Source organism: Apodemus sylvaticus, chromosome 10 (assembly GCF_947179515.1).
Source record: "Apodemus sylvaticus chromosome 10, mApoSyl1.1, whole genome shotgun sequence".
NCBI lineage: Eukaryota > Metazoa > Chordata > Mammalia > Rodentia > Muridae > Apodemus > Apodemus sylvaticus.
Genome location: NC_067481.1, coordinates 33,577,090 through 33,649,178, shown reverse-complemented (window position 1 = coordinate 33,649,178; position 72,089 = coordinate 33,577,090). Strand labels below are relative to the sequence as shown.

The following is a 72,089-nucleotide window of genomic DNA, read 5'->3' as shown; positions in this document are numbered from 1 at the left end:
CTCTTGCATTTAGAACACTGATTCAATCTGAGTCACTTTTGTATATGACAAAAGATGGGTCCAACTTAGCAAGTGTAGATCCAGGTATCCTGGCCATTGGCCAAACACAGTACTTTTCCCTATTGAGGTTTCTTGACCCCATTTCTGGAAAAATCAACTGATTATAACAGATAATTTACTTTCAGATACTCAATTCTATTTTATTTATTTACATATCTATCCTTGTGCCATTAAAATGTTATTTTGATTACTGTCTGTAGCAAGGTTTAGGATCAAGAACTTAGTACTTCGAACTTTTGCTCTTTTTTTTTTTTGAATGTGTGTGGGTGTGGGGGGGGCGTGTGTTACATTTTCTGACAACAGACCATTTTGCTTATTCCTTTGCAGTCTGGGTGCTGTTTGTTCCTTGTATAATTGTGTCCAGTATATCTGGTACCATTCTGAGGTTTTGATTGTGAGCCTAGCCTTCATGAGCCAAGCCATTTCTCCAATCTCACTGGCATCATTTTTGAGTAGAGTAAACAAAAACATCTTTATATCATTCTTCACTTTAAGGTGCATACACTTATCAGTTCATCATTTCATTCCATGTTAGCTGTAGGGTTGTTCATGCTTCTGATTAGGTTAACCGAGTTCCTTCTTCCATGTTTGTTAAATGCTTCTGTTGAAATTGGCTGTCACTTATATCACACACACACACACACACACACACACACACACACACACACACACCCCAAAAAATAATTCCTTTCGATGCCTGGTAGGACACCAGGATAACAGGATGAAGAGAGAAGCCATCAGCTGTTAAGCATTCCTGAAGCTCTTTGTGATCAAAACCCCTGTCATCCCCTCCCTTCTGGCCACCTTCTGCCCTAGCAGTGCCCTTGTTCTGGCACAAGGCACACACCTACACTTTGATCTGCCTTGCTAGCATACATTTTCCTGGTTCTAGGGTGCATGACTTCCTGTCACTCTTCTTCAGGGCTCACATTCCTTCTCTCCTCTTTCCAGGTGTCCTAGACTGCTTTGGCAGCTACTGGTGTTTGGAAAGCCGAAGGGTGTTTTTCAGACAGTAGAATTTCCTTTTCACTCTTGTACCCAGTTGGATTCCACAAATATTTTATGAGCACATTTTTATGCAAGGCATCATTCTTGACTGAGCCCGAGAATACTTAAAATAACCCCATAAACACCTGGCCCCTCTTCGAAAGAAGAAAAAAATCAGAAAGGGGCTCTCTATGGCCAAGGGTTACGACCAAGGCTACATATGTGTTAGTTGGCAAAAACAGGAATTGATTTCAGATTGGCCAATTTGGAGCAGAAAAATAAAGACCCTTATATGGTTACAAGTGCTGAAAGAGAACTCAGCAAGAGGAGCTGGTGAAGTCCATCTTAGTTCATTTCCAATACAAGACCCCTATGAACCTGACCTTTGCCATTTTGGCTGGCTTATTCAGAAACGTACACACCCAACCCGTCAAGATACACTGAACCATCATACTGTCTTCAATTCTCTGCATTTCACAAACTGGTCTCCACCAAGCCACCTCTTTCAAACATTGCCCATCTTCTAACTGCCCAGCGCCCACTGCATGCTCTTACTTTAAGACCCTGCTTAGTGTTCATTTCTCATAAAAAGACTTTTGCACCCCTCCCCCAGGCTCTTCTTGTCCATACTCTATGATACAAGCACCACAATACTCTCTAATCTATTTCCTCCACCTCCATCTTCTACCCAGTAGCCAATTGCTGATAAGTGATGAGCACTATCAAGGTGTCACCTCTTTAACACTGTCCCGGAGTTTTGTTTTCAGCATGCCCATGGTTCATTACCTAGTGGATTACCATAGTAATCCATTGAACTCTTTAGAATACATTCCCTCCTTTCTGGGAAAACCATACCCCAAAATCAGAGGACTCGGATGTGACATGAGCTTAAGACAATACGACCACTCTTTGACACTACAAAGCATAACCCAGTGTTGCTAGAGGACTGACATTGATCTTGGACAAGATAGTAATGTAGAGAAGAGACTAAGGGCTTTCCAGGAGCCACTCACCAAAAGCATTTCCTGGGCTGTTAGTCGTACATGTTATTTTTATTTAAACTTGAAAGCTAACCCAGTGGCTTTTGACCTTCTTAGGTACTTCTTCCAATCCAGAGACCCACTGTCAAGATTTGAGACTACCTTTGGGCTTAGAGCACAACTCATTCATTTCTTCAACTACTAGACAAAGGAGTAGTTTGACTGCTAGGCCAAATGCCTGCTCAGTGTCAGTGAGCCAACAATGTTGGTTTAAAATTGTGAGATTTCTTTGGGAAGTAAGGAAAATGTTCTAGAGCTGGCTGTGGCAAACTGCTCCCCAACTTCCACGACAGTGCAAACAAGTATCAGCTTTGGGGAACTGCCACATTTGTGGTGTAGTTCTTGAACCTCTGGCCTCTCTGGCAAAGGCAAGGATGCCACCAGCTAAGAGACACGGACCTATTTCTTACGTTGGTGACAGCTCAGATGCAAGGGGAATTTGGTGGGCCATTGGTTGTGACACTGGGACAGAGCCTTTAGAAGGCCAGCTTTTGCCTCTTCTTCCAAGCAAAGATTCGTAGGGCAGAAGCAGTTTGATAATGCTTAATGGCCTCCATTAAAACTCTTGGTATTCACCCTTGCCAATTTCTCTCCAAGCCTTGGCACACCTTGGGCTGTTAGGCACACATGTTATTTTCATTTAAACTTGAAAGCTAAACCAGTGGTTTATCCCCTACCCCCCTGGGCTTTCTGTTAACTCTGTCTACAAGCATGATTTTGAGAACTATTCCTCTTGGTCATTTATCTAACAGGACATACTGGGATTTGTACCTCCATCCTCCTTGCAGCTTTCACATTTTATTAAACCAGGATCTTTTTACCAGGAAATCAACCCAGACGGCGGAGTTCATTTGAGGTTGGAACTGTAAAGTGGCCAATTATCTCTCAGTCATTGGTTGCATATGGTCTTTACCCCAAGCATTGGAAATAAAGACAACATTTAGCAAACATTCTGCTCCAAAGCTAATGCTTTGGAAAGAATAACAGCATGTTGGGAATAAATTACATGGTCTTTAGTGCGTTTTAGTGTTATTGCCTGTTAACACGCAGTGCGATGTGCCAGCTCATGAGAGAACTCCATTCTCTTAAAGAGTCGATTTCTGATGTGTTAAGTGTATAGTGCCCAGATTATATCATGAAATAGACTAAATCTCCAAGAGGCCATGAAATTCAAGTCATCCTTCCATTCTGATACTATCAAGATCATTACCATACACTAGGTACTGGGATGGGGGTGCTTTCTTTTAGGATTGTCCAGTTTCTCACTCATGGGTTATCTTGATCCTAAAATAATCACCAATTGTTCCTAATACAACGACCTTGCTAAAATACCCACTAGATACAGGGGCTTTTGCAAGGCTCTGTGAGTGAATAGTAGGCTGTCTACAAAGACGCATTATTTGATCTTTAGGGAACATCTTGAATTAACAAATCCATAGAAGCAAAAACTGGATCAGTGGCTTCCTAGAGCAGGAAGGACAGAGGGACTGGCTGGGGCTGTGTGTGTTCATGATTGTGGGATTTCTTTGGGGAATAATGGAAATGCTCTAGAGCCGGTTGTGGCTATGGAAGAGAGTCAGTCCCCTTTGCACTTCACAGTGTGCCCCACCTTCCATGACAATGCAAACAAGCCTCAGTATTGGGAAGCTGCCACATTTCTTGTGTGGCTCTTGATCCTTTGGCCTTCCCAGCAAAGGCAATGATGCCACCGGCTGAGTGACATGGAACCATTTCCTGCATCAGTGATGGCTCAGATGCCAAGGTATGTAAGGTATTTCTTTTCTCCCTACTTTCACCAGCCTCGGTAGGATTATGGCACGGCCAGAGAGCTGCCTGCCCTGGGAGCAGCTGCTGGGTGCCAGCCAAGGCTCCCTTAGCACAGCTGTTTGTCGGCTTATATGTGTATTTCTTCACCCTCGACTTTCATAACTTAAAAAAAAAAAAGAAATAAAACTCATTTTAACTGTTCATTTCTATCTTTTACCTTCTTTTGCTTTTTCTTCTTATGCAGTGAATACTTCTCTTTAATGGGAAGACACAATAGAATAGACAAATTTACATGTGCCCAATTCCAGGCTTGATTCACCCTCTATCTAGCACAGATGTCAATAGGGGTGACAACATATGCAAGGAGACCAATGAGAAGCTTAGGGAGCCACACACTGAATTTCGGTTTTTGAAGATATTTTAATGAGAAACTAGACCACATAAAAACATTATTCTGTGGTTATTACTACATAAATATGGATCATGCATGAGCAAAGTTTAGGAAGAACCATGCTCATTGAAAGGAGATGGTGAATACTCCTTTGGTTTTTGGATTTGTTTTTGTTTGTTTGTTTGCTTGTTTGTTTTTGAAACAGGGTTTCTCTGTATAGCCCTGGCTGTCCTGGAACTCACTCTGTAGACCAGGCTGGCCTCAAACTCAGAGATCTGCCTGCCTGCCTCTGCCTCCCAGAGTGCTGGGATTACAGGCGTGTGCCACCACCACCTGGCACGTGAATACTCCTTTGTTAAGCTCCTTTTAAGGTGTTTATCACTTCAACAACATTTTAATAATAGAGGAAAGGAACACAGTGGAATATATCATAAACATAAAATGCCCCTGCTCATTTCTTTCATTTTATGCTAAACATCTTACTATGAAATTGATCTTCATCCTACCATCTCCTTTCTTGAAAAATACAATTCAAGTTCATTGTCTCCAAGAAGGGATGGACTAGACTCAGTTCTGCTGTCAATTTCTCTATGAGACATTTCTACTTCCTAGAATGATTGTGGCTACCCACAGTTCTCCTATGGAAAAATTATATTCTCATGGCTTGGGTGGGGAGCAGAGTATCTGATCTTCTTCCAGAATGGATAGCTAAGAATTCTTACAATCCCATGAGGCCTTCTTATACCTCAGTATGTGAATTCTTGAAGACTTAAGAAAGAACCTGAATGTCCTATACAATTTATCTCAATAAAGTGGTACTAGAAGGTCCAAATGACACAAGTAAATAACCTGGGTTCCTTTGCTACCAGGCGGGGAAAGGTATATATTCACAATGCCATCACCTACCTCAGAGTTGACCTGCAACTTTCCTGGGTCATCCTTCTACTATGGAGGTCAAAATTGGGAATGGTGATTGCCTGTCTGTTTTCCTCTGGTGATGTTGGCCTTCTGACAGCTTCTTCAAAATGGTTGAACATTAGACTTTCTCTGGGGGGTCTCCTTGAAGATCAAAGACCCAACTTTTCCTCTGCTATAAAATGGGGATGCACTCATGTCTACTTTTAATGATTGCTGTGAGGGAAAAGTGAAGAGATGTTGGCAGACTGAGCCCACCAAATAGTGGGAGCTCAATAATGTTATTCAGTTATTACAATTGACATTTTAAACTGTTAACATCATTATTGGTATTAATTACTTCCCCATTCTTTATCCACATCTATCCTTTAAATATTCCAATGTAGATGCAAAGGCAGGCAACTTGGAATCAGACTCTTCCATCCTATAGGTTGGATACCCTTACCAAGTTATTCTGCACATTAGAATCTACTTCACAGATAGCAATACCCACCTTACAGGGCTACTGGGAAGACGGGATGTCATAAGACACTTGAAAATGACTAATGCATGATAAGGGCTCAGTCAGTAATAGTTGAATCAAGACTTCAGTTTGAATAATTTAGCCAAGTTGTCCCTTTTTTGCTTAGGTTTGCAACTAAAGAAGGCATCACGCCCTCCCTCTATGCCACTTTGAGCAAAGAGCAGCAGGACAGGCAGCCAAAGCATGAGCAAGCTTTTGGCAGTTGCCTCACTAGAGTTGATCACAAGACCTCCGTGAAGAACTTTGATGACTGGCTGTGCAAATTACGCTTATTCAAGCTGGAATATCACCCAAATGGGTTTTTGAACCACAGTGACCACATCCCAGCTGGACTTGGGAAGTGAAGCCGCGGAGCCAAGGTTTTTATTGTTTTGATTTGAAAGTGTGAATCATCAGACAAGCAATGTTCTCTAGCCAGGTGCTGTGTTCTGATTTGGAGTCAACATCTACCTCTCTGGCAACTGAGCAAGGCAGGCACGCTGTTGAGAAATTGCCCTGTGCTCAGAGATATCTCAAAGATCAATGTTAGAGTGCTTTAGGTAGAAGAAACTGGATGGTCTTAAAAACTAAAAGTTTTTAAGTCTTGGTGATCTCACATGTAAAATAAGGCAATAAAAGATACTGTGTGAGTTGTCAGGATTAAATGAAAAAATATGTGAAGGGTGCTTGGGAGATAACTTGGTGCAGAGTATATGTTGAATATATTTTCTAGAACATTCTAGTTATAATTCTAGAATCAAGAATAATGCTCGTGTTAACTTTTCTGTTTCTGTGATAAAGCACTCTGGACAAAAGGCAACTTGAGGAGGAAAGCATTTGTTAGAATTACACTTCCAGATTACAACCCAATATTGACAGGAGTCCTAGAACTCAAGGCAGACTCAGAAGGCAAGAAATATGGAGGAGCAATACTCATTGGACTGTTCGGTGGCTCACATTCAGGTAACTTTCTTATATAATGCAATTACTCTCCCTAGGGATGTCAATGCACCTAGTTGTCTAGACTTTTTAAATCAGTCATGAAATGAAAAGATCATTAGATATGACCACAAACTTGGTCATATGACCAAGAATATGACTCAGAACTTCTATCTGAGAAACTTCTTAATGAAGAAAGCTTCTTCCTAGATAACTCTAGATTGTGTCAAGCTGACAATAGAAACTACCTGGCATGCTTAGAATACTGAGTCCTTTGAAAATTTCCCAGTTTCAGAGTCCTTATTTCTTCTCTGATTAGTTTATATTCTTTAAGTATACATATATTTGCACATTATGATAGAAATGATGGCAAGTAGTTATTTCTCATGCATTAGAACTGAAGATGATGACTATATCTGGATGATCCAATATGACTGTGTACAAAATAAAAAAATATAGAATGAAGCTTTGCAAGATAGTTATGAATTAAAGTAATGGATAGAAGGATAAGAAGGGACTGACTATCGGCATTTGCACCAGGGAGCCGGGAGACTCCACAGCCTTCTGTGATCAGTGGAGTAGTTGGGACAGAAGTCTTCCTGCCGCCATTTGCACCAGGAAGCCAGAAGACTCGACAGCCTTCCATGCATAGCCCGCCAGGAGGGAGTGATCTCCCAGCAGGCTTTCACTTTTGAGTGCAGAGATGAGATCTCTACCTTCTCTCTGGAGGGGACCCGATAGGAACACACAGGGCCTAAGATCAGTGGAGCAGCTGGGACAGAAGTCTTTCCCCCAGCACCATTTGTACCTGGGAGCCAGGAAACTCCACAGTCTTCTGTGCATAGCCCGCTAGGAGAGAGAGATTTCCCAGCAGTGCTTTCACTTTTGAGCTCAGAGGAGTAAGGACACAGGCTTACAGGCTCACAGGAAGAACAAACTCCATCGAGAGACAAGAATACCAACTAGCACCGCATGGTGAAAGGCAAGCACAAGAACCCTACAAACAGAAACCAAAGCCACATGGCAACATCAGAATCCAGTTCTCCCACCACAGCAAGTCCCAGATACCCCAACACACTGGAAAAGCAAGAGTTGGATTTAAAATCGTATTTCATGATGCTGATAGAGGGCCTCAAGAAAGACTTAAATAACTCCCTTAAATAAATACAGTAGAACATCGGTCAACAGGTAAAAGCCCTTAAAGAGGAAACACAAAAATCCCTTAAAGAAATACAGGAGATCATGGGTCAACAGGCAGAAGTCCTTAGAGAAGAAACACACAAATCCCTTAAAGAATTACAGGGAAACACAAACAATCAAGTGAAGGAACTGAACAAAACCATCCAGGATCTAAAAGTGGAAGTAGAAACAATAAAGAAATCACAAAGTGAGATTTCTCTCTCTGGAGATAGAAAACCTTGGAAAGAATTCAGGAGTCATAGATGCAAGCATCATCAACAGAATACAAGAGATAGAAGAATCTCAGGTGCTGAAGATACCATAGAAAACATTGACTCAACAGTCAAAGAAAATGCAAACTGCGTAAAGCTGGTAACTCAAAACATCCAGGAAGTCCAGGATACAATGAAAAGACCAAACCTAAGGATTATAGGTATAGACAAGAATGAGGATTTATATCTAAAGGCCCAGTATCCCTAACCTAGAGAAACAGATGCCCATGAACATACAAGAAGCCTTCAGAAATCCAAACAGACTAGACCAGAACAGAAAATCCTCCGGGCACATAATAATGAAAACACCAAATTCACTAAACAAAGAAAGAATATTAAAAGCAGTAAGGGGAAAGGGGCAAGTAACTTATAAAGGCAGACCTAACTGAATCACACCAGACTTCTTACCAGAGAGGATGAAAGCTAGAAGATGCTGGACAGACCTCATACAGACCCTAAGAGAACACAAATGCCAGCCCAGGCTACTATACCCAGCAAAACTCTCAATCATTATAGATGGAGACCAAGATATTCCATGATAAAACCAAATTTACACAATATCTGTCCAGAAATCCATCCCTACAAAGGATAATTGATGGAAAATGTCAACACAAGAAGGGAAACTACACCCTAGAAAAAGCAAGAAAATAATCTTCCAACAAACCCAAAAGAAGATACCCACACAAACATAAAAATAACAGGAAGCAACAATCACTATTCCCTAATATCTCTTAACAATAATAATGGACTCAATTCTCAAATAAAAAGACATAGACTAATGAAATATTTCTCATGTAAATCTTCAATTTTATCAGAAAATGTTTGTAATTCCCCTTTTAATTAATTTAGTAATTTCTTTTATGTCTACCATTTTATCTGCACTATTTTTCATAATAATCTTCAATTTTAATATCCCTTTCTATATAGTTTCTCTATTTTGTCAGAAATGTTTTCAATGTAAATCTTTGATTTTATCACAAATGTTCCTAATTCCACCTTCAATTAATTTAGAGTTTTTATATCTACCAATTTTTATGTAAAATTCTCCATGAAATAGTCAATTTTTACAAGTTTGTCTATTTATTTCTTAAATTTTACCAGAAATAATTTCCATGTAAATCTTTGTTATCTGAAAATGTTTATAATTCCACCTTCAATCAACTTAATAATAATCAAAACACAAAATTATCTTTATGCCTATTATTTTATCTATATAATTTCCATGATAATCTTTAATTTTAACATGTTTTTCTATATATTTCTACAATTTTATCAGAAATATTTTCCATGTAAATCTTCAAGTTTATCAGAAAATATTTATAATTCCACTTTTAATCAACTTAGGAATACTTTCATGCCTACCATTATTATATCTATATAAAATTTTCCATGATAATCTTCAATTCTAAGATGTTTTTCTACATTTTTCAGAAATATTTTCCACATAAATCTTTAGTTCTGTCATAAAATGTTTCTATCCCATATTTCAATTAATTTAGCAATGTTTTACATGTCTACCACTTTATTCCCTAATTTTCCATGAAAATTGCCAATCTTAATGTGTTTATCTGAAATATTTTCCATGTAAATGTTTAATTTTATCATAAAGTGTTTTTTCTTCCCTTTAAAAAAATAAAATTACATTTTAAAAAAGAAACTATCGTGCCCTGATAAACTCTTGAAGCTTGAGCATGAGTATATAGAAACAAATACATACACACTTACACATACTTATACACAAACACACACACACACACACACAAACACACACACACACACACACACACACGCAGGCATGCATATTGTCTTAGCTATGGTTACTATTGTTGTGATGAAACAGCATAAACAAAAGCAAGTTGGGGAAGAAAGGTTTTATTTTCCTAACATCTCCATATTACAGTTCATCATCAAAAGCATCAAAAGGACAGGAACTCAATCAGGGAAGGAACTTGGGGGCAGTCGTAGATGCAGAGGCATGCTGCTTACTGGCTTGCTCCTCATGGCCTGCTTTCTTAGAGAGCACAAGACCATCAGTTCAAACATGGTCCCATCTACAGTGGGCTGAACCCTCCCCTGTCAATCATTGAGCAAGGAAAAGTCTTATAGATGGATCTTAAGGAGACATTTCATCGACGGAGATTTCCTCCTATCAGATAACTTAACTTATGTCAAATTGGCATAAAACTCTCCAGCACACACATACACACACACACACACATATACAGAGAGAGGGGGAAGAGAGAGAGAGAGGAGGAGAGGGAGAAAAAGAGAGAGAGGGGAGGAGGAGGAGGAGGAGGAGGAGGAGGAGGAGGAGGAGGAGGAGGAGAGAGAGAGAGAGAGAGAGAGAGAGAGAGAGAGAGAGAGAGAGAGAGAGAGAGAGAGAGAAATTTCAAGTTTTCCATATTTTTCTTTCTGTTGACCTCTTGGACGCTAATTCTCAAATCTTGTCAGTTCAATAAACAGCTCATCTTTAAAGTTTTGATCATACTTTTCCCAACGAGTTTCCTCCAGAAGATACTATGGAAGAATTCTAACGATTGTGTTATGTTTTCAAATTGTGTGGAAGGAGTTTGCTGTTTTTATGAAAGGGTGTGGCAAAACAATAGGTTCTACAGAGACAGGGAGTAAAGCAGGTTCATTTCTTAATGAAAGCAGAAAGAGGTAATAAAATCCACTAAAGAGTTAAGTATGGTGGAAAACTGAGGAAACTGAGGCAAGAGGAGAGCAAGTTTGAGAACAACCTGGACTTTATAAAGAGGTGTATCTAAAATGGGGAGGGTGTGCACTAGAGTCATATGGAAGGATTTTGCTAGAAGTACTGACCATTTGATGATACAGTCCTCCCACCCCTGTTCTTCTGGGCCAATGAGAAAACTGGAGATCCATACTTTATGTGGTTGTATATACCCATTTTTGGTGGTTTTTATCATTGGTTTGCTCAACCTTCTTCTTACCAAGCAGTTGGCTGGTGTCATTTTGAAACTTTACCTGAGTAGATATTGGAGACAGGTGAGGAGAAGGGCTTTGAGTGTGGTCTTTGGCTCTGTTTACATCTCTTGGCACAGCCCCAGCAGAGGCAGCAGCAGGTGGTACTTACATAGCGATTGTACAGGACTAAGTAGCAGGACTCTTAGCTGTACAAGTGTCACATCTCTTATGTTGTCAGGGTGCCTTGGCTGTTAATAGTAACTACCCTGTGGCTTCAAGGAGGTTCTAGGGAATTAGTGAGGTCTTTGACAGCAGCTGGTGTTAAGGCTCTTTGGTCTGAGGCTTTGACACTTATCTGGAACTCTGTTAGTTACCTAACTTTTCTTTCCTGGTGCTTTACATTTATCTTTTGTCCTTCGCTCCCTGCCTCTTTCTAGTTCCACCATCCCTTCTTGCTCCTTCCCTGGCTGTTCTCCCCTACTGCTTATTGCTTCTTGTTGCTATGGCTGAAGTCACAGATGCTGCTTTTAAGGGGCTAGCTACTGGTGCTCTCCCACTGCTGCTGTTGCTTGGGTGATTATCTGGTGCCAATCTTGGGGCTCTGCCTCTTTTGCACGTGTTTTGCAGCCAGCCTCTCTGCTGCTTCTGTAGCCTACCCTGCCAATGACTTGGCTTTGCCTCTTCTTCTTCATCTAACAAATGCTGCATCCCCATTCCACACCCCAGGCTGCTGTAGCTCAGGGTACCATCTGCTTGGCTGCTGCTATCTCCATTCTGCTGCCTCTCTTGTCTCTGCTGTTTCTTTCTTCATATTACTGTTTCAGCCCACTCCACTAAAATTAGATCAGAAAAGACCACTCTAGAGGAGTCTTTAACTGGACCTAATACTACAACACCAGCGGAAATAAGAAGTTGTCTCCCAGGTAGCTCATTAAATTGAAGAGTCTGCTCTGAGAGCCAAGAGCAGGCACCCATACCACCAGAGGAAAAGTACAATGCAAATGGAGGAGTATATTTGCCCCAATTATGTGTTGTCCCTTTTCTACCAGTCACAAGCTGGGGAAGTGCTCTCCTTCTGGTGGTTCACTGAGGTTCATAATAACTAAATATCCAATTCAGATTGCTTGAAGTAGATGTGTCTGTGTTTGCCACCATAGAAGCTAGAGCAAGCAGCTGGCATTAGTGTGCAGTTTTCTCAAGACAGCCATGAAGTGTTCAGATGGCTGGTGCATTTGAACCAGGTGGTCTGACTAACTAGATGACTGACGGTCATTGTTTCTCAAGGTAGCCAGGGTAACAAGAAAGGGCCAAAGAGTTACCAGAGAATTACACCATCTTTCAACATCTTTGTTTATGAATAGGAAAAATAAACAGAAGGACTGCTATAATAAAAAGTAGTGGATTTATTTAAAAGTAGTGGATTTATCATTTACACTAATAGTGATTTTAGCAGTGCTTTGCAATACCTCATACCTGCCCAACACACCAGGGAGAGGCGAAACTAGGCTCCGCCTCATTCCCAGCTCTTAATTACAAAGTCCTGGTTTTTGATTGGGTTAATGTTGGTATCTACCTACTGACTAGGAGATAAATTTCAAAGCAACTATAGTTATATGATTTTTGTTTTGTTTTTAATGTATCTATAAAACAGGTTGTTTATTTGAGAGTATATCCAGGAAAACATAACAACAAAAAATAAAACTAAAAGCAGGGGGCTGGGAATATGGCTCAGTGAGTAAAGCATATGTTATGTAAGGAAGGGGTTGTAAGGTTCTGAGTTCAAATCCAAAGAACCCAAATAAAGTTTGGAGCAGTAGCACAGGCCTGCAGCCCCAATGCTCCCACAGCAAGATGATAGGCAGAGATAGGAGAACCCACAGGAGCTTATAGGCTATCTAGCCAGGTGTATGTGACTGTGTCCTGCCTCCAACAAGGCAGAAGACCCACACCTGAGACTCTCTTTCTGAGTACATGCTGTGGCACGTACCTGGACTCACATGAATTTACATGAGAACATGTACATATGTGTGAACTCACATTACATATATACACATGCCATATAAACAAACAAACAAACAAACATACATACATACATACATACATACAAGATACAGGTACAAAACACATACATATACTCTCTCACACACACATGCACTCACATACATGTACATAAATGCATTCTATCTATACACACAAATAAACGTAAAGTTTAAGAAACCATGAAAAGCAAGACAAAAATCTTCTGAGATGCTCCGATTTTCAGAAACAACATGAAACTAGAGTCATGGGTTCTATTTCCAGGTTCACAACTAATCAGGGGAAACCTGCATATGTGTTACAAGATTTTCTTTGTTCTCTTCCCTATCTGCAGAGTACAGCCTGGGACACTGACTGTGATCATTCTATATCATATCACTATTGTGTAGAGGGATCCTGTAAAATCATACAGAGCATCTTTTTCAAGGAAACTTGGGAGGACAGTCTTATAAGGAAATGAAACATAAGGTCAAATTCAATTAAGTACAATTAATTTTTTGTTTGGGGGGAAAGAAAATAATGACTACTATTTTAGAAGATTTCAGGGAACATTTATTTTCTCAAGACGGGGTTTCTCTGTGTAGCCCTGGCTGTCCTGGAACTCACTCTCTAGACCAGGCTAGCCTTGAACACAGAAATCCACCTGCCTCTGACTCCCAAGTGCTGGGATTAAAGGCATGCGCCACCACCGCCCAGCACTCAGGGAACATTTCTAATCTTTTTCACATCATAATACTCTTTTTTACTTGGAACCAAAGAGGAAGAAAGATAGTATAGTCTCAAAACCCCTTTACTAAAATCCTCTTCATTTGCCAAGGTTGGAAATGAGTGTGGAGGGATTCTGTTTTAACTGGAGTTTCCTCTCCCTTTATACTGCTTAGCAGATTTTAAGAATACCAAGGTCTCACCACATATTGGAAGGAATGTATTGAAGCAGTTGCCCCAAATTGGATTGGCTCAAATCTCTTATTCTTAGCTAATCACTTGGAAAGTCTTCATAATTGTCCCAGGGAAGACAAATTAAACCCCTTTTTTCTTTTTGAAGGCATGCAAGCCTCAGCTCATTCTAGGACTGAGCTCCCAGGGGTCCTCACTTTTCCTTTGTCTTAGACATCTTCTGTAGGATGCTCTATTCCCCCTCACACAACTCTGTGTGCACTTGTGCACGTTTATTTGTGCATGGTGTGCATGCAAAGATCAGAGGATAACTCTGGCTATAGGCCCTCAGGATGCCTTCCACCTTTTTCTTGTGATAGGGTGTTCATTAGTCTAACACTTTGCCAAGGTTAAGCTGCTCAGGAATCTACCTGTCTCTACCCCCCCCCCCCAATCTCACCGTTTCTAGAATTACAGAACCAGGTCACTAGGCCCAGTTTTTAGTGTTGACATCAGGGATCTAAACTTCAGATCTAATGCTCACAAGGCTCACATTACCAACTGGACTACCTTCTTTGCCCGGATTAAATTATTTGATCTTTAGGTAAGACTATTGTCTTATTTTCATGAGTGAATAAACTCATGTTAAAGAATTTTTTCAAAACCACAAAAGCAGTATATAGCCACAATCTTGGAATTTTGGTTTCTTAAAAAAAAGAAAACAACAGAAATATGATAATATGTTTTTGTTTTAATCCCAGGTATGGGATATGGGGATACTTCTGATTGTCTACAGCAGCTGATTGTGATTTGCCTCTTGCTCTAGCAGAAGCATGATTTTGCCAGAGGCCAATGGTTTCTGTGATTGTGTGATATTGGGAAATCTGGGGACTTTTCAGAGGGTGCACAAATACTACGTCCCCGAAAGATGTGATGGGTTGTTGGTTGGTTGCTGTTGGTTGTTGTTGGTCATGGTTTGTTAAGTAGTCATGTGCAAAGAAGAAACAAGAAATTAAATATCCTGCTGACGAAGATTAAACTTGCTCCAAGTAACTTTGCATCGCTAACCAGCAGGAAGTAGCTTAACAAAGACACCCCTTTTCTTTTTTATCCTAAAGGGCATAAAAGAGTGGATAGAAGAAGAACTCTCAAAGTAGCAAAGACAAGGTAAAGTGGAGGTAGCAGAGAATTGTTCACAAAGGAAGGGAGGTTCTGAAGGAGGTGAGGAGTATCAATCATTCTAGCAGGAAAGGCATTCTATCAATCAGATCTGGAAGTGGATGGATTGGAAAACCTAAGACAGAAAACTTGGCTCCCAAACCATTTGCTAATGTCTATGAGCCATGTGACCCTGGATGGATCATCTTACATATCTGGGTTTTAGTTCTGTACTTCATGTATGTTTTGGGAAGGAGGAGGCTTAAGTGGCATGTGTGTGAAGAAATTGCCTAGGGGATAGAAAGATGCTCAGGAGTTAAGAGCAATAGCTGTTCTTCCAGAAGACCTGGCTTTGATTCCCAGCCCCGACATGGTAGTCCACAACTCTTTGTAACCCCAGTTTTTCATGATACCAGACATGAGCACAGAGATACATGCATGGAAAACACCCCTACATAAAGTAATAATAAAATACCTTTTCCCCAAAGAAAGTACTGCATAATCTAGGCTATAGGAGAGAGTCCTATATTAAATTGCATTTCAGAGCAACATCACAGTTAAACTAGCTTTCTCATCTGGAACAGCACCATCAGCACCAGTATCTAATTTATTTACTCAGGATTTTTAGAAATCATAAAACAATGAATGTAAAAATGATTTGTACCGAACATAAAACAAGCAAGCAATACTTTTGTCAGTACTTAAGACTGTTGGATTTCCTTTAAGCCTGGGATAAACTCAATGTTGAGTTCACCATGTCCCAGAGGATGGTCCTAAGCCCTTGGTCAAACATAAGGTCCTGGTTAAAAACAACAACAACAACAAAAAAAAACAATTGATAACAAAACAGAACAATAAGCCATGATTGTGGCAGGAATTCTGTCTGGGCAGAGGGCAGATGACAGAAATGGGAGGAAGAAGAGGGTAGAGGTGAGAGTAGACAATGAATTGTAACATCCAGAACTGTCAAAGAGCAAATTTAATCAATACAAAAGGGATGACCATACACAAACATCACTTTAAACTATAAAATTCAATGACAATCATTAATAACATAACCATGTCGAATATACAATTGTCAGCTTTGTCATTTCTCAAACATTTCATTGCCCCAATTAGACACGTTAAGCACTAGCACTCCTCCTCGCATTTTCCTGTCCCTGGTAAGTTCTAATTTATATTCTTCTAAGAAATTGCTCATTGTAGATATTTTAGATAAATGGACCCATATACAAACATCAACAAGGACAAAATCTGGAGTAGTTTAAAAAACAATTTACAGGGGTAATAAGATGGATTTACAGTTCTTATGATGCTTTTCTTGTTTTTTGAATCTAGCTACTACAGAGTCTTGCCACCCACACTACAGAAAGCTTAAAATGAGAAACAAACAGACACACCAATCTCTCTCTGAGTTGTTATGTTTGTGTTTTTAAAGGCCTTCAATATACTGATCATTCAGTTGATCAATGACTTCATGCCAATGAAATTCCCTCATGGCATTTTCCATCAAGACCCAAGATGAATGTAGTGACTTGGTGCATGCATGCCTTTAATCCCAGCACTCAGGGAGCAGAAGCTGGTGGACTGCTATAAGTTTAGGGCCAGCCTGGTCTACAAAGTGAAACCCTGTCTTGAAAAAATCCGGTATTCATCAGAGATTTACTCTTCTATATAAGGCAAGATTCTGTTGTATCTGTGAATAAAGAGAAAAATAGTAGAAAAGATCTATAAATTCCCTTTGGTCCAAAGAAAATGGGAAGGTGGTTAAGAGTTTCTAGTCTGCCATATGCCACTCTTGTCAATCACTGAGTGAGAAAGGAACAGTATCTATGATAGCCCAGAGCATTGAAACTGGCTTTTGCTGGTAGAAATCAAGAGCTGCCCTTGTCCTGGAAACATGCAGAAAGCTTAGCTCTTAATTAACATGGTTCCTGCAAGTAAGATTTCCAAGTAGCCATCATGTTGATAATATAATCACCAGAACCCTTTGACCTGATGCTCATGCCATGGCCCTAGCTGACTGCAATGGTAGTAACAGCTTGTTTGCATCTATATCAAAGAAGAAAGCTGGACAAGGGGACGAGATGGCCACTATCACGAACACCGTTTCCCTCCTCATCACTCTTCATGTATTCTGATGCACTTTCAGTGTCCTTACTTGGTCCTAAAATGAAATTTCATGGAAGTGGGAGAGTATAATAAATGCATCCTGAGTTACTCATGGGGTGACATTCACCATGACTGTCAGTATTCAAGAGTATGAAACATCAGAACATCAGGGCTCCATTGGGGCAAAAATCTCTTCCACAAATCTCCTTTTAAAAATGATCCTGAAATACTTTTCTGTTCCCAAAATATATGAAATGGCAACACAAAGAATGTAATCTATACATTTGTATAGATTAAGGATGTAATCGATACAAAGTTTAGGTAGAGATTTCTCAATATTCCCTTTCATGGTTAGATTTCCCGGATTGCCTTGGGACATAAAAGACTTCTCGCGCATTGAAGGTAGTCAACTTTACCAAGCAGGGCGTTGGGCGTTGTGTCTCACCTCGTGCTGAGAAAGGCTATTGATGGAGATTTGTTAGACAATGCATGATGACCGAGGTCCAGTGGTGTAGCCACATTCCCTGATGGGTTACATCTCCAATAAGCAAGCTAGTGTAGTAAATGGTCACACCACTCTGCAGCTGGCTGGAAGCATTTTTATCATTCTAGTATATTAAGAAGACCAATCAATTTTCTTTTGTCTCTAATAATTTCTGATGAGAATAAGAGTAATAGGGTTTTTCAAAGATGAAAAGTTTTTACTTTCTCTGGAATACTTTGAATATTTTTCATTTCATGCATGATAATACAATGGATTTAAATGGGTTTTCATGTTTATGTTTTGTGTTATGATTGGTACAGATATAAGACCTACCCACCTTCTTCCCTCCTGCTTACCCTTCCCTTCTCACCATCCCTTCCTTCCTCACTTCCCTCCTTCCTGCCTGCCTTCCATTTTTCCTTTCTGTTTTCGGTGCTGGGAATTCTTCATGTTTTGAAATATGGGGATGAAGCCCTGGGCTTTACACATGCCAACAAGGCAAGTCTCTACCTCTGAGCAACAAAGCCAAACCTTTGTTTTGTTGTTGTTGTAGTGGTGATGGTAGTGGTGATGATGATGGTTTTTTTTTTTTTTTTGGTTTTTTGTTTTGTTTTGTTCTGTTCTATTCTGTTCCGTTTTGTTTTGAGACATGGTTTCACCATGTAGCTCAGCCCAGCCTTAAATTAATACTTCTCTGGCTTTTTTACCCTGAGTGTTTGGACTGCAGGCATGTGCCATTATGTCTAGCTTGTAACATTTCTTGAATCAGTAGTTTGATATCCTCAGCAGCTTACATTTTTTAGCCAGTTTCTCTTCAAATGTTGATGGAGACTTGTTATCTCTCCTATTCTTATCAGAATGCAGTAAATCACACACTTCAGAACTCTTGGTTCATAGGCCTCTCAGACACTTGTCTTTATTTTCTATTTGTCTCTTTTTTCCATTATACTGTCTATATATTTCTCTCTCATACATAGTCACATTTATTTATTCCCCATCATCTGTGTTTATTTCATTCCAGTTGTAGTGTTTTCATTTCTTGTACTTTCTTTGCTTACTTAGTTGAGTGCAGTTCTCACCTAAAAATTACATCTCATCGAATGTCACAGGAACTAATATCATCTGTTACCAAATTAGATCCTGTTATATGTCTTTTTTCAAATTATCTCATCTTATATAATTAGAATATCTGATTTTCATGAAAGACATTGTGTGTAAGAAAATATGACAAAAATTTGAGTCTTTAAGCTATATTCTCTTTCTTAAGATAGGATTTGAGCCGGGCAGTGGTGGTGCACACCTGTAATCCCAGCACTGTGGGAGGCAGAGGCAGGTGGATTTCTGAGTTCGAGGCCAGCCTGGTCTACAGAGTGAGTTCCAGGACAGCCAGGGCTACACAGAGAAACCCTGTCTTGAAAAAAACAAATTCAAAAAACAAAACAAACAAACAAACAAAAAAAAAACAAAAAAGAAAAAAGAAAGAAAAAAGAAAAAAAGAAAAAATAGGATTTGGCCTTTCTTATGTCAGGAAGTTACAATGGAGACGGATCCCAATAAAAATTTGCATCTGCTTATTTTAGAAGTGGACTTTGCTAATGAAATAATTTCACACCATCGTTTATAGATAATATGTCAAGTACATTCATCATGCAATAAGAAGCAAGCCTACAATGAAGCAACAGAGAAAATGGGAGGTGATGTCTAAAATTTTGTACCATACATGTCATGTTTGTCTTTCCTTAGTATTGGTTTTGGTGACAACAGACAGCCTGGGGTATTCACCAGATGTTTACCTTTAATAGCTCCTAAATTTTATATTTCCTTGAGAGTCCTGAACCTCTGTTTAGCCTTTCTGCCTTCTTGCCTTGGCTCATGAGTCAGCAACAAATCCAGGAGGAGCCACAAAGCGCTGATGGACTGACCTGTCTGCCTATTGGACTTTTTGGTATCTTTAAGAATCACTTTTTGCACAGCTCTCCGTGCTTCCAAACAGATTAGATAAACCTAACCTAACCTTGAGAGTTATTCTCCACACGGTTGTTTGTCTGATACATACTTGCCTGCCATAGCCCTTTTATTTTTTCTAGGTTGGAACAAAAAGATAGAGACCCAGTTTCACATGTCCCTCAGATTGAAAGACCTCTGTTGTCCATGGAGCCTCAGACATGGATGGACTGTCTCATTTATTTGTCATTTGAATGATGCTGCTCCTTAGAATTTCTCCTTGAGCAGCATTGTCATGGCATACTGCCTACATCCTGGTGAAACCCCATTTACATCTCCATCCCAGAACAGTTATCTGGGCTTCAAATACATGTCCAAACCCTCTGTGGAAACCCATTCAGCTGTCCACTGTGCTCATGGGGTCTAGAATGCTTACTACTAAAATCCTTGCATTACCCTGCTCCTTTTCAGTGTCATAACTTTCTTTATTCCTCCTTCCCTGCCTTAATCAATTATGATTGCTTGAGCAAAGATCCTACTCTAAATGACAGAGTTTATAAAGCAATCCTTTAGTATTTCTTGAACCAACATAAATCACAATTTATATGCGTGTGTTATATAGTATAATACACATTGTCTATCACTTATAACTTGACATATATTATTTATATGTAAAGTTACTGCCATACTCGCCCACTAATACATTGAGACTGTCCTAGTTTAAGAGCAGTGATTTCTCTCCCATACTTCCTGGTATTTGGCTAACACAGGGATAACAAATACCTGTCACCTTATACCTATTGTCACCTCCCCCCAATTTCTCTTCCCTCTGACATTCACATTTTGTATCATTTTTTTTCCGATGAAGACAAACAGAGCTTTGAACTCTTTCTCAAAACTGGATATAAAGTTAAACCCACTTGCCATCTCCCCGTGAGTGTTCTCTATTAAATAGCATGAGTTGTGTCACCAGAGAAATTTCCCCAAGGGAAATCTGACCACTTCTGGCACATGTTTAAAAACCCATGAATATGGTTCACCTCTGATTTATAAAATAAAGGAAGAGTTTCTAGTCAAGCCTTGTTTCTTTTACAGTAAATCCACTTCCGGTGGAATTCTTTACCCTTCTTTATCATTGGTGAAAACATACTGTATGGTCCCAAACAAACTGTTCTACCTCACACCTACAACTCAAAGGGCTTTCCAATTCCCTGTGATTGTTTTATTACTTCCAGAGCCCTGATCCCTGTTGACTCTCTATCCATTTAACTCCTATTTCCCTCTGTTTTTTCAGACATCTTGCATTAGAATTCTATCTAGATCTATGCTAGAGCTGTACTTCCCAACAGCATAGTACTTTCCATTCATGGTTTCCCAAATATTTACATAGATATCTGTTCAGGAGATGATCCCAGGTAATAACTGTTTGCTAAGTTGGTGCTAATTGCCTAGCAGGTGCTCTCTCACCTACATACTAAGAGAATAAGAAAACGGACCAGTTTCCCCTTCACATGAGAGTACTGTCACCTATTTCTTTTCCACCATTAATTCATGAAATGCTTTTTTTATTGCTTATACTGGGAGAGTCAAAGGATACCACCCAGGGCACAAATTCATGATTTCTTCTGAAGCATCAAACTGTATCCAAAGCACCAAGAAGCGTGTAAGAAGCTTCCTTTAAGTCGGTTCACACAAACATTTCAATCTGTCATGCTCCTTTCCATGGGTGAAAGACCTGAAAATGAAGTATTTGGTTCTTGGAGAGTTATGGTACAATTCTTGGCTCACCTTGATAAATATTGATCTTGTATAAATTACTCAGGAGAGGCAGACGATGGTTCTCTGGGCAGCACACACGCCTCCCCCCTCCCCCTTTATGCAAAGACATAAATCATCCATGAATAGAGCCCCACATGCACTATGAATAAGTCCCTTGGATTCCAGGATGACTGATACTCAAGTATTTTTCTCATTTGAGGGCAGACCTAAATTTAAGCAAGCAATCAGACTACAGACTCTGTGAAGTTACAATGCCCTTTTGTTCACAGTAAGGTGAGAGACGCATAATAGGTTTTCAAGGGTAAACATCGCATGTTTCAAAATAAACACCATTAAATGTGCCTGCACATTGGTGCCCTTAATAAAGCTGATGGCAGGCAGAAAACTCTTTAGAAACATCTCATGTCATGCTCATTCAATTTTAAGTCTTAGCTGCTGGTGGAAAGACGTGTGTATGTGTGTGTGTGTGTGTGTGTGTGTGTGTGTGTGTGTGTGTAATTGTGGCGAATTGGACTTCTTTGACTCCAGTTGAATTGAGCCTTTGGTTTCACCTAGAAAGTTGTGAATAGCACAATGAAGGGTCTGTGTGTGGTGAGGAGTCATTAAAACGAAGGACCAGAGGGCAGCAAACATTGGTTTTCTGAGATTCTTGTGGTAAGATTAATAATGAGTGTTTAACCTCTGGGGACTTCATCACTGGAGAGACATGAAGGAAGATAAATAGACAAACTGACAAATAGCTCGTGGTCTCTTGGCAGGGCCTGGAATTTGTCATTAGGGCTCACACAAAGGGTTGAAATGCTGAAACTTCTTGGGAAAAATAAAGGAATGTGATTTATGCTTTTAGGCATCTTTACTGATGTGACTTTCCCACCTTCAATGCTTTTGTCCTCTGATTCCAACTTTTTTTTTAACATTCTGTGAATTTCTGTCAGCACAATTTAAATGGCATCTAACTCATCTCTGATACATCCTAGTCTTAGGAAATGATGGACAGGAAATCTTTAGTAAGGACTCACAGGAGTATACTCAAGGGGAACTGCTTTAGAATTACTTAGAGAGGAGATGCTGAAGAAGCAGCCAACTATCCGTAACAGGAGACTGGGTAAACAAATCAGAAAACATTTCTCCAAGAGAATAAAGTGCAGGAGGTAATTTGTCAGGCTGACACGGATGTGTCAGATGAAAAGTTATCCAAATCTCATTGAGTTCAAGCAAGAGATGTAAAATAATTTTAAACTGCCATATTGCATGTCTATATGCCGTTCTGTGCATGTGGTCGTGTCTTGAGAAACATAACCAAAAAAAGTCTTCTGTATCTCACATTAGGTATGGCAATGTTAGATTAAATTACAACAATGTAGAAGGACTTTGTTTTCATGATTGAATTTTTTAATATAAACATCTTACCTTGTCTACAAGTGAACTATGAATTTTTGAATCACGTTGCATATCACTGTGATATAAGAATTTGCACTGAGCTGGCTGAAATCTGAATTCAACACTACTACTTTCTGGGGAATGGTTTCACTTCTAAAGCTGCACTTTTTCCTACACAGTGGGAAAGGCAGTGTTAGAAGATTTTCGGGAGCTGTAAATTGAGATGCATTAACACCCTCACTCTTGGTGTGCTCTCGTGTCCATCTGTAACTGTTGATTCCCTGTGAGGGCTGGCACTGCTGTCTTCACTCTTCCTTCACTAGTTTAGGCAACTGTTGTGTTGGACATGTGCTATGCTTTAAGGTTTCAACATCGAGCAAGCAAATTTACCAATTAAGACCAGAGATCCAACAAATGATCAGACAGTTGCCAGACAGTTTAGTAAGAACCCCAAGAGAGAATTGGGAAATTAGCTCCAGGAAGTGATACTCAACTCACTTTCTGAGACAATGAATGAGCTGTAGCTGCTGAAAGAAGGAAGAGAAGATTTGCAATGAGGTGGGGGTGGGGAGGGGGCGTTGGGAGAACAGAGGGTACTCTGTCAGGATTACACATTGTTCAGCAGGATTGGAAATCTGAAGGGCCTAGAGATGGGACAAGATAATGTGATAGAGAATCTTATTCCTCCTAGACGTGCCTCCTTCCCAGAGTCAAAAGATAGAGCAGGAGGACAAATCCGAGCCAGTAAACCTAGAATATAGGGGAGTACTGTACTGGATTGTATTGAATACAATAGCATCCATATCCTTGGAACAACACTGAGAAAATAAGAGCAAAGATCCAGAGAGAAGACATAGATATGCACTAAGGTGTCCTTTGTTTAAAATGAAGATGCGGATGACCCACACAGAAGCCCACCTTGAAAAAAGAGAATGGAAGTGTAAATAACCTAGGTGACTGACTAATCTCAGACAGGGCTAAGAGTCTTTACCATTTGGGTGCTAGACTGCTGAAATAGGCCCTTGGGGTCATCTGACACTCTCAATTCATAAAGGAAAAGACTAGGTCCCAGGAGGATGACCCTTAGTTATTCATCTAGTCAAACACCAGTGGATCGAGGGCTTCTAGTAAGTGCTTGATGATTGCTGGCAGGAAGTGGAGGGTGAAAGGGTCCTAGCACTTGGGAGGAGGCAGGAGGCTTTTGTGTTGAAAATCATCCTCTGCTACATAGCAAGTTTAGGGTTAGCCTGAACTGTGTGAGATCTTATCTCAGATTTCCCACTCAACAAAGGAAAAGAAACCGATACCCAACATCTTGGCTCTAACAGAAGCAGCAAGACAGCACTGTTGGAAGTGAAATCAGGATGCTCAGATAATACAAACACACTGAAGACGAGAACCAGAAATGGAGCATTCACAATCTATAGCAGTGACTTCCCACCTGGATAGATATGAATACTTCTCTAATACCAAAATATAATAATACAAAATATCAAAATACAAAAAGAAATCTCAAAGACCGCGGGACATTCACATCTGTGACCATATGCTTACCAACAAGGGCATCCGAAAATATATAACAGGTTTGAGTTTCTAAGAAGGCTAACTTTCAGCGAGTAGAGGTAAAGTGTGCTACTGTGGTATACACTTGCAACTCCAGCACACGCGGCTGAGCAGACCCTGGACTGCACAGCAATACCTTGTTTCAATAAGATGAAAACAAAGAGAGTAGATGAGGAGAAAAACATGAATGGGCCTTAACTCCTTGCTTCAGAGATTTAGGGAAAGAAATCAAGATTACACGGAAGGCAGATGGATAGAGAAAGGGCGGGAATTAAGGGGTATTCATCCAAGATATGCAAAATGACTAAATGCTTAATTTATTTAATGTAAACAATAAATGGGGGTGTAAGTGAGATTATCCCCCATTTGGGGGATGAGAAAAATAAGGTTTGTGACACTTGGTGATGTCTCTGCAAACACAAAACTCAGAGGCTCAGGGTCAGAGCCCTAGTTCCACTTTCCTTTCAAGGATGTGACAGTTTCTCATAGATACCCTGGAAGGAGACAGGAAGATCATTAAGTTCCTATAAAGCAAGGGAAGCAATACCAAGAGTTTCAAAGAAGAGACTGTGGTGTGTAGTTCCATGCATGGAGACTAAACTTAATAGAGTTTATGAAGGAAAGACAAATCTCATCCAATATTTTCTTATGATAAGTTTAAAATATGTGGAACACTACAAAACAAAAACCTGTATTGTGAATACTCATATGCCCCATGACCCAGTAAACTCTTGCTCTGGCTGCTTAGTCAACCTGATGCATTTTACAAGTAATTTCCATATGATCACTAATAATGACCACCACAAGTCTACAAATAATTACTAAAATTCAAATAGTGTACCATTAGCTCTAAGAGATCAAGGAGAATGTTTTGTGTGTCTCTGCGGCCCATGACCAGCTTAGGTGCTGAGACTGTTGCCTCTTTAGGCATCTTTGGTGAATAAATGGCTGGTGATCCCAGTGAGGACAGCTTGATTCACTCTTTGACATTTTAGTAAGAGAGGAGAACCTGTACAGCAGGTAGAAGAAGCCACTGTGAAGAATCAAAGTTATCAAAAGGTTGTTGGATGGATAAGGACCAGAAGAGCTGAAGCTGGTCTTCCTGGAAATCCTGACACCCAGTGCAAACTGATGAGGGCACAGCACGTACCTGGTAAAATCCACTGTGGTTTTGGGTAATGTTTCAGCCAACACTCAATTACTCAGTAGAGGATAAAGGAGCTGTGGCTTACCAGCATTTATAGATTTAAATCTGAAGAAATTAGTAGAGAGAAGTATTTTTATTACAAGAGAGTAGCATACACAACTGATTTCAAAATGCAAAAAATCCAAATGTGAGTTAACTGGAAAAAATAGGTTACAAAGATTACAATTGTGGCTGGGCAGTGGTGATGCATGCCTTTAATCCTAGAACTTGGAAGGCAGAGGCAGGAGGATTTCCGAGTTCAAGGCCAGCCTGGTCTACAGAGTGAGTTCCAGGACAGCCAGAGCTACACAGAGAAACCCTGTCTTGAAAAACCAAAAAAAAACCAATTGTGTTGTACTGTGAGTTCTCTCAATGCTCAAGGAAAATATTTTTAATATATTATATATATTATATAAATTATAAATCTGTATATTGTATAAACTATATAGCATTTTATAATATATAAATATAATAATTTATTATATAAGTTATATAACTCTGTATATTATATAAAGTATAAATATATTAATATATAATTATGAGGCTGAATAAACAGATGTTCTGGAATAGAGGATGAATTTTTATTTTTTTATTTTCTTTTATTTATTTATTTGGTTTTTCAAAACAGGGTTTTTCTCTGTGTAGCCCTGGCTGCCCTTGAACTCACAGAGAACTGCCTGTTTTTGCCTCCCAAATGCTGAGATTAAAGGCATGTACCACCATTACCCAGCTGAGGCTGGAGTTTTAAGTAATAAGGGCCTAGAAGATTCTTGTCAGGGGCTGGGGCATTTGATCCATGGAGCCTGTGTAAAGATGGAGGGAGGGAACCAACTCCATAAAGCTGCAGTCTCTCTTGCACAGACACAGCCTGCCCCACACATACCTCCCACACAGACATCCTGTGCACACAAACATACAGTGACTAATGAAAAAAAGTATTCTAAGCTCATTAAAGGAATTGGAAGTGTTTATATTAAGAAGGCTGTTGAAATGTTCTCCAGATTGAAGAATGGACAGAAAAGACAATGGAAATTCTGGTCTAAGGCAGTAGTTAGGCCAACTTATAGCTACAGATGCATATAATATATGAATATGCACTCACAATTTACATATTTAAATATTAAGTGTTAATAGATATAAATACGTGTATAGATAAATGTGAACTAAGGCACAACAGTTAGAGTGTCGCCATGGCTGAGAACTGTATAGAAAATGGGTAAGGTAAGATTGCAGAGGGAGCTTTGTGCTAGGACATTGGTGATAAACATAGATGAAAATCACGGAGAAATCAAGGATTGTCCTCACTCAGAACTGGTCATAAATGCCTCTTACCAGTCCTGTGAGAGTAACTGGTACACAGCCCAACTAACAGCCTCCCTTTACACACATGCCCATGCATACCAATACAAGCACATACACCTGTCACAAAGTGACAACAGGCAACGTTGACACAAAAGAGCACACTATAGGTACCGTTGACGATGCCATGGGCCATGCTGCTCCAACCAGAAATGAGGTGTGCATGCCCTTCCAATGTGGCCTGCACGTGGTTCACGGGGGCCCTCTGGCATGGCATCTCTCAAGGGCACTGCAAAGGTTCACTCAGAAGGACCCACTTCTAGGTCCCTCAGAACCTCAGTGGTAGAATCGGTTCCTGACAGGCTACACGGTTAGCATCTCCGCTCCTAGGTGGCTATTGGCCAGAGGCTGAACTCCATTCCTTACTGGCCTCATCTCCAGGGCAGCTTGCAAATGGCATCGTAGTATCAGAGCAAGTAGGGAATGGCAGAGAGAACAGGACTGGGAGGCCCAGTGTTTATAGGCTGAGCTTCTGTGTCTTACTCATCTCTCCTGTCCTAGTCTCTTCTTGAGAAGCAAGTCTGCAGATCTAGCCCACACAGAGAGAAGGGCATTACACCAGGGAGTGAACGCCAGAAGAACAGTCTGCCAGAGCCAAGAGAAAATGGGCCTGCTCTGGGCACTGCACTAGAGCTGGCAGAAGAGCAACCAGAAGCTTGTGTGTGAGAGTGCGTGTGTATGAGTGTGTGTGTGTATTTGAGTGGGTGTGTGAGTGTGTGTATGTATGTGCATGAGCATCTGTGTGAGTGTGTGTATGTATGTGTGTGTATGTGTGTAGATGAGTATGTGTGTGTGTGTGTGTGAGTGAGCAAATGTGAGTTTGTGTGTGAGGGTGTGTATTATGTGAGTGAGTGTGTGTGTGGGTATGTGTGAATATGTATGTGTGTGAGTGTATGTATGTATGTGTGTGTATGTGTGAGTATGCGTGTGCATGTGTGTGTGTGTGTGTGTGTATGTGTAAAGGTGTTTGCAGAAGCCAAAAGAGGATGTTGAGTATCCTGGCGCTGGAGTTACAGGTAGATGTGAGCCATCCAATGTGGGTGCTCGGGACTGAACTCATGTTCTCTACAAGAGTAGCAAACAGTTTTAATCACTGTAGCTCCAGCTCTGAACATATTTCCTTTGTGAAGTTATGGAGGTGGCGACTGCTCTATGTCTGCTTGGTTTTTTTTTTATCTTAATGACATTCTATGAGGAAATTGGAAAATCAACATAGATTGTTGATCCTTCACAGCACCCCTCTCCCGCCAAACACAGACCAGAATCTTAAAACCCTTAAGTTAATGATCTGTAAGAAGATGATTGAAGTCACTCATTTCCGAGAGAAGTTGGAGTTGGGCGCCCGTATGCTGTTTAGGGAAAGGAGAGTTAGTTAATCTTTTGTTTGGCTTTTGTTTTTGAGACAGGGTCTCACGTGGCCTCTTGATCTTGAGCCTCTTGTCTCAACTTCCTGAGGGCTGGGATGACAGCCATGCTAAGTTGATGTGCTTCTGAGGCTCAAATGCAGAACTTCTTGCACACTCAGCAAGCTCTCTGCCTACCTATGTAGCTACATTCCCAGAGCTACTTCCTCTTATCACCACTACTCACGGTAGTCGGTTGAGTCCCACTTCAACCTCAAACAAAGGTCAAGGAAATCAAGGTGTAAGGACAGGCAGTCAAATGATTGAAATGATTCTAGCTGTACACAGTGCCCTGGGGAAGGGACAGTGGAGGTCTCCCATAGACTGTGTGCCTTCAGGAAGTTGTGGGGAGGCTTGTTGATTTCCTGGGGGAGAAGGAACAGGAAAAGTTGCTGATTCCTTCTCCCTGTTATCTGGGTCAGTTAATCCCTGCATCCAGCTGCCAGCTGGGCTCTTCTCTGGTCAAGCAGCTCTGCTTTGAAATTCTCCCCCAGTCCACCTCACCCAATGACGTCAGAGCCAGAGAGAGCAGTGCCAGCCTCCACCCCATCCCCTGCCCCCACCCAAGATGATGTACAAGGGGAAATGCATACTGTTTTTGCTCAGGAAACATCTGCTTGATCCAGCAGTCCTCGGACAGGTCACTGCTTTATAAATTAGTGGAACAGAATGGGAAGGGAAGACAGGGAGCTTCAGAGATTATTCAACCTCACCATCTAGAGTCAGAAAGGCAAATGAGATGCAAGGAAATGGCCTCCCGGGCAGATGCTCTCCGGGGACCCGGCACTGTTGCACACAGTCACATTTCCTAGCTTGTAATGGAAAACGAACGCTGTTTATAAGAGCTTAAAGTAGCTGAAATGGGAGGGTGAGCCAAGCTGTGTAGTGGAGGGTAAACTCTTCTTGGAAGCTTTCAGCGGCCCTGTAATTATTCAATACCAGGCCTGAAATATAGACTCCTAATGAAGAATGTTATTCAGTCTCCCTTGGAAAATGAAACGCCACATTCATCGGGAAGCAGAATCCATGACCACTTAAACACAGGTCCCAGGCTCTAGAAGCTGCTTGACATAACACAAAAGTCACTGTGTGGCTTGCGAGGAGCTAAGTACCATTTCAAACTGCTTGGTTTCCAGCGACTGTGTCTCAGCTTACGAGCTAATCGAGAGGAACCGGGTACAGCAGATAAGAGAAGATGGATGTGGTTTTCTGTCTTCACCTTCTCCTGCTCCAGCCCAGGGGGAACACAACTTCCCTTCACATTCACTTCACCGGGCTGCAAGTGACAGGGCTTTCTCTTTCATCCCTGCTTGCCTGACATCCCTCTCCTCTCTCAGGTCAATCAGTGAGGCCATTCTTGCTGGTGTACGTCTTCTAAAGGTGTTGAATCAGAATGAAAAGGCAAATACCGTTGAGGGAAGGGAGAGAGAGAAAGCCACGGAGCATTAAATGACTCAGATGGAAAGTTTAAAGATCCTGAAAATCATGCGTGACCTGGTGGCACCAGGCTTTGAACCCTCACAATGAGGAGTCAGAGTGGACGGAGGAGAAGTGGCGATCACAGGGATGCTTGGCCATAATCCATCATCTGCTTTCATCTTGGACTCAACATTTTTCAGCTGCAGCAAAGGGAAGGAGGGGGACACATGAGGTCTCACTGTTGAGGACCCTGAGCTGGGAGAAGCACAAATTGCATTCTTAACACCGGCCAGCACTTGGTCCCCTGTCCACGTCTTCATTGTCTTCTGTTAAAACTCATTCGTTTTGGAATCCCGTGGGATAATCAGCGGTGTGTGACAAGCATGTGTTTCACTTTCCCTTCACGGCTTGTTGAGTCCAGGCCTTCCCATCACTGTGCCCATGTTCTATGTCTCTGTGGACAATGAATGTTCTATTCAAAGAAGCCATTGCACCTTCAATGAATGTTACCTAGCATATCAGGGAGGACAGGAGACCTGACCATGCTCTGTCATGGTACCAATGCCCACCATAAGAAATGAGGACCAATCACATGTACTAGAATAGATATACAGAATGCATGTATTCATACAAAGATGTGAGTGGCACCCCCATAGGCATGTCCCTGTATTTGAACATTAAGTTCCCAGTTGGTGGAGCTGTTTGGGAAGACTGTTAAGCTTTTAGGAGGTGGAGCCTTGCTGGAGGAAGGATTTTACTCAAGATGGGCTTTGATGCTGTATAGGCAGCCTTTCCCCCATCCCCCCTGATTCCTATATGCAGAGGAAATATGATCACTCCACTTGTTGACTGCCATGCCGTCCTTGGGCATGATGGACTGTGCTCCCTCTGAAATGGCAAGCTAAAAGAAACCGCTTTCCTATCTTAGTTGGTTTTTATTGGGGTATCCTACTGCAGAAAAGTAACTGATAAACAATCAACCAAATTAGTAATTATCTAAAGCCCTCCATATGTGACCTGATCAAGCAATAAATTCCTACTTCCTTAAGGAAAAAAAAAAGACTTACAGTGAAGGAAAGAACTGCTTATTGTTTGAGTACCTCACACCTTTTCTTTTTCACTTCTGGACTGTGCGACGGTTGTTCCCTGACTGCATGGCATGGTATAACACACAACATGATGAGGAGAAGCAAGATATACACAGATGACTGTCCTTGACCTTTCTTTCTTCCTTCCTTTCTTCCTTCCTTTCTTCCTTCCTTTCTTTCTTTTTTTCTTTCTTTCTTCCTTCCTTCCTTTCTTTCTTTCCTTTTCTTTCTTTCTCTTTCTTTCTTTCTTTCCTTCCTTCCTTCCTTCCTTCCTTCCTTCCTTCCTTCTTTCTTTTCTTTCTTTCTTTTCTTTTCTTTTCTTTCTTTCCTTCCTTCCTTCCTTCCTTCTTTCTTTCTTTCTTTCTTTCTTTCTTTCTTTCTTTCTTCCTTCCTTCCTTCCTTCCTTCCTTCCTTCTTTCTTTCTTTCTTTCTTTCTTTCTTTCTTTCTTTCTTTCTTTCTTTCTTTCTTTCTTTCTTTCTTTCTTTCTTTCTTTCTTTCTTTCTTTCTTTCTTTCCAGTGAAACACCAGAGTTATGCTCTGCTTTAGAAATGCCATCGAAGCATGGACAACTCCGCACCATTCAGAACAGAGTAAAAAGGCTTTAAGAACCTTGGAGGATGCCCCCGAGAATCATACAAAAGGAACCTAGGATTATAGATGTCAAGGGACCACACAGATGTCAAAGGACCACAGGAGAAAATGGAAGGTATTAGGAATGAATAAACCTTCTCAGGTCATTGCTCCAGCTACAATCCTTCAGAACTCACTGGTGGCTTTGACATCAAATCCGGAGTCCTTCAAGTGGCTCTTGGGATCTCCCCTGGCCCGTAAGCTACTTGAGTCATGCAGAGTACCAGGCCATTGCTCCAGCCATGCCAGCCCTGTGATCTGCTTTTCATCTAGAATGCTTCTGCTTTCTCTACCTCCTCTCAGTCAACTCCAACATTCTTGCCTAGGGTCCTGTGTGAGGGCAGACGCCATGTCTCAACACATCCAGCTCTTCAGCATCGTGTTCATTGTGTCATCCTCAGAACACCACAGGCTCCTTGAGGGCAGAGGACAGGTCCCCAGCCTGGCTCTCTCATCCCAGGGACCATCCTGCCTGCCCTCAGTCCTGATGGCACCAATGTTTGGAAAAAGGCCTACGTGACTTAATGCCTCCATGTTTTAACAGATAGCTCTCTGAACTGATTCCAGATTTATCTCTTCCAAATCCTACTGGGAAGCAGGAGGGCTAAAGGGCAAGCATTGTGGATCTGGATCCTGAGGGAGAAATCTCAAGCAGAAATCCTGGCCAGGGCTCTTGCTGGGAAACATTTGCAAGGCAAGTGACCCTCTCTGGGAATATCAGTTCCAAGGTGATGTTTAACAGTGAGGATGGCTTACCTGTGGAAAGAATTTTGCACCACAGTGGCATAGCATATTTTACCTGAAACCCTGGGTAAGCTGGGGTGGACAGCATCTGAACTGAACCATTTCTAAACATCACAACAAAATTGCATATGGCCATGCAGCAAAAGCACCCCCTCCCCAGAGCAGGACTGAGGTATTTTCAGGGAAGGTCCAGTGGGAGCATAAGGAATCTAGATTTCCCCCAAACACTGATTTGGGAATGTCAATTAGACTGAATCAGTGGAGATTAACCTTTCTGTCAGGAAGGTCTTAGTCCTCTGAGCTTGCATTATTTGTTCAATCTTCTCTAAATCATAATTCACTTGTTAGCATATGAATGCCTCTGACATACTCCCCCAGGCCATTGACCAGTAAGCAACAACTGCTTCTATCCAAACATCTTACTATCTGTGGGTCTATCTGATGTGTGTGGTCTATACAGAGACTCTGTCTCAAAAATCAAGAGGAACAAACAATAAAACCATTTGATGTTCTTAGCATCCAAAGTCCTTAGCTGTGTAGATGAAATGGTTTCCGAGGGCTGGAGAGGTAACGCGGTAGTTAAGAGCACTGGCTACTCTTTCCAGAGGATCTGAATTTGATTCCTAGCACCCACTTGGCAACTCACCATCTGTTCCCTTGCCTTTCTGGCTTCCATGGGCACCAGACGCACAAATGATACATGTCTATACATGCAAGCAAAATATTAATATGAGAAATACTCTTTAAAAAAGGAAATGGCTTAAGTGGCATCATTCTGTGCCAATCCTGTTCAAAAGCTGTGATCTTCCTTTACATTTCAAAGGGTCTGTTCAGGGACCAACTTACACTCACAATATAAAACAGTTCCTATGTTTGTAAAATCAAATACCAGCCACTTATTAATAATGACATTTTAATGACAATTTTATGAAGCATTCATTTACTTGTATAATCTTATTCCCAGGATCAATAGGCATATGCCATCGGGAAAGTTTAAAATAGAGAAAAGCTGTGTTTGCTGACAAGAAATCTTCCTTCTTCCCTCCTTCCCTCCCTTGCTCCCTCCCTCCCTCCCTTCCTTCCTTCCGCGTCCTTCCCTACTTGGTATGAGCTTACTGACTACTGTTAGTAGCAATCCTACCATCAAATTTAGTTAAATTGAAGAACAGTGCTGGATTTTAAACGTAATTTAAGCACTTTTATTGGTTCTTCCCAAAAGTCAAATACATGTGACCTTGAATGTAAGTGAGCTGTACATTCTCTCTTCTTAAAAAAAATATTTATTTAAATGTACTGGGTATGATTTACATGCAATATCTGTGGAAGCCAGAAGAGGGTGTCAAATGGCCTGGAACTGAAGTTGTACAGAAGGTAGTGAGTTACCACTGGTGTGTTGGCAAACTAAACTTGAACCAGAGTCCCCTGAAGGAGCAGCCAGCATTGTCAACAGCTGAGCCATCTTTTTAGCCACAAAATTTCTCTCTGTCTATCCATCTCTCCCTCCTTCCTCCTTTCTTTTGTTTTCTTTTCTTTTCTTTCTTTTTTCTTTTCTTTTCCTTCCTTCCTTTCTCTTTCTTTCATTTGTCCTTCCTTCCTTCCTTCCTTCCTTCCTTCCTTCCTTCCTTCCTTCCTTCCTTCCTTCCTTCCTTTCTTGAGCTGGGCCAAGTGTCAGTGCAAACAGAAGAGACCTAACTAATTCTTTCTTCCACAAAGAATAGTAAGAGAGAGACAGCACACAGAAAAGCATAAGTCACTGTGTTTATTCACAGAACACAACTTTCTTCCCAGAAAGAACATACACACTAAGGAATCGCACTTAAATAATCCCTTTCTTCTGCTTTTGCATCCTGAGTTTCCATATCTGTTAATCATGGTTTGCACAGAGTGGTCACAACTTTTCCCTGAGATCATTAAGGCTGTGTCTTGGCCACAGAATATATTTTCCTACAAAAATTGAGGATCAACCGCAGGGTTCTGAGTCCCTGTTTTAAAGAGGTAGAATTCCTAAGAAAAAAGGGAAAGAGCACATCAAATCACTACTTCAATTTCACTCCATTGTAAACCATTATTGTCCCTTCAACATCTCCAAACTCTCTAGAATGGAAGGTCACCTTCGTACCTAGGAAGACACTATCCTCGGGCTATGCACAAGCTATCTTTAAAGCCTTAGGCTTGCAGTCGAATGCACAACTAGAAAGGTCTAGATAGCTTTTTCTCAGTGGATTATGAGAAAGGAAAAATCCAGATGTGGGCAATTAGGGAAACTTGGTCATCTCAGCATGTGCTCAGTCAGTCCTGGGACACTCCTCAGAGTGGTCTGATATCACAGCAACTACTGATGCAGCCCAAGTAGGAACACAGCCACAGTTGCTCGTCCCCTCAAATCCCAGCCTACCCGGGTCACTGAGGCATCAAGAGAACAGACATCACTGTATCTCCAGTATTCGAACATGGAAGGTCAACTGTGGACCAAAAGCCAATGCTAGTTGCAAGAGAGCCTGCTTTCCAGGAAGGGCCGCTCTTACATCTTGTTATCCTTCCTCCTCTCACTCATCCCACCAAAAACAGCACAACAGAATGGCTCCTTTTCCCCCACTCAGGATCTCCCCAATGAAACATAAACAAGCACGGGCCCTCCCATTCAATAGTGGAAGAAGGTAGCAGGCTCTGAGTACGACCAGTGGGAAAGAAGGCAGCGATGGAGCCGGACAGAGGCAAGCTTGCTTGGGGAGTGTGCAGTGCTTTGAAGACAGGAAGTGTGAACGGAAGGGTGAGCCTCAGTTGGTGTAGCTCATTCAGAGATGTCCTTCATGGATGCCGGGGTCCCAGTCTCTTCCTTAGGTTTTCTTGTGGTAGTTCTGACACGCTTTCACCATGTCCTTCAAAAAGTTTGGAACTCCATTCTGCAAAGGAAAAGACTATGTTTCTATGTGTCACTCATTCTCTGGAGTGTGGCAGAGAAAGGCAACTCTGGTTTGCAGGGGTGGGGAGTGGGGGGGGGGGAGGGGGGAGGGAATCAGAGACAATGGGGCCCCTGATCCAATTTCAACATGCTACTGCCACAGAAAACAGCAGAAGGCAAGAGCCAGCGCAGACAGACTGTTGCTACAAAGTCAGGGCCTTCAGATTGACTTCTGCTAATAAAAACTACAACGCTCCTTTTGAAATAACTATTAATTAAAAAGGAAGGGAGGCTGGGGATATGGCTCAGCACCCAAGAGCACATGCCTTTCCTGCAATGAATCTGAGTTCAGTTCCCAGCACCTATGCCAGGTAGCTCCCAGCCACCTGTCACTCCAGCTTCAGGGCCTCCAGCACCTCTTCTGGACCCAGCAGGCACATAGGCACACATACCCGTTCATGTATGCATATAATTTCTTTAAAAAATATTAAAAAAAAACAGAAAGAAAAAATTAAAACGAAACAAAAGTCTTGTTTTACCAAGTAAATCAGGAGTCGGGAATTAGATTGCTGGATATTTCCTTAAAGAAGTGGAAGGGCTTGTCTTACTATGTTAAAAAATGGTGTCTGTGGTTAGGGGATGGGAAATGCAGTACAGTGTCAAGCATTGTGCAAGATGTTGCAAAAGAACGCTGTCTCGGTGACTTCAACTCCATGTAGGGGGCATTATTCATCTTCGGGGCTTCCCTAACTAACAGAAGACATTCAGTAACAGAGCCCAGATTCAGAAATGCATGTTTGCTTCTGATAGGTATTGGTGTTCTTACTTTCCCACAAGCCACTGGAGTTTACCACAGGACCTGCACAAAGCCTGCTGAATTGTCACAGTGATGCAGGATCCTAGAAGTGGCAGCCTATAGTGACCTGGGCCACTACCACCGATCCCTAGCCTTAGAGAACGAAGAAACGCCCCCCCCACCCCCACCCCTGCAAGGACAATGGAACTAGAGGCTTCCTTCGGGCCAGGGAGGGTCTGCCTGTCTTTCAGCAAGATCTGACTGTCTCTTAAGCAGATACTGAAAACATGGAGTCCCTACAAGGGGCAGCCTAACTTCTCTGGAAGTTCCAGAGAGCGACCCTGGAGGATCTGTGGCCTCCAGCAGGGAGGGCTGACATTCCTGGCTAACAGAGTCTTTGTCCTCAGGCTCAGGCTCCAGCCTGGGTGTTGGCCACTCCAATTCTCACCAAGTCACTCAACCAAACTCTTCATAAAAGACTCTCATTACCCTGGGACAATGTGTCTCTTCAATGTAACAACCCACAGGTTAAGTCAACATTTGTCAAATGCACGATTCCGCGCCCCCCCCCCCCCTTCCCCACACTGCCTGGCTCCTGGGATCTCACCTTGGCTGCCCAGTTAATGAGCCAGGACGGAATTTGGCCACCCGGGTTATCAAAGTAGTACATGAAAACTAAAGGAGAAGAAGAAAAGACAATTCAGAAGGAGGCTGTGGGGGTGGGGCGGTGGGGGTAGGGTGCGTGGGGACTGGAAAAAGACAATACCAAAGCCCTGCAAACCTGTCTTCCGACTTGAGCCCAGACAGCCCAAAGGAAGGAGCAAGTGAACTGCCCCGACCCGCCTTGTGGCTACTGACACAGGAGCAGTGTTGAAAACGCAGTCAGGGAAACACTTGATGGTGCTTTCTTAGGCACCTGATGAATGCTAGACGTATCCAAATAGCCCCAAGGAACTGACAGTTAGCATACACGAGGAAATAAAGGCTCAGAAGAATGAGAAGACACACCTAACAAAGCATCAGACTTAGGGTCCAGATTTTTGCCAGGCACAGGCCGCACTCATGTCAGTATGGCAGATGCGGATGCCCCTTGTTTTCCTTGTGGGGGTCTAGAACTCGACGTTCTTGAGTCTCTGGCCTTGTGTTTGTGAGAGCTAGATCCTTCTGCCCACACCTGCTGATCCACCGGCCCCGCCTAGGCGCTGTCCCTATAGCTACAGGATAAGCCTGAAGCAACTCTTTCTAAACCTGACGGTTTCAATGTTCTGATCTCATTTGGACAATAAAGAATGAATGCGTGGTGGGCGGGGCTGGAGAGCTGCCTCAGTTTTTAAGAGCACTTATTGCTCTTAAGGAGGATCCTGGTTCAATTCCCAGCACCCATGTGGTGGCTCCCAACCACCTGTAACTCTAGTCTCAGGGGATATGATGCCTTCTGACCTCCACAGGCATCAGGCAAGAAACACATGCAGGCAAAACAGACGCATGCGCATGAAGGAATAAAATAATGTAAACAAACAAACAAAACGAACGCACTGGGTCAGATTGAAACATCTACATCAAGCCCTAGCCAATCTCTGATGTGGATCGAGTTGCTCCCACGAGCTGACCTTCCCTTTCCTTCGTTCCCATGCCACGGTTACATTCACTAGATAAGCTTTTGTACCTACCTAACCTGCCTCCCATTCAAGCGGCGCTCCCATTGGCTAGCCGCTGACCTGTACCCCAGCCTTTACCTCTGCTCCCCTTCTTGCCATCGCTCTCAATCGCCAGGCTTTGCTTGTACTGCTTCACTCGGATCACCCCAGACTTCTCGGGAAACTGAGGTACAGAGATACTCTGGGCCAGGACCACGTAGATCTTCCTCCCGTCCACATCCAGGTCTCGCCGCTGGCGGGTGTAGACATACTGCACAGCCAGTCAAGGCATGACGCCGGTGTAAGAGCAGCCCACATTGGTAGCAATGGGAAGTTACTCTACACCCTCCACTTAGCATCCACTCCCTTCTGTGGAATGCCCACTTTCCCTGCTGAGCTGAGCCTCACACTCAGTGGTAATTCTCTCTGGAGAGTGCCTATTACCTAGCTGGTAACAGATCAGAGATCCCCTGAGCTCTCGGTTATACAAGGATCACATTCCTCCTTTCCCCAAAGAAGGCACACTGAGAGCACTGTTCACTCAGCTGTAATCATGGGGAAGCTAATCAAACACTCTCGAATCCACAGGCTGGATGTTCGAGGCATTAGAGAAAACCAGGGGCAGAAGAAATACTGGATAGAAATTTCATGAACCCATAGATATTGTCTCATCCACAACTGTAATGTTAGACCTTTATGCACAGAGGATATCCATGTCACAATCCAACCATAGGAAAACTTAAAAGATACCTCGAATTTTAGTACTCCTTGAACTAATACTAGTTGACCAAGAACAGCAAAATGATTCCACCTCCGTAAGCATACACAAAACATTCCCAAGGTCAGCAGCACTATTCCATCAGAGATAACGACATCTCTAAAAACTTCAGTCTTTACTTTCTATTAATTCTAAAATCAATGTACAAAGTGTTGGGTTTTATAGTGGCATCTTATTCCATACAAATCATTATACTTTCCCATCTCTAATGTCCTTAGATAGATTATTGTCAGGACATTTGTTCACAGCGACAATAATTAATATGCTTAGATGTAAGGGAAAACTCCCTACATTTCAGTCAACTGCTTCACTTTCTAAACAAAGAAATTGAGAGGAAAATCATGTACCTGGTGTCAAGAGGACCATGCTGAAGAGAGGCTAGAAACAAAGCAAAGAGGCCTGGTTCCTCTGTCAGATCAGTTTGTCTGCCTGTTAGCTCACGTTCATGAGCCCCGCCTGCTCTTCCGTGAGATCAAAAGGTCTGAACTGACACTCTTCATCAACTGTTCCCCCTGGACCCCCAATTCTGAGGCTCATCAATTTCCATCCTTGATACTTTCTCTGAAGGTCGACTTCCAGTGACCCTGGGTGTGGTTCCTGTCCTAAGTGGCCACACCCAGAAAGAACACTCCTCCAAAGTCTTGGGAAGTCACCCAAGAAGCTCCAGCATTAGCATATGGTTCCACAAGAATCGAAGACAGTGTTGTCCATACCTGCTGTGACGTCAGTGGATCCCCAGTGTAAGGGGCCGGACAGCAGAGGAACACCACACACAGAGAGAGACAGAGAAAAGATTGCTGTGCAGAAAGGATACATCTCTGTTGGACAGTGGGAAAGGGTACTTCACCTCCCAATATGCCACCATCTGTCCATTGCACTCCTTCTCATAGAGCTCTGAAGGAGAACACAAGAGGTTAACACACCTGCAAAGTCCAGTGGCTTCATGGAGCCCATTTAGCCTCAGTCTGTAACAAACCCCTAACTCACCAAAAAACTATGTTTTTGAAACAAAAGTATATTTAATATCATTGAAAGCTTGCTGCCCAGGCATTGTCTAGAGGACATGGAACACAGAAAACCTAATAAGCCCCCAACACTTGTCCATTGTACCAACAGCATGCTGGGATAGAATTTCAGTATCAAGAAATAACTAGTGGCTTTAAAGCAGGTGAACCACCAGATGTCACTAGAGTACAGGGAGTACCATCAAGGTTTGCCTCCCAACTCTTAGCCGGACACTGAAGAAGTCACAGAATCTAGCACATATAGCTTCTTGGCATCTGGGAAACAAAAGGCCCACAGAGAACTGTGTTCTCCAACAGCTGGAACATGGCTGAACTATGGCTAACCTGGGTTTTCTTCCTTCTTTCCTCTGTCCACATGCCACAGCTTCAGTAACCAAATTCCCTTAACGTGCATGTTTTTGTGCCAGGGCATGCAAACTGCAGCTCTTGGAGGAGAGAGCAAAAGAACTGAAGAGCAGGCATATGCTTAGCTGCGTGGTGGGCTCCCTCCCGTCTAACCAGCCAGAGAGGATCGCATCATCCGTGGGTGAGATGAGAAGGGTACATCGTGTAGAATTTAAAGGAATTCTATTAGAAATAGATGGTCGATTGGGGAGCTTTGTGGTCCCTTGGTGTCACAGGACACTAACGACAGTCGTGAAGGGATGAGTGGTCCTGTTGCCTCTGTGTGATCAGTATTTATGCTGCTCCCCTCCCCCAACCACCGCCCCTTCCCCCACACACTGCCTTACCCTTTCTGCTATGAGATTTAAGTAGATAAAGTAGCAATTTCAGGGCTTGGAAAGGGAGCATGACATGACTATGATGACTGAATGGCCAGGGCCTTAGTTTGTCCTTTCAGGCCCAGTGGGTCACAGGGTTCTTGGGTACGCCTAAAACCTAGAAGCTGTACAGTAAGGACTTCCAGATTGTCCTAGCAAATCTTACAACAGCTTCCACTGTTCCAGAAACTACAACAAACAGCTGATGCTGTTTGTTCTGCAATTATTTTCCTTTTCCTTTTGTGCTCCCATCAAGTTATTTATTCATTTTACTTTTCATTTTTTAAAGTCAGGTGCCTTAGCTGACATGAACAAACAGGGTTTCCAGGCTGCCTGCTTCCTCACACAGCTCTTGTTCAAGCAGGACCCACAGGGGCAAAGTGTGTGTCACATGACTGCCTTTGGTTGCTGAGGAGAGCGGGATGGTGTCAGCCGGCTCCCTTGGATGGACACATGTGCTGATGTTCCCTAAGGAAGTTGAGTATGTAAAAACACGAAGCTGCCTGATTCCATGTCCAGAATTCACAGAATAAATAGTCGCTTTGAGAGGAGCTGCAGACGGTGAGTGTCCCGTCTGGATGACTTTATCAGGGAAGTGTGACTCTCTTTCCTGGAAATATCTACATGATTAGAGTATGAGTCTGTATCTTCTGGAGGACATGTTCACAAGGAACAGGAATCTGCCTGAGAATTGGGTCAATACAGAGGGGCACAGGCTAGAGCTGAAGAAACATCCTGATGGAGGTGCATCTTTAATATTTGCAGTAGTCTTTACTAAAGACTCCATTTGCCCTTGGCTGACTGTGCAAGTCTCTTCTACCGTGGCTGAAGTGACAGGGGACACGTCTTCTCTAAGATGTCAGGGGCTCCCTGTTTAACGCTTTCCAACTTGGTGCTTCTCTCCACTACACAGACTATGTAGGCGGTGGATCCTGTGCTTGCCATGGATCATGAGATGTTGTCAGATCCAACAGAGGATCTGGGTCAGAGAACATCACCACCCCAACAACACCAACTGTCAGTGGCTTCTGAACAAGCTGTTTCCCCCCCCCATTTCTGTTTTGTGGCTTCCTGAACCCCCAGTGCCCTCTAGTCACTCCCACTCCCCCACTTCCTCCCGTGTATGCACCTTTGCTTGTTTGGAGATCTTTGATTCAATTTCCAATAGTAATTGTGGATGCCTGTCTACTGAGAAGACTTCCATGGCAAACAACCACGTGTGTGTGTGTGTGTGTGTGTGTGTGTGTGTGTGTGTGTGTGTGTGTGTGTGTGAGCATAGCTCAGGAAGCAGAGCAAAGCCTCCGTGAGGACAAATGGAAGAGTGACTCTAAGATGTGGTCAGGGTTGAGTACCAGAAGTGGTGAAGGCTGTGCTATAGCCTCAAGTATAATAAGAGTGAAAAGTAGATGAACTCTCTAAGGATTTTTAATTTAAGCAACCCATCACTCACCTTTCACATACTGGTCCCATTTTTTCCTGTAGTCTAAGTCCATGTAAACGTCTGCAAGGAGAGCTGGTGAGCAACCTTCCAGGATGCCAAACACTTTGTACTCATAAAGTCCACTTGACTATGGAAACAGAGTTGGAGGAAGAATCTGTTGATACCACAGTTGAGATTCCACATCACATACAAAACAGCTGGAGTCGGGGTTCAACCACACCAGACACTTATCTCTTCTGGGGTCTTGGTGACCACAGCACAGAAGCAGGTAGGACCCCTGGTCTCATTAGTGTGTCTTATATACAGCTGTAGGTATTGGAGGGACTCATCATAAGCATTAGCCAGATGATTTCACTAGGGTATAAGAAGTGTTACATGGTAAGCAGTGTTTTCTGGAGGACTGATATCAACAGTAGAAAAGGCAATGCTATCTAAGGACCATCTCCCAAGATTTAGCAGGATATCATGTTCTAAACATCAGAAGGGCCAGCCATTTGGAAATGAAGAAAGCCACTCTTGATGAGAATAATTGATAGACTGATGGGATTAAAGAGAGAAATCTAGAACACAGAGTGGTAGGAGCTGAGGCTAGAGAAGTTGAAGTGTCAAGACACCAGAGACCTTGGAAAGCATGGTAAGAGGAAAGCTTTGATTCTCGTTGCTCTGGAGAACCAAAGGAGGACTGTGGACAGAGATGTGGCCAGATATGAATAAGGATAGTTTGGGCCAAATCTAATTAGACTGCAAAAGCTCAAAAGTCTTTTGAGTTGGTAAAGAATAATACCATAGAGGAACAGAAATGACCTTAAAACTCAGTACACTCATGCCTAGTTGACATCCACTGAAGAAAAAGAGAAGTGAGGGGGGTAGGAAAAACCGGAAATACATGGAGGGGAAACATCAGGCAGTACGTAGGATAGATGGGTGGGTGGGTGGGTGGGTGGGTGGACGGATGGACGGACAGACGGACGGATGGATGGACAGACAGGCAGATAGAAGAAGGAAGGGAGAGAAGAAAGAAAAGAAAAGAAAAGAAAACCCAGTGCACTAATGCAGATAATAGATAGCAGTGGTAAGAGGGAGCTAACATCAATGGTGGGAATACCAGGAAGGTAAATCCAATAGGAATTACTGCTGGAAGAATGCGGGAGGGAAATAGATCACCAAGGAGAACTCTGCCAACTATTGCTTGACATGGTAGGTGAGGGAATGAACTCTACTAACACAGAAGAAATGGCAAAAGAGGGGATCTGTGAGCTACTGGGGCGAGCAAGAGTTCTAGTTTAGTCTGGTTGATTTCCAGGTACCAGGTATATATTTATGTTCCATAGGCAGCCAGAGTTCTGAGGAAAGGGTATAGTCTACACATCCACAGAGCACAATGCATCTTGGGAAGTCCTTTACAAGACAAGAGTTTTTCAGTTGTTTTTATTTGGGTGGGGGGAGTTGTATGTTTTGTTTATTTTATTTTACTGAGTAAGAAGACTAAAAGGGGAACAGCTGTGTGTTTCAAATCATGTTGAAACAGGTGGCTCAGTTGTTTAGAAAAAGACAATTTCTAAATTACAAGTACAAGTAAGTTCTTCTTTCTCCCGCCAAGCCACATCCCTGTGTGGGGTCTAGGCTCCAGGTGTCCCCAACACTCATTTCACTGGGTCCAGCGGCAACTCGGAATTCCCTGAGCCTGGTCTAGCTTAGTGCCCTGAGTGTGAAGCTCTAAGGGACAAAAGCAATGACCCAACAAAAGCAGTGACAGAGTGACAAGTAAGTGGATAAAACAGAGCCTTAAGTGGAGCTTGGGTCCCACTAACTCCTTACTAAAGAAGCACGTTAAAACCCATGCTGAGAGCCCAAGGAGAATGTAAGAACGCCTTGGGAGATCCTTCCAAAGAGCGGCTCCCAACTGGGATGGCACTAACATAATAAACCATATCCCAGTTTAGGAATCTCAGAAAGTTGTGAAGGGACAGCAGAGCAAAAAAAAAAAAAAAAAAAAAAAAAGGAGGAGGAGAGGGAGGGGGGAAGAAGGCGGGGGGTGGGGTGGGGGGGAGAGGGAGGGAGAGAAAAGGGAGGGGGAGGGGAAGCAGAAGAGGAGGGGAACCAGGGAGGAGGAGGGGGAAGAGGTGGTGAATCTATAGTGATCTGCTGTCTATACAAGCTGTGGCTTGATGCCAGGGGTCCCCCACAAGCCAGTGGTATGTGGCTGTGTTGAAGACCTGTGTATCTCAGGATGGGTTTATACCCTGAGGTTCTAATGAGAGGCCTCAGGAGAAAGAGCTTCAGTCTGTCCCCACTAGACTGACAGAAAGGAGCACAGTGAGGGCTTCCCCATACACACCCATTCAGACCAGTATAGGAGGTGTGTTTTAATCGAGAGAGAGAGAGAGAGAGACAGAGAGAGAGAGAGACAGAGAGAGACACAGAGAGAGACACAGAGAGAGACAGAGAGACAGAGAGACAGAGAATAGGTGAGCCACTGAATAGGAGTCCTTTTTTCTACATATGCTCTCCCAAAACAGGATTATTACATGTTAAGATAATGATCATGAGGTGGGGCCTTCCATGATTTACTGTGGATATCTACAAAAATTAAGACAAACCATTTTCTTAGATTAGGTTCCGCCCCTTCTTGAATGCAGTTACAACCTTCTGTGACCCTGATTCTATCTGTATCACAGAAGAGGAACAGAAAGTCAAAGAGAAAAATAGAATGACCTACAGCCTGCATGGACACGGAAGAATGAACCATTGTGATGACTTCCTTCAGCCCCTCCCACTGCAGCAGGACTGAGAATTACCAGCAGCACTCCAGAGGAATAAGACCCTCGCTGGCTGCCCCCTTCCTGGTTTCTCAGTCCCACTTTTCCTGTGCTCCATAGCCTGGCCCAAATTCCCGGATCAAAGCACTTTCCCATTCGTGATTTCTAAATGCATCCAGCAAACATACTCATTTTTATTTCATTCTTTCAAAGATAAAGTGATTTTTAATCAATGTAAATACAATCTATATTCATTGTAGGAAGTCTGAAGACATGAAGAACTACTTAATGAGTCACATATAGCCTCCTAGTTCATAAGCATCTACTAATAATAGTTGATAGCATTTCTTTAAAGGGAACAGACATTTGTCTTCATGAATGAATGGATATGATATGTTACCAACAGTTGGAATTATTCTTACATTTAATAGTATATTGAGAGTATGAAAAGTCCATTTCAGAATATTTTACAGAAATGAGTAATTTCAAAATGATCATAAAACTCTCCGTTCACAGTCCTACTTCATTTTTTCAATAAGGAAGTTTTCTCAGAGATGAGGGTTAGGAAAAATTACACATTCAAGGGCTGTTTGCCCTCTTTTCAAATATTTAGAAAACTTATATACCAGAATGTGTTCTCAGAAACATTGAAGAAGCAGCTCCTGGGGATTAAGTACCACTGTTTTACAATTTGACACAGAAAAACACGATGCTTAGTTTTACTTGAGTGGAGTTTATATTAACAACATTATCAGGCCTTTTAAAAACTTAGATTTACAAATAATTGGAAAATTTTTGTTTCGGGTATTTTCCCAAGCTTACCAACACTGTAATAAATAACTCCAAATATGTTTATGCAAAAGAAGTTTGGATTTTCCTGAAGTCGCCCACAGCTACCTCTAAACATTTCTCACTTATAACCCCACTTAAAGCAAACCATACTGGGTGTCTAATGCTCCATTTCTAGGACTGCTTCCTACACTTCAAATACTGAAGGGTTATGTGGGTGGCAGGGGATTAGCCAGTATCATGCATGGGTTACAGGGATTGCCAGGAGAACCAAAGTTGGCCGATAGGGTGAGCACCCACTTCCTCCCTTCTGGGAGAGCTTCTATGCGCATGTGAATGGCTAGTGACTTTTCTAGCTACTTCTGTGTTGGAGAACATCCAAGTGATGTGCTCTCCCTGTTCTGAATGGGGACACAATATTTGGATCTGTGCCAACTCTTCTGGGACTGAAAACAACAAACAAACAGCAGAGTAGAAAGGTTCAGAGTTTCTGGCATGATGGGTCAGCTAAACTGATACCTACAGATCTGAGTTATCAGTTATGCAAGACAACAAGGGAGCTTGGTTTAGGGCATCCTCAGTCCAGTTTTTGTTTGTTTGTTTCTTTCTTTCTTTCTGGTTTTTTTTTTTGTTTGTTTGTTTTGTTTTGTACTTGCTCCTAAAAGCAATCTTAATTGATCCAAAATGGTGCTCACTGACACTGCAGAATTTTATTTGAAACTTTTGACATTAGGAAATAGTGAAAGTTTAAAGAAAAGTGGCCTTGTAGGTATAAGGACATAAGTCTGTATCCCCAGCACCTTGAAAAATACAGGATGGAAGGTGGTAGGTGGGGAGATTGCTCAGCAGTTAAGAGTGCTTGCTCTTCTTGCAGAAGACATGGGTTAAGTTCCCAGCAGCCACACTGGGCAGCACACAACTCCCTACAACTCCAGTTCCAGGGCATTCAACATCCTCTTCAGTCTCCCATGGGCATCTGCATGCATATGTAAACCCATGTAGGCATGCACAAATATAAACAAACAAACAGTTACGCATGTGGATGTGCATGAACACACACAAGAAACACTTAAAATCCCAACTCTCCATCCTTTTCAGTATATAATACACTTACCACAAAGGAAATACAAAACAACGAAACCATGTCTCCATATGACAAGACAGACTCAAATGAGCAGACCCTCCGAAGTCCCTTTCTTTGCTTCATAAACCATTAGCTGCCTCTCCTCACTAATTAATCAAAGGAAAATATTTGTCAACCGAACCGAATGGATTTTTCTCCTTGATTCAAGGCCCTGACCTTTGACCCACCCTACCTACCCTGGGCCAGCCTATACTCTCGTGGGTGAACAGGCATGTAAAGGACTCTGCTTTCTTGTCTAATCAGGCCATCCTTTCTCTTCATTTCCCATGCATGGTTCTCTCTAACCCTATGTACTCTTGTTTAGAAGAGAAACTCACTTGCCTAAAACTGTCATTATAAGGAAGACCTTGGAGCCAAAGAGACCCCCACCCCTACCCCATTGTAAGAACCACCTGACTCCTGAAAGTCTCTCCTGCTAGATCTGGATCAAGTCTTTATTTCACATTACTCTAAAAGAAAATGGCAAAACAGTAAACTTGTGGCTACTGGAAAAACAATGTGATGACGTATAACTTCCCTAAAACTCTATAAGAATGCAAAGCATTGCCAAAATGCACAGGGAAGAAGAGAAAGGGCCATGAGGTTGTCTAAGAATAATAGAACCTCTCTGGATTCTTGGTATCTCACTTTTCTATTGCTAAGCAGAGACACACCATGACCAAGGCATGACCAAAGACGGGTTTGTTGGGGCTTTGCTTAAAGTCTCAGGAATGACTCCACTACCATCACAGGGGTTGAGGCTATGGTAGCAAGCATGCAGGCAGGCAGTCATGGTGCCAGAGAGGTAGCTGAGAGCTTACACCCTTATCCAAAAGTGTAGAGGGCTGGAGGGGATGGAAATGCCCTGGACTTTTGATTTTTGAAATGTCAAAGCCTGCCCCCAGTGACACACTTGCTAAAGTGACTCCTTAAGCAATACCACCACCCCAATCCTTCCCAAACATTCCACAAGTGGGGACCAAGCATTCAAATCTATGAGCCCAAGGGGATCATTCTCCTTCAAACCACCACAGTGAGCTTGATAATTTGGGGAGCTAGATTGATGGTCGCTGGTCCCAATGCAACCCCCAACCCACGGCTTATGCTGAAAAAGAATGAGGACATATGAACACACACGGGGTAGAGCAAATATTTTAAAGAAAAGTGAGGAAGAATTCCAGAGAGCGGGAGCACCTCTGAGGGAAGATTACTGATGTACTGCCCTGGATGGGAGCCCAGCCCAGTAGCCATGGCCAGAGTCTGTGGTAAACTGTATTGAAACTGGTCAGTTTTGAGAACATCACAGACCAAGGCTGTAACAGGGCTACATGCTTTATGCATGCTTACCCCACATATCTGAAGAACTGAGTCTACATTGCTTGTTCAGTCAAGTGTGTGGTCACGTGAGCCAAGTGGGCCCGGCCTTCTCCCAAAGAGGAGCTACCTGTGGTCTCAGGAGGCCTTTACAATAAGCATTAAATTGATGGTTAATGTTTAACGTTGCAGAGGCACAAAGAACTACGCATGCCCTTCCACTTAGTAACTCATGGAAAACTCAAAAGCTGGAAAGGATCTAGGCTCTTGCCTCTGAGACGAGATCCGTCAAAGGCCTGTCACCACATGCTTCCCTTGGTGACCCATCAGTGTCACTGTGACGGCCACAAGGTTTGTCTGGAGGAGTTTTTCTGATCACCTGGACATGCTATGATTATTTCTGATCACCTGGACATGCTATGATTATTTCCGATCACCTGGACATGCTATGATTATTTCTATTCATAGTTTAGTTTCCAGGCAATTTTACAGAAACATGTTCTTATTGACTCACTCGTGTGGTCCTTGAGGCAGACAGAGAAGTGGCTGTGATCTCCATCTTTATATGAAGAAATGAAGCTCAGAGATACTGAATTACTTCCCTAAGTCTGACAATTAGTACCAGGTCAAACAGAGAGCGTGAGTCTTCTGACACCAGCTCCTTCTACCCCAAGAGTGTCTCACTTAGCTCCACCACCTCAGTGTGTTTTATCCAAACCACAGGCAGATAACTAAGGTAATCAAACCACAGGCTGATGATGCAAAGAAGGCCTGTTACATAAGTTCTTACCTCAGGCAAGGACCAGAGACCAATGATTTAAAGGCCTTCTGCTGTTCTTGCTTCAGAATGGACTCCCGCACTGGGAGCTTCCCTGAGTCCCTACGCCTGGTGCATCTGCCCAACAGAACCCTTGATGGCCAAAGTGTTATTTGAGATGCTGTTTCTGGGCTAGACACTGCCACCCTTTCCACCATTATCTCTAAGAGCTATCTCCCAAACTCTGTATCCAGGGAGGACAGCATGGTGGTGGCAGGTTGGCCTTGAAGCCACATGCTGAGCTGAGTCTAAGTTTGCTGTCTACATATCCGTAAATGGGTCAAAGGAGAGTTTCCAAGTCACAGAATGTGTTTGAAGGGATGCAGCTGAGGTCTATGAGGGGGCATACATAGACATTTGATCCCCTTTCTCTGGTTTAAGAAGTGAGGACAGAGGACCACAAATTCTCCACATTTCTGGAAGCACACACATCATCTGTTCTATCCCAGGTACCGAGTTTAGGGACATAAGCATCAGAATCTCTACTTGGGGTGACTAGATTTTAAGATGTGATTCTAATCCTTACAAAAACACCAAGCTAAGGGGATTTTTGGATTTTTTTGTTTTTTGTTTAATGATGGCTAATTGAAAGAAAGAAAGAAAGAAAGAAAGAAAGAAAGAAAGAAAGAAAGAAAGAAAGAAAGAGTCCTGCAATTTATTTTCAGTTGCAAGCTAGGGCTACTACACGCACATTTGACCTCAGCACAGCAAGGGCTGTGAATTTACATGAGAGAATTAGAAACTGCCAAAATGTTATTTACAGTTGACCTTCACAATTCCCACAATCCCCACCTGTAGCTATAACCTGCAGTACCACAGTCTCCCTAGCTGGTCTAGACGGAGGCACCGCCCATGAGTACTTTGCTAATCTATAAGTTCATCGCTGACTGTAAGGCCTCCAACAGCCTCCTTTCCTAACCCTGCAAATGTTCCCTGTGGTGTGCCGCAGTGCCCTGACTTGGCCTCTCGCAGCAAAAGTGACCTTCCCTTGCTCGAGGGGACAAGGTGTCCTTGTATAGCTGTGGGTGCTCGACAACTCCAGCCATTCCAAGGGACTTAATAAATCCAAAATAAATTTTAAAAAGTAAGCATGTTCACCAATATGAACAGGGGTCAAAGGTAAAGCTGCTCTGGCTACAGACTGTTCAGAATACAGTTGGCTACGTCTGTGGAATATTTCAAAACTCTCTAAGAAGCTGCAATGGGGCCAAGATGGATGGGTTGCAGGAAACCAGGTAAAATAATGATTGCTGAAGCTTACTCAGCACACTGAACTGAATGAGCTGATCACTGCCAAGACTTGTTCTATTTGTTCACATAATGATGATATGAGGTATGGGCTAGCTATTAGTCCATTTTTTCGGACAAGAAAACTGAGGCTTAAAAACATTCAGAGGGATTTTTTTTTTAAAGACGAATTTATAGATGAAAGCTTCTGCTCAGGATTAACCCTCCCAAAACAGTCTGGTTCATCTGGGACTCGATATAGTCTTATGACCTAGGATCCAGTATGTCTAAACCCTTACCTATGAGTTTCTAACCCTTCTTAGGGTTCCAGGTCTGAATAAAAAAACACTTCACTGTACCTAAAGCCCCTAGCAGGGGTTGATGAAAGACAAGGCAGACCCAGACCGCAAAGCTTGGCTTACACCTGGGAACAGAAGTGAAGCTTCCTACACAAGTCCATCTGCACAAATCTAACCTTCAGGATCAACATGCCCACACACTCACCCTGAGAGAGAAGATAGACTGTTATCTGCCTTTGTATGCTCCCAGAGGAGGTAGAAAAGGCAGGAGCTGTCCCCGTGCCATACAGAAAGAAACCCTTGCAGGTGCCCAGCTTGTAGACAGGTTGGGCCTACTTGCTTGTAAGCTACAGTTCTGTGAGAGTGCTGAGTTTGGGAGCTCTCCAATTCATCCCACTGACAGCCAGAAGGGTAGGAGGGGCAGGTAGCTTAGGTCCTATCATGTTGCAGTTAAAAGAAAAAAAAAAAAGTCTGTGGTATAAACTGGATTAGATCCAGCCATGGTAGATGGTAGATGAAGAAGTTTCTAGTCGGCCAAGATGGGACTCCTGGCAGCAAGGTCATGCAAACTTCCTTCCTTGGGCTGCAGTGCAGCCAGATCAATGCAGTTTCACTGTCCTCTAGGGCCTGGAACAGCTTCCTGAGGACAGCGGTGCCAGGGAGAGCCATCGCTGGGACAGGACTGTTGGCTTCTCACGTAGCCAAGACATAGCCAAGGACTAGTGCACACCAGGGAAGTCCCTTCTCTTCACCTGTGTAGAGTTGACCTAGTTAAGTCATCAGCTACATCCTTCAGCCCAGTATCTGTCTACACCAAAGTTGTAACCTCTGTGTGTCAGAGTCAGATCCACGGGCCATGTTGGTGACTGTTGCCATGGTAACACAGTCCAAAGCTGCTGCAGGACCTGACTATAGATCACTGGGAAAGATCTCCTAAAGGCTTATGGTACCTACCAGTACTACTCAGAGGACCACACTTGCTCCCAGGGGTCATGAACCGGAACACCATGGACAGCCAGTCTTACGACAGACACTGGTTCTGCTTTCAGCTCCTCACTGCCCTGTTTTCAACTGTTTATTCCATTACTCAGATGAAACGAAGTTCAGGCAAACGTTTGATGTTGGAGAGGATGGTCCCGATAGAGCTTTCCATGGGGAACAACACATTGTAACTTAATAAAGAGGAGCGTCATACCTACATAAAATACATTGCTTGTCTAAAGTTCCCACCTAGGAAGGATGCAGGGTGGTGCTTGCCCCAATGCCCCCCAATGCTAGCACTCAGGAGGCTGACACAGAAAGATCATCCAGCGTTCCAGAATAACTTGGGCTACACAGTGGATACCAGGCCAGCTAGAGCTCTGCGATGGAAACTCTGTCTCAGATAAATACAATTAAATGAGGAAAAGTTCCCATTTGTCCAACAGCAGATTCAGAAGCATTGGCATCTGCTTTAAAAAATGGTAAAATTTACTTTTCAATTTAAAATGCAAGGATTAACACTGAAGAATCTCCAAAGCCGCTGAATTTGTTTTTTAATCCTTTCAAAACCTCATAGCAAACTTGTCACAGCCACATTTATATGTGCAGTTTGTCTTCCTTCCATCCTCATTTCAATAAAGGATGCTAAATGGAAAACCCCAAGGAACAGCAAGATGACCACCTTGAGTGAACTACCTCTGAATTGGAGGATGGAAGGCCAAGCAGTCACTCACCAATGGCCACCTTGAGGCCATCAATGATATGCTAAGCATGGTCCTTAAAAGCCTATTAGGCCAACCGACCTACACAGCATCTTCCTAACCAAGCCATCGGGACCTTCAAAACGACACTATCTTAAAGAGTGCCATGTCACTTAAATCACCGTAGAGCATCAATAACTATTGAATGGGTATATAACCAGTCTTTTGATCTCTTTTTCAACACGTTAATAATGAGGCAGTCCATCTCTCCCAGGATAATACATCCCACACTCCAGGTGCCCTACCAAAGTATGGCGTAGGAGGTAGAGTAGGGAAGGGGTTTCATGGACAGACAGCCCAAGTGTTACTCTGGTAAGACCTCTTCATCCCAAGCCTGGGATATACCTTCCTAGAACCCCAATATCTTTATAGTCAGGTACAGAGGATGGCTTACATCCAAGTGAATGGGAAGACATCTGAAAAGGTGAGCCAAGAGACTTAGCATTGCACCAGGCCTGTGCCTTCTGTCCAGAGAAACAAAGGGTTTAAGCAACAAGTGTGGGACCAGACAGCTGGGTTCAGAGGCTGATAATAATCTTGAAGCAAGCAACCCATTTCTTCTTCACACTCCTTTCCAAATGGGTACAAGGCGATAATCAATACCATCTACCCTAGGGCTGACATCAGAACGGAGTAAGTCAGTATCTGGCAAGTATCTGGTGCCCAGATTATACAACAGTATGCTGCAAGCGTTGGCTATCACAATGACTGGTAGTAATTTCTGTGACTAAGGGTGACATCAAAAAGACACCGATAAGATCACACAAGCTTGCTGTCAGGTGCTGAACATGTGGGGTACGAGACAGGAAGGCGGCAGAAGACCAAGGGACCAGTTACAAAAATGAGGCAATAGGAGGTGAGAGGTGCTGAGAAGCCAACCTTCAGACGGGAGAGAAAGGGGAGGGACGGAGTTCTGATGCCTGACACACACAACTCAGCAAGTACTACGGGGTTATGTGGTCAGCAGGGGAATGCAGGCTCCCGGAGAGAGCAGAAGGAGTTTTGCCTGAAAGCGTCCTGTCCGCTTTCACACTGGGAGTTGTTAAAGTCTCAGTAGGATGTTGGTTCTGTGTGTGGTGTGTGGCATGTCCTCTCTTGTTCATCTTCCAATGATTAACTGCCAAGTTTCGCAAAAACCGTGAACACGGCAAAAAGCACGCACCGTGGATGCACATGAACACCACTAGGGAAAAACAAAACGGCAGCTAGAGGCTCTCTATGGGCACTGAAGTTTAAGTGGGACACGGCACAAAGCCATCCGCCAGGCTGATAATTATCATCCATAAGTTCCTGTCCCTGACATGACAGGGGCATACTATAGAATGTTCCATTGCTGGCCTCACCAAGTATCGCTAGCTCCAGAGGACTGTGAAACTGCATTGATCCAAGCTGAACTGTGACCTCACGGAGGAAGCTCAGGGGACCTCAGCTGACAGGAGTCCACCTCTGCCCACTAGAAGCTTCATCCACCTTCACACAGTTGCGTCTGATCCAACTTGTTCCCCAAATGTCTTGTGCTAGGTTGTGAACCCTCTAACTGCGTTTGTCCTGAGCTTCCCTGTGCCTCTGTGGCAGTTACTGCATCCCTCCATATCTGCCTCCTTCACCTGTGAAATCCAAGGCTACAGTCATAGATCAGTATTCAGACCCCTTTGCTATACCACTCTGGTCTTGTGCCAGGGAACTCTGGTTGCCTACAGCAAAGCAACCTGTGCCTAACCTCCAGTTTCTCTCACCTGGGTAACTACTTGGTCCCAAAGGCTTCTTAAGATGCCTCAAGTAGCTTAACCAACCTCATTCCTCCTCCAGCTGCCGTTGTTCCTTCGGTATGAAATTTCACAACTGAATTATTAAATATATCTTAAAATTAGAACGCACAGAAGACAGTCACTAAACTGATGGGATTTCGATTGTCACCTCCCAGCCAGTCCCTGAGTCCTGTCTCTTTCTTACCCACCTCAGGACACGCCCTTCCACAGCACCCCACACAGCACTGGCGCCCATCTGGCAGAAGGAAACATGTTTTCTACAGGCACCGGCATGGTCTAAGTATCAATGGGCCAATGGTTCGATTCTCCTAACAAACAATTGGACTAAAGATGGGCTAAACTTCCAAACTAGTCATTTTCTGTTGTCTATTAGCAGTTTGCTGCCAAATGCCTCTCTCTCTTGTGAATGCAGATAACCACACACTCCCATGTGTCTATGGGCACACCACTCCAGCTCAATATCTGAACCCTGTATTGGATCTGTATTACCCATTCCTAGTGAAAGTCCAGACCCTAGCCCCATCTTCTCCCATGAGCCATTAAATACAATTCCCTGCTCCCAGCACGTTTTTTTGCAAACGCTACAAAGTAAAACATAAATTACAACTCAGAAGTCCAGCAACAGAAATGGCCTGAGGCTGAGCTCAGACAACCTGCCAACTGCATAAGATCTACACAAGGTAAAGTAGCTCCGAGGAGCCTAGTCCTTCCTGCAGAGTAGTGGAGTACCCTTGGGGAGTCCTGACCCAGGGGCCCTGATCTCTTCCAGCGGGCGAGTCAGCTGCTACCTGGTCCAGCAGCCGGTAAATGGTTATGCCTGAGGCCTCCACCAGGAGCTGCCAATCGGCCCCGGTCAGCGCCGGCTTCTGGAGCTCCGCGCAAGCCTCCCGGAACTGCTCGTCCAAGAACGAGCTTGCGGCCCCGGCCATCCTTCCGCAACCGGGATACAGCGCCCCGAGCTCAGGTCACCCACTGGCCCTTGGAGAGACTGGGGGCGGGGTCACAAGGTGACTCCAACCTGATTGGCAGGGAAGAGAGAAGGCGGGACTTGATAAAGGAGGCCGGACGTGGGAGGGAGCGGAGGTTGCGGGGGAGGTGCCAGGTCTCGAGGTGGGCGAGGCTAAGCAAAGGGCAAAGAATGGGAAAGAAAAAAATACTAGAAAAAAAAGCTAGAGTTTATCTGGGGAAAGAAGGAAGGGCTGAAGAAGTAGGGAAACTTCTGGGGGTGGGACAGCACATCCCATACTCAACCTCCACACTCTTCAAACCTGTGTAAGGCCTCTATCCCCCTACTTCTCTGAAAGTGGAAGGTCTCTGGAAGATGTTTGGGTGAGAGGGACAGACCATAAATGCTTGAAAAGGTCAGATGCTAGGACTATAGTTAAAAAAAAAAAGTTTTTTTTTTCTGTTATACATTTTGAAACACTAATTTGCGAATCAATTCCCTTGGATTCAACAGAAGGACACAAAAGTAACTACATGCCATGAAAGTTAAGAAATCAAGTCACAATGGACAAGATTTTTGCCAGCCCAGTGGGTCCAGAAGATATGAAAGATACGGTATCTGGATTTCTGCAGCTTGCATAATGTAGGTCTTCATGCAACACAAAGATCGTTTTCTTCATTTGAGTGTCATGGTGTTACAGGCTTGCTCAGCAAAATCTGCAGCCTGGCTTTGAGAAAAGTAGGGACTTTAAAGATAAGTGCAAGAGCCACTCAATTGCCAAGACCGGCTGGAAAGCCAAATTGCCTAATCTGTAAAATGGGTCAAGGAGTGTGCTGCCTTAAATAGTTGAAGGCCATCGAATATGCTTCCCAGTGCCTACCAAAGTAATAGTTAATGATCATTCCCTCTTGTTTTGCAGGGATAAACTGAAATGCAATTGTTTCAGCACTAAGAAAAAGTGTTTAAAAAAAAAAACAAAACAAACGAATGAAAGCCAGTTTGCAAAAGCCCCACAGTCACATTTGCCACCAAACAGACAGATTACTTCTTTATTTACCTCAGCATTACAGCAATTTCCTGTACAGGACAGCAGGAAAGTAAGTTATTCCAAAAACACACTGAAGATTGCTTCAAGACAAATTTCAGTGCAGTTGTAATGGTGGCCTGTAAGCTTTCTCACAGCTGTCAACTACTGCTGAAACAATCATTCCACTCACACCCACCCACCAAGGAACCAATGTGGAGGCTTCTCACATATGGTCGAAGAAGAACCCTTTCTTACGGTGTGCTTCCACGAAATGGGAACTTTGTCACCACAGAAATATCGGTGGAGTAAGAGAGGCCCAAGAGAATGAACAGGACCATAGAAGATACAAGAGACCAAATTCAAACTGCTTTATTGTACATGTTTAAATATGTTGTCAATCACACACACACACACACACACACACATGGTTATTTTATTTTTGTCAGTACACACACACACACATATGGTTATTTTATTTTTGTCAGTACAGGACACAATAATGTAACCGAGAAGTTTTTCTTTCATGCAGACCTTCTCCCCAAAAAAATACAAAATGAAAACAGAAAGCCCAAAAGACAGAAAGCCTGTCCTGTACAAAAAAAGGTCAATGCTGAGGTGAATAAAATCCTAATTTGTCTAGGTTGTGACAAATGTGACCCTGGAGCTTTAATAAACTGGCTTTAAATAGTTTTTTTTTTAACCACCTTTTTAAAGGCCTGTTGTTGACGATTTACATAAATAATCCAACCTCTTTTCCTTATGAGAAACAGTCTTTTCAGGGGCGTGGGGTGGAAAGAACCAGCTCTTACTCTGAAGACCTGACTAGTCTTGAGCTCACAGAGCTATCCCTGCCTTTGCCTCCCGTGTGCTGGAGAGGAAATGCTTTCTAGATAAACTGCCTACACAGCCACCCATGCTCCTGGTCTCAGCTGTAGAAAATGCTGGATAAGACAGACCCCCTTGCCCCCCCCCCAAAAAAAAATAGTTTTAGGCACAGAGCTGAAAACCAAGAAGTGCGTTGCAGGTGGAGTTCAGAAAGGGAGACAGAGTGAGAGCCAGAGGGATACAAGCGCGGGGATATGTTTCAGAATGGGTAGCATCTGAGGATCCTCCTCATCCCACACTCCCCGAGCCCGGTTCTGCAGTCCTGCGTCTGTGGAGGAACTCCTGTTTAGAAGAGGCTATAGAGCATGGCTAGAAGAACGAACCCTTTCTGGACACGTGTCCACTTGCAGCGACCATGCCATAGGGTGTGTCCTAAAGCCGAGGAGCAGGTATTGTTGCTAGTATCAAGTCCTCAGGAGTCCTGTCGTTCTCTGCTTACCAAAGAGTGTCCTCTAGCTTGGTGTGGCAAAGGTGAAGAAGTACAGGTCCACTGCTGGATTCAGCATGGATTTTAATCTCTCTCCACTGTAGGAAAAGCGTGTGTCTCCTTGAGGAGCACTTCCTGTTTTCATCTGAATGACAGAGAGAGCTCTTGGAGGATTCCAGCTTTATAAGGGGACTCTGGTCCAGCTCTCCATCTGTTGGCTGTAGGTAGAGCAGCATCTTCAAATCAAGCACAGGGGCTGGCACCTCAGCCTGCATCCTCTGGGCTTTCTGTCTTCAGGAGTTTGGGGACACCCAAACTCAACACTTCTGCTTTTGATATCTGTGTTGAGAATGGATGAGAATCACAGGTAATTTGTAGGCACAAAATTTGACTCAGGAACATTAAACCTCTGGGCTGTTGCCAGAATCAAAACAGGAGAAACTTTCACAACTAGGACACATGGAGTTAGCACAGAGAACAAAACACCCACAGGAGATGGATGTACAAAACAGGAGGAGTCACCTGGAGCTGAGGAAACAGGGCCTATGGCAGCGCTCAGTGGCAGAACAGATGCCTAGGAAGCATGAGGTCCTAGGTCTGATCCTTAAAAATAACAATAACAATACTGAGGAAACAGCTCTCCATCCGAAGGAATTAGAAGATGCACAATTAGAACCAAAAAGGTTCTAATCTTTTGATGAAAGCAAATGATGATGATGATGGTGGTGGTGATGATGGTGGTGGTGATAGTGGTGATGAGGATGATGGTGATGATGGTGGTGGTGGTGGTGATGATGGTGGTGGTGATGGTGGTGGTGATGGTGGTGGTGGTGGTGGTGGTGGTGGTGATGGTAGTGGTGGTGGTGGTGGTGGTGGTGGTGATCAATCCATTCTGAAAATGTGCATTTATAGTAAGCCAGAAAAAGGCCAGGCTGTAATAAAAGATCAGAACAGAACACACACGCACGCACACGCACACGCACACGCACACGCACACGCACACGCACACACACCAATTAATTTGAAACAGTAGAATTTCTACACATGGAAAATAGCTACTGAAATGAAAATTTAAGTGTCATGGAATTGCTGGCTTGCTATAATGGAGTGATAACAGGAATGGAGAGGTGTCCCTGAGAGAACAGCACTGGGAGATAAAGAAACTGAAAGTGTGAACCGACCAGGACCTCTACCTCTGCATTGCTATGCAGAAACCCCAAGCATTTCTGACTCGGATCCCAAGAGAACAGAAGGTGGGGTGTGGGGTGAGTAGGTGGAGGGGGAGATAGAGAGGAGGCAGGGTGAGAAGGACTCAGGAAGATAAAATAGCACAAGGTGAGGCCAGAGTTCTGTTTAAGAGGTCATTGAGAGATTGATTAACCTGGTGCTGTTGTTTAACTGTGCACATAAAAACAAGGATATGAACTCCCCAATGTCAATATCAAAAAAAAAAAAAAAGAACTAAGCAAAACAAAAAGTGAGTACAATATTAAGTATAAATGTCTCCAAAAAGCTGTTACCAAATAACAGGCAAAGATGTTCAGCATTGTTGGTTCTTAGGACAATTTGTATTAAAAACAGAATGAGGTATTACTGTATTGTAATTAGAATGGCTAACAGGGAAGAATTGCTCAGGGCTAGGAAGGAGGCTCCATGGCAAAACGTGCTTGCCCCAAAGTCTGGTGAGCTGAGTTCAAGCCCCGGAAAACACGCGATGGTTGATGGGAGGAGTAAACCTAATTCCACAGGTTGTCTTCTGACCTCCACATATGTATTAATGGTATTTATATAACACAAACACACACACACACACAGAGGGGAGGGGGAGGAGAGGGAGAGGGAGAGAGGGAGGGAGAGAGGAGAGGGAGAGGGAGAGAGAGAGAGAAGTGAAAATAAATAATAATAAATATATTTTCTTTTAAAGAAAAAAAGAGAGAAGCCTGATGAAAGCAAGCAGAGTTGACAAAGCTGAGAGGAGGAGCTGGGTCTCTCTCTCCTCCTTCCCCTCCCCCTCCTCCCCTCCCCCCCTCTCTCATGGAAAGAGTAGAACTGTCTAAACACTGAGAAATTCTTGATCATTTCTTAATAAGTTAAACATGTTAACTACCACCATCCAGCCTTTCCATTCCTAGATATTCAGCTAGGATAAGTATTGCTCACGCCATAGGCTATACACACATCTTCATAGTCATGCTTACATAGGCAGATAATTAGAAATAATCAAGATGTCCTTCAGCGAGTGATCAGATAAATGTCGTTATGACTATCAGTGAAGTACTACTCAGCTTAAATGATGAATGTTCAAGCTGGCTATATAATTCAAGTTGTAAAGTATTTACTTAAGATGTGTGAAAATCCAGTTTTAACTCCCAGCGCTGTCTGAAAACACACACACACACACACACACACAAAAACCTACAGAAACAAAACTGTCCGTGTGTGTGTGTGTGTGTGTGTGTGTATGTTTGTGTGTGTGTGTGTGTGTTTGTGTCTGTGTGTGTCTACCTTTATCCATTAAAAACATGTAGTACCCTAAAGACATGTCTCTGCTCCAATTCTCTGTACCAGTAAGCACACTCAGTGACCCAGATTTTGGCTTCTATATGCCATCTCTGCTAAATACTTGAAACACCAGTGTTACAGGATTTTCCATGTCCAATCACTTTAGGACAGTGGAGGCCTGTGATTGGACAGGAAAAGGGAGGCAGAGCTAGGAGTTGGGGTGGGGGAATGGGGACAGAGGTCGCAGGAAGAGAAGGGAAGGAATCAGGATGGCTTGGAAGGGAACCTGTGTGGCATTTACTAGCTACAAATAGCCTGAGTTTGTATAAGGTTAGAAATATTCAGTTAAGGCTTTATCATTATCAATTGACTCTGAAATTACTGTATTGGCATCTTGTAATTGTGATTTTAATTATACATAAATCTAGTTGACTAACTAATTAAGCATTAAGAGTCATGCTTCTACCAGGTAATTGGGGAGTGAGCTGGCAGACTGTAGGATGTGTGGGCATTGTGTGGAAGCGAGTTGAACGCCCTCAGGGGAGTTGGCTCAGTGGGGACTGGAAAGCAGGCAGGCCAGCAGATCACAGGAGTGTGAGTCTAACCCGAAGAGAGTTGGAGGGTCCATTGGCAGGCTAGCAGGAGCCCTTTAGCCCCAGTGTGAGGTCTGCAGATCGCCATTGCCTGGCCGGCACTAGCGCAGGAATGTGCCAGCGGTCTTTTTTTCATATTTCCCGCAACACACCAGCTAATTATAGGTTCAAACAGGGAACTTATAAACCTGGAACACTGTGTGCCTGAAATTAGGGAGATGTTCAGAGAGCACTGAAGTCATGTCAAAAAGATAGAGGAGCTGACTTGTGGGAAATATTATCCACTGTCAAAATTCTGGCAAGCAGATGTTGGCGAGGATGTGGAGAAAGAGGAACACTCCTCCACTGCTGGTGGGGTTGCGAATTGGTACAACCACTCTGGAAATCAGTCTGGCGGTTCCTCTGAAAACTGGGCACCTCACTTCCAGAAGATCCTGCTATACCACTCCTGGGCATATACCCAGAGGATTCCCCAGCATGTAATAAGGATATATGTTCCACTATGTTCATAGCAGCCCTATTTATAATAGCCAGAAGCTGGAAAGAACCCAGGTATCCCTCAACAGAAGAGTGGATGCAAAAAATGTGGTATATCTACACAATGAAGTACTATTCAGCCATGAGAAACAATGAATTCATGAAATTCTTAGGCAAATGGATGGATCTGGAGAACATCATACTAAGTGAGGAAACCCAGACTCAAAAGATCAATCATGGTATGTACTCACTAATAAGTGGATATTAACCTTGAAAATTGGAATACCAAAAACATAATCCACACATCAAATGAGGTACAAGAAGAACGGAGGAGTGGCCCCTTGTTCTGGAAAGACTCAGTGAAGCAGTATAGGGCAAAACCAGAACAGGGAAGTGGGAAGGGTTGGGTGGGAAAACAGGGGGAGGGAAGGGGGCTGATGGGACTTTCGGGGAGAGGGGGTCTAGAAAAGGGGAAATCATTTGAAATGTAAATAAAAAATATATTGAATAAAAAAATTTTAAAAAGAGAAAAAAATAAAAGACCACAATGGATTATGAGCAAAGATTTAAAAAGAAATTGTGGGGCTAAGGAGATGGCACCATTGCTACATCATTTGCCACAAAAGCATAAGGACCTGAGTTCTATCCCCAGCAACAAATATGGGCCTGGTGAAGTACACTTGAGATCCCAGTACCAAGAAGACAGAGATAGATGCCTCCCTAGCCTATGGTCAGCAGATCCCATTGAGAAACTCCATCTTTATAAACAAGGTGGGGATGGCAAGGTCACTCTGAAAACAGAAGTTCTGAGGACCTGAGTTCAGTGACCAGAATCCACAATATGAGAAGAGCCCTGATTGGCATACATATATGTATACCAACCAACACCCATATACATCATACAAACACACAACTCTAGTAATGAATAGTGGCTTTTAAGAGATGGATCTTACCATCATCTAAGATTGACCTTTAACCTACACACATATGTGCATACCCACAGACACTCAACATGCAGACATGCCTCCACAAACACCTGTGCCCACACATGTACAAATGCCCTCAAACAAAAGATCTATGTCAAATGACTAGGGGAGAAAGATGCAGAGGAGAAATGAGGAAAAGGCGCCCTCTCTTTTTGATGAAATAGAAGTAAAACAGAAAATTCCCTTTCCTCACCCTCAACGTTTTGTTTGATTTGGGAAAGGATCTTTAACAGATACTAAGCTGTCAAATAAAAGATTGGACATGATTATATCAATTGCCTCAAAGGACCACCCACAGATTTCTTAAGACATACACACAGGAATGTGTAACTCTACAGAGAGATGTGGCCATCTCTCCATACCTGAACAAAAATCAATAGTTTCCCAAATAATAGGACAACTACCATATGGTTCTCTGAAATCACACAATGAGAAGTTGACAACATCATCTAAACATTTTTTTTTTTTTACCAAATGCTTAACCTGGAACCAATTGTAAGACACCAATCAAAGAGAGGAAGTAGAAAATTTGATACCTACTCCAATTTAAAAAAAAAAATTAATGAATTGAAACTGCTCTAAAACTCAAGAAAAATAACAACTATATGTGATATAAACATTCTAGTTGGATTATAGACTTGCAAAGCCCTATCAACATTATCAAATTAGTTAATTGACAATTTGTCAATTAATCAATTAGTATTGGGAGGGACCTGGGAGCTTTCATCTTCATGCTCTGAGAAAATGCCACTCTTGTTAGTGAGACCTTCCCTGATCACACTTTCTTGAATTTCAAACTTAGGTTTCCCTGCTCTGTTTCTGAGTTTGGCCTCAGAAGAATAATAAGGGATATTTGAATATGAAGCTTTCAGATGATGCTATAGAATTATTCTTAACATCTTTTAAGCATAGAAATGATGATGTTGTTGTCATTGAGAGAATGTGCCTTTCGTTCTTGGAAAATGCCAGCTAAATTTCTCAGGTGGCTAGGTTTCTCAGGTGGCTAGATTTCTCAGGCAATAAGTAATATATTCCCCATAATTTGCATTCAAAGGTTTCACTTAAAAAGAGGTAAATATAAACAAAATATAAGCAGCAGATGAATTTAGAGCAAGGTCACTGTTGTGCTGACCCTCCAATATTTGATACATTTGAAACTAGTCTAATAGTAACCTTAGGGGGAAACCCAGCAATATGTTTTCCTTGGTGTCGGTGTTTCTTCTCCTGGTTCCAGGATAAAAGACCCTGACAAAATCAACATAAGGAAGAAAGAGGGCTTATGTGGGTCCCATTCCATGGTGCAAGAACTTAAGAGAGTAGATCATCACAATCAAGAACAGAGTTGATCCTCACTTGCTAGGTTCCATGGATTTTAGGCAATGCATGAAAGGGGGCCCTGCTGTTGGCGGTGCTAATCTGAGGATGAGTGCCGAAATCTGTAGAATGCTAAGTTATCTGTAAAGTCTGGTGTCCTGGTTAATGACATCCTTTCTTCTAGATATGCATCAAATAATGACCCTTTAATCTCCTCCTTTTGGGGCCTTCTCATGCCCCCTTAGATCATACAAGTTGAGACTTTTGATCTTGGATAGACAGGATCTATGACCTGCTTAGCAGACAAGTAGCTATAAAAAAATGGATCATTAGCCATCATCAACCCTTAAGATTAAAGAATCAAAGTCACCAAGGGGGGAAATTTTCTTTAACACCAAGAAAATTAAGAAGACATGAGAAAAGATCTTTTGCTTCTCCTCTTGCTCTTCCTCCTTCTCCTGCTCCTCCTCCTACTCTTTTTCCTCCTTCTTCCCCTCCTCTTCCTCAGTCTGGTGGGAGTCTCCTGCTGGTTGAGAGTCATGAGTTCCAGCACAAGGCTGGTGAGGTGGCTCAGCAGTTAGAACTATATAAGCACAGGCCTAATCTGAACTCAATCCACAAATTCCACAAAGTGGCAGAAGAGATTGGACCTTCATGCATGTACTATGGTATGCTCACACACATATGAAAGAAATGAAATCAATTAATTAAATGAAAGAATTACATCAGCCATAAAGTTTGCCTCCACAGAAACAATATTCCTCTTATATGAAGATATTTAAACTCAGACTGTTAAAATAGCAACGAAGCAGACATAAAACTTGAACATCTATGATCTCTAACTATGACCTTACTCCTTCCCTAGATGTAAACCTGAAGATTTCTGAGAGCCTCCTAAATGAGACTATAAACTTTATTTACAACAAAAGTTTGTCTTAGTTTCCATATGGAACTCTGTCACTCAGGGTTTTCTCTAGCCAGTTGCCCAGTGCACCCCCAAAACCACCCTGTGAGCCCACTTGAGATCCTCTGACACCCTCTGATATACAATTCCAGGCATGGCTCAAATCATGCTAACAGAAGGCTGTTATGCCAATATTTAAGCTTAGCTCTCTTTAGAGATCCCCTACCCCTCACACACATACAATATTTGGGTGTTTCTTACCCCTGCTCAGTTTTTCTCCTTCTAGTAACCCTCCTGTCTAAACCTACATTAACGTCTACTAAGCCTCGAATTGGCTTTATAGAAATAAGTTAGTGAATGAATGAATGAATGAATGAATGAGTAAATAAATATAACTGCATTTACTACAGTTGTCTGGAAGTTCCTCCATGAGGTGAACAATGTCTACCCACTCTTTAGACAGCTCCAACAAAAATCTGAGGATATTTATTAGATTAGTGACCTTATTAGTCTTATGCATAGCTTGAAGTGAGGGTTATAGGCAGCAATATGCATGATGCTAAGAGGAGGACTATGCCCAGCTTCCCATGCCATCATAATGGAGACCCCCTCAGTTAACCTTCTCCAGATTACATCCTCTAATGCCTTCCCCAACCACAGCCCCATGTACATTTGGGGCAAAGTTGACACAAATGCCTGAGAGGAGGGAATGGATACTGAGTTTAGGGTCCAATGACCATCTCTGCTCCTTCCCCATCTTTGAGAGAATGCCAACACTCCACAGGCTCCATCTTGATTCTTCCCTGGAAGAATCTGTGTATATGTCTCGAAAAGACAGTGGAAGGTTTGCCCTTAAAACTGAGGTCTGCAGAAACAGAACACTATCCAGCAATTGATTTCCAATATCAAGTTTCTTCCTGCTTAGATACCCAAAGAGGGTTTTATTTCCTCTTGGCTGACAGTTGATAAAAACTGCATTCATTGAGTAAGATCCTTAACACATCAGAGATGATCAGTGTGATCAGTTTAAACTATACATCTAGTGAGATTTGGGCAGAAACTCAGAAAGTGTGGTCATGGGATGTGACACCAATTCTGAAATTCAGTGGAATGATCTAGACATAAAGTACTTTTAAAAGATGGAAGTGGTAGTGGTTGTTTTGTTTTGTTTTGCTGGTTGTTTTATTGTTGTTGCTTTTTTTGTTTTTGCTTTTTTTTTTTTTTTTTTGTATTCACTAGTGGAAACCATTCTCCTTCAGCAGCTGAGAAATGACTGAATTACTTGGTATCTCAGAGAAAAGATCTATGTGAGGATCACCCTTTCTCACTTTCCCCTAGGATACTGTTCTAATGCAGCACTGATTTGCTAAGTTGATCCCTATAACAGAGCTGTGATCAGGAGATCTACGACCTTATTACCTTAAGAATTTGGAAAACTGTATTGAAATTTTTAGCTGGATTTCACTGTGATATAAAAATAATGCCTATCACAACGAGTAACCAAATAGATGAACTAGAAAACATGCCTCAGAGAGCTCTATTAGGTAAAAGTCAACATGTCAGAAATTTCTTTTTAAAGATTCATTTGTTTTGATTTTATTTATATATATGTATGGGTACTGTGTGTATGCAGTGCCCAAGGAGGCCAGAAGAGGCCTTTGTGTTTGCTGCAAATGGAGTTACACACAGCTATGAATCACCACGCAGGTGCTGGAGATTAAATTCAAGTCCTTTGAAAGATAACAAACAGTCCTAACCCTGAATCATTTGTCCATCCCCAGAAAAATGGAAGCCCCATTTTCCATCCCAAACAGCTCTTTTCTGGTAGATTCACCTTGTACAATTGTGCTGAGATTTGGATCCCAAACATTTCCTACAATGGTATCTTAAATGTTTGATATCCTACGTATGATTCCACCTGATGGTAGAACCTTTTGAATGTAGGGCCTCCTGGGAAGAAGTTGGATGCTTGAAAGTGTGTCCTAGAGGTGATATTGGATGCCTGGCCCCCTTTCCTTCCTTTTTGTTTCTTGTCTTTCATGATATGAACAGGTTTCCCCTCATGCTTCCATCATGATGTAAGCCATGGGTGCAATTAATTATGAACTGAAACCTCTAAAACCAGGGACTAAAACAATCCCTTTCTCTCTTATGAGATACACTGGAAAACTGTTCTGTTACAACCAAAAGCCAGCTGACTCAAATAGATTGCTGGTGTTTTACAACGCTCACCAAGTTTTGCACAATAGATAGCATGTTGGACTTCTAAGTTACTCACTAGTTTTAAAATCACAGAGCAATGGAGAAGCTTAAGAGAATCAACATGGGTCTGAATCAATAGCACACCCTGTAAAGAGCTTGCTGGCTACATGGGCCAGTGAGACCTGAGTTCTAGTCCCGGTGCCATGTAACACTGCCAGCATGGTTAGCACACACTTCAGATTCCAGAGCTGGGTAGCTAGAAACAGGAGGATCCCAGAGATTCATTGACTAGCTGGTCTAGCTTAATTTGTGACTTCCAGGCCAATGAGAGACTCCATCCTAGATCAGGGAGCCAGTGTTCCTGGGGGAGATACCTGAAGTGTTCCTCTGGCTCTTACACACGTGTGCATCCACACATACAAAATATGTGCATGCACCACACATATCAAAAAAGAGGGCCAGCCTGATTTGCCTGCTCTTCAAATCATACATAGGAAGTTCTATAAACCAGTCAACCACAGTTCAACCATGCCAAGTTATTCTTTGTGTACCAGAAGTTATGGGAAGTGTTTGTGTTTAACTCCCATGATGCCAGTCTAAAATCAATGCCATTAGAACCTTTGGGTTATACAAGAAGTAACTGAGATCTTGAGAGGTGAAGTCTGTGCTAATCCACTTTAGAGTTCATTCTCTTATTTGTAGGTCACCCACGATGGATCCAGAGTCTTCTAATTAGATTGTTTCTACCAGGGCCTCTGTGCTCCGTCACTTTTCACAAGTCACCACAGTAATGAAAGTACAAACTTTCAAACTAAATAATGATTCCCCTACTCCTCTTTAGCAGATTCTATTTTTATCCTCTCAAATGCTTTTATGTGAATAAAAATGTAAACACCTTAATAGAAGGATTAATTCAAGGAAGCATATGGTAATATCTTTTAAAATCGAATTTCTTGAAGGCTTCAGCAGCTGCAGGGGAAAAGAAAACTTCAGTCATACAGACTACTATCTTCAGTCACGGGTCCATGTGAGAACAGGACAGAGCAGTTAAATATTATCCAGATTACAGCTTTCACTTTCCAGGTAAGAACACTGAGATGCAAGGATTGGGAGAAAGTCCTTCAATGCGATTTCTTTAATCATTGAACACCTCTAGTATAGTTAACCTGAGGTTACATCTAAAACAGAAGCACACTGTAGGTGCCTAGAGAAAAAGCTTTGCAGGTTTGCCTAATAATACAAGTAGCTATCGTGCATGAAACAGTCAATGAACTGGACAGTTGAAAGAACCAGACTTATCTGAGTCCTGGAAGAGATTCAGAGAATAAAGTCATCATCCGCCTGCCTTCCAGGAAGGGGATTCCAGAGGCAGACTTGGTATTGTATTACCAAGTCCCTTCCGCTTCCTAATCACCTTAAGGGATCTGAGTTCAGCAAGAGTTGGGGGGCAGGGAGGGGGACTTCTCAGCCCAAGGTGTAGAGTTTCACTGGGGCTGAGATTCTGAAGGCAAAATCACACGCATGTTAATCAGCATGAATACCAGCCTTTCCTTGTATGCCTTAAGTCCTCTCTTTAATAAAACAGGCTTTGATTTTTGGGACAAAGTCTGGCTATCTTCCTTTGGGGATGTAGGCCATGCTCTAGGTAAACTAAACTCAGCAGTATGTCTGGGAAGAGATCTCATTAGGGTCCAGTCTAATTGCTGTCTTGCCAGGGCTGTGTGTTCTTAGGACAAGTAGAATTTATTTGACTGTGTGGACTCTCTTCTCTGTCTCTCAGTGATTCAGAGACTCTCTTTATCTGTCTTTCAAATTCACCATTGATGCATTAACAGTCTGTTCCCTTCCCGCTTCCTCTGCAGCTTGAAGTTACTTGGAGTTTCTTTGTCTGTTCTGGCCACACTAAAGTCAGGCCGCCTCGACAGGTCGTGATCATCTCCTTGTTGGATCCATTCCTCACTCAGACACTGGGGCAGTTAGCTTAAAACGCTAAGTACATCCTGGCATTGCCGTCCTTGTAACTTTTTATACTTTCGTTTCTGTTGCTCTAGCAAAATAACCGGGCGAAAGCAACTTTAAGTGGGAAATGAGGTTTGTTTGGCTTACAACTCTAGGTCACAGTCCATCCTTGTGGAGAAGTCAAGGCAGGAACTGGTCGTCACTGGTCATATTCATAGTCAAGAGCAGAGAAAGAGAGAATGCATGCATGACTGAACTTTGCTCACTTCCTCCTATACTAGGATCCTAAGTATAAGGAATGGTGCCGCCCGTGGTGGGCTGAGTGTTCCTTCCCGTATAAGTTAATATGATCGAGACAACCCCCTACAGACATCCCCACAGGTGACTCCTGATCCAGACAATACTTCAGTGAGATTCTTCCCAAGTTATTCTAGACTGTAACAAGTTGAAAAGCATTAGCCATCACAGGACCCTACAGCGTCCTCTCATCCTGTGTTCTCAGACTTTGCCTGCCCGCATCTTTAGCCTCACCATCTTCTAGCTTTCCTTTATTGCCTTTAGATTCTTCGTTCTGTCCAGCGTTTCTGCGCTTCCTGAATGTCACCCATGGTGTTTACTAGTCCACACCTTCTTTCCTCAAGCTCTTGACATACCTTTACCCTTCAGGTCTCAGGACGAGCAGTCCTGCCATGGGCTCTCTTTCCACAGCACCTCTCCTGGTTCTATGTTTGGTCATTATTTTAAAGGGTCATTATTTTAAATCATTATTATATATTTGTATAATATACTTAGTATATTGTAAAGTAACAGTAGAAATGTTTCCTTACAAAAACCAAGGTGAATGAATGTTCATCCTGCTCTGTAACTAGTGGAACACCTGCTTCCTCCATTAAATAACAAGCTTGACTGGGGACCAAGACTAGCGGTGCAGTCCTGGCTTAGTATGGGCAAGGCAACCTCTTTCCCTCCCTTCTCCTCCAGTTGACTCCTTCTTTCCCCATCCAGTCACCCCTTGTACTTTTAAGACTCTCTCTCTCTCTCTCTCTCTCTCTCTCTCTCTCTCTCTCTCTCTCTCTGTGTGTGTGTGTGTGTGTGTGTGTAAATGGAGGAGTTTAAGTAAACGGTGACTTGCAGGATCCTTCATAATAGTTAGTGACAGGAGCTAGCAGCCTCACGAGCCGCCTCTAATCTCTAGACATTGTCTATATGATGTCTATAGATGTTTATGGACATTACCTGTCAATAAATCCCCAGGGAAAGGACGTGATCGTGATCTCCTCCCCAGCTTGTGATGGAATATCAATGGCTCTGATCTCAGGCTGCCTTTGTGCCAGTACAATCTGTGCGAGCTCAAGGGTGTGCTTGTATCTCATGCCTGGGAGGCAGCGCGTTGCCCTCACTCCGCCCCTTCCGCCTACTCTTCCATCCCTTCTTTCTCCTCCTCGGCACCACCCCTGAGCCTAAAGCCTTTCTACTCTCTGTACCAATCATCCTCCTTTCCCCTGTTCATCTTCTAGTAATTTTCTATGATGAGGCCATGAAAAAGAGTTTAGGAAGGAGAAAGGAATCTGCTAAGAACAGATCTGAGAATCTGTGTGCCAGAACCTCTGGAAGGGCACTATAGTGATATTCCTGTTGCCTAACACTTAATATCTGTCTGTGACTACATTTGGTTCTTAAAAGTGCATTGTCTCAAAGCTGGGCAGTGCTGGTGCACGCCTGTAATCCCAGCACTCTGGGAGGCAGAGGCAGGCGGATTTCTGAGTTCGAGGCCAGCCTGGTCTACAGGACAACCAGGGCTACACAAAGAAACTCTGTCTCGAAAAAACCAAGTCCAAAAAACCAAAAAAATCAAAAAAAAAAAAAACCCCAAAAAACAAACAAACAAAAAAATGCATTGTCTCACTGGCAACACTGACTCACATGTCTCTATTTCTTGTTGTAATTTATTATTGCTACATTAATAAATTAATTTTGCTTGGGTACACATGGGAAGGCCAGAGGACAGCTTGCAGAAACTGATTCTCTTCTTCCATCATGTGGGTGCCAGAGCTCAAATCGAGCATCAGATTTGTCAAAAAAAAACACACACTTACCCGAGAGTCATTTCACTGGCACCATTGTCACCGGTTCTGCTTATCCATGTAACTCAGCAGCATGTCTCCAGATATATGGAAACAGGATTTAGATCCAGATATTTCTATTTCTATCGATTTCTCATAACTATAAAGCTTAATTAGAGAGGTGAATACCATTTCCTTCTTTAGTAACTTTAAAGGGATACTAGCTGTATTTTCTAAAAAAAAAAAAAAAAAGACACACTCTATCTCCCATACTCATTTATGATATGATCTTAACCCTCTTCCCAAAAAGAAGTGGACTCTGGGTTCCCACAGTCTTCTGAGTATAACAAAAGCAATGCTTCACCAGGTATAATGGCAGATGCTTGTAATTTCAGCCACTTGAAACATTGAAGCAGGAGGGTAATGAGTTCAAAGCCAGCCTGTACAAGACCTGTCTCAATGCCCTGGGGGTCAGGGTAGGGTGGTAATGGGAGTGAGGCTCAATGGAAGAGCTCTCCTGTAGCATGCACAAGCTAAGTTGTAATATCCTGTGAACTCTGAGACTGAGCCATAACTGATGGCACAGAGCTTCTTGTTTCTGTTAGGACTAACTCTCTGAACCTACACAACCATGGCAAGAAGACGCGGTCTATAATGAGGGTGTCTAGGAAGGATTCAAAGTCTTTGGGGCCAGCCCTGGCTAAGCTCTTACTAGTGTGTATCTTCAGGTTGTTTGCTTGTTTGTTTTGTCCTTTAAATTGCATGTATGTGTGCATGTATGTGTCTGTGTGTAGTTTTGTGTTTGTGAATGAAGGAGTCCACATAGGCCAGGAGAAGATGTGGGATCCCCTGGAGCTAGAGCTGCAGGCAGTCGTGAGTCACCTGGGGTGGGTGCTAGGCATCTCTTTCAGGTCTACTGCAAGGGCATATATGCTCTTAGCCATCAAGTCATAGTTCTTCTGGTCTTGTGGGGTTTAGCTAGCTTTTATTTTGTCATAATTTTTATTTTGATATAGTTCTGCTCAGTGGGACAGGTGAACCTTGAATTCATAATCTTCATACTCTTCTCAGGCAAGAGTTACCATGATCAGCTACCTGTAGGTGTTCCCATATGTCATGTGAATTATTCCAAGAAAAATTATTACTGATTATTTTCTCTAGAAAATAATAGATATGTCTATAGCCCTTCTCACTAACCTCTCTGCTGGTTCCTGGATATGTACATATTTTGGAATAAAAACATAGATAATCATTGTTGTTTAAAATATGCATCTTCCGCCAGAGGTCCCAGGGATTTTCTTTTGTTCCATCCTTCTAAGCCATTTATCCCGTAAAATATTTTTGCTATATATTTTTTGAGACAGGGTCTCATTATGTAGACCAGACCAGCCTTAAAAATACAGAAATCTGCCTGCCTTTATCTCCCAGATTGAAAGCATGCACAACCATGTCTGGCTCAGCATATTCTTTTAAAGAATAATAACATTTATATATTATTTATTTATTTATTGAAACAAATAAGGGGGTTTTTTTTGGTTTTGTTTTTTTGGGTTTTTTTTTTTTTTTTTTTTTTTTTTTTTTTTTTGGATTTGGTTTTTTCGAGACAGGGTTTCTCTGTATAGCCCTGGCTGTCCTGGAACTCACTCTGTAGACCAGGCTGGCCTCGAACTCAGAAATCCGCCTGCCTCTGCCTCCCAGAGTGCTGGGATTATAGGTGTGTACCACCACCACCCGGCCAAATGAGGTTTTTTTAACCAAAGATTTATTTTATTTATTATACATAAGTACACTGTAGCTGTCTTCAGACACTCCAGAAGAGGGAGTCAGGTCTCATTATGGATGGTTGTGAGCCACCATGTGGTTGACTGGGATTTGAACTCAGGACCTTCAGAAGAGCAATCAGTGCTCTTAACCACTGAGCCATCTTTCCAGCCCCCATATATTTTCTAAAAATGTATGAAAACACAATAAATGTTGATAGTTCTATTGAACTTTTTTGACTCTATTGACTTTTGTTTTTCCTTAATTTCGTTAATATTGTTTCATTTTTAACATTATGACTATGTTATATAACATGGGTTTTGTTTTGTTTTTGATATAGTTTACCTGTTATAACTTTCATCACAGGCTGGACAGAACTGTGATCTTGATTTAGTTACATTTGCTTAGTCAATGCCTATTTGCCATCGGTAGAGGGCGCAAGATAGAGGCAAAGAGAGAAGTGTGTAGCACGTTGAAAGGTTTCAAAACACGGGTAATTATTATTTTTCATTAATCTTCGTATGAAATTTGTAAGGCATAAGATTGATTGCAGTGTTATCATCACTTATTGTCTAAGTTTCCGACAGTGTGCTACCTGGAAACTAATAAGTAACCATCAGCGAATAAAGAGCTGTCTACCTCTTGACTGCCAGGTACTGACATACTCTTTGTTAACTGCTGCAGTATAGAATTCAGTCTTGATAAGGATCTTTTTTAGGAT

General features: G+C 42.6%; 1 protein-coding gene across 3 annotated transcripts; it reads right to left on the bottom strand.

Annotated features, from left to right (window-relative positions):
- Positions 1–33,881: 33,881 nt before the first annotated feature.
- On the bottom strand, positions 33,882–54,305 carry Pctp (phosphatidylcholine transfer protein). 3 transcript variants are annotated; one of them, XM_052196025.1, is made up of 7 exons: positions 54,111–54,198; positions 50,766–50,956; positions 41,493–41,610; positions 39,071–39,150; positions 37,578–37,749; positions 36,449–36,516; positions 33,882–35,046 (listed from the first exon to the last, which is right to left on the bottom strand). In XM_052196025.1, exons 3-7 carry the CDS (start codon positions 41,533–41,535, stop codon positions 34,981–34,983), a joined length of 429 nt encoding a protein of 142 aa, XP_052051985.1. In that variant the 5' UTR covers positions 41,536–41,610; positions 50,766–50,956; positions 54,111–54,198; the 3' UTR covers positions 33,882–34,980. The 3 variants fall into 3 exon arrangements, with proteins under 3 accessions (XP_052051985.1, XP_052051983.1, XP_052051984.1); XM_052196023.1 differs by lacking the exon at positions 50,766–50,956 and having other exon boundaries at positions 54,111–54,305; XM_052196024.1 differs by lacking the exons at positions 36,449–36,516; positions 50,766–50,956 and having other exon boundaries at positions 54,111–54,305.
- Between the last annotated feature and the right edge of the window lie 17,784 nt (positions 54,306–72,089).

Coding starts and splice junctions, on each gene's coding strand:
- Pctp (XM_052196023.1), bottom strand. CDS start 54,251: ATGGCCGGGGCCGCAAGCTCGTTCTTGGACGAGCAGTTCCGGGAGGCT. Junction 41,611..54,110: donor TTTACCGGCTGCTGGACCAG/GTAGCAGCTGAC, acceptor CTGTTTCCATAG/TCAAGTGGACTTTATGAGTA. Junction 39,151..41,492: donor ATGGGACCAGTATGTGAAAG/GTGAGTGATGGG, acceptor GTTCTCCTTCAG/AGCTCTATGAGAAGGAGTGC.